This window comes from Gossypium raimondii, chromosome 7, assembly GCF_025698545.1.
Source record: "Gossypium raimondii isolate GPD5lz chromosome 7, ASM2569854v1, whole genome shotgun sequence".
Taxonomy (NCBI): Eukaryota; Viridiplantae; Streptophyta; class Magnoliopsida; order Malvales; family Malvaceae; genus Gossypium; species Gossypium raimondii.
In genome coordinates, this window is record NC_068571.1 from 1,553,963 (window position 1) to 1,626,051 (window position 72,089).

General features: G+C 33.9%; 2 protein-coding genes across 4 annotated transcripts; both read right to left on the minus strand.

The window, feature by feature from the left end:
• Window positions 1-16,313: 16,313 nt before the first annotated feature.
• On the minus strand, window positions 16,314-19,627 carry LOC105768844 (uncharacterized). The gene is made up of 3 exons (XM_012589065.2): window positions 18,778-19,627; window positions 18,508-18,634; window positions 16,314-17,098 (listed from the first exon to the last, which is right to left on the minus strand). Exons 1-3 carry the CDS (start codon window positions 19,578-19,580, stop codon window positions 16,499-16,501), a joined length of 1,530 nt encoding a protein of 509 aa, XP_012444519.1. The 5' UTR covers window positions 19,581-19,627; the 3' UTR covers window positions 16,314-16,498.
• A 37,455-nt stretch (window positions 19,628-57,082) lies between these two features.
• LOC105768821 (DEAD-box ATP-dependent RNA helicase 46) lies at window positions 57,083-62,263 on the minus strand. Of its 3 annotated transcripts, XR_008197775.1 has the most exons (10): window positions 62,105-62,263; window positions 61,001-61,343; window positions 60,490-60,645; window positions 60,271-60,339; window positions 59,437-59,706; window positions 58,896-59,246; window positions 58,475-58,749; window positions 57,916-58,302; window positions 57,585-57,802; window positions 57,083-57,469 (listed from the first exon to the last, which is right to left on the minus strand). XR_008197775.1 is itself a non-coding variant. In XM_012589029.2 (9 exons), the coding sequence occupies exons 2-9, from the start codon at window positions 61,316-61,318 to the stop codon at window positions 57,661-57,663; spliced, it is 1,968 nt and encodes a 655-aa protein (XP_012444483.1). In that variant the 5' UTR covers window positions 61,319-61,343; window positions 62,105-62,263; the 3' UTR covers window positions 57,083-57,660. The 3 variants fall into 3 exon arrangements, 2 of the variants coding, with proteins under 2 accessions (XP_012444483.1, XP_012444507.1); XM_012589029.2 differs by having other exon boundaries at window positions 57,083-57,802; XM_012589053.2 differs by lacking the exon at window positions 62,105-62,263 and having other exon boundaries at window positions 57,083-57,802; window positions 60,490-60,592; window positions 61,001-61,150.
• Window positions 62,264-72,089: the final 9,826 nt, after the last annotated feature.

The following is a 72,089-nucleotide window of genomic DNA, read 5'->3' on the forward strand; positions in this document are numbered from 1 at the left end:
ATTTTTTTTTTAAAAAAATCGAATTCAGGGATGGGTTGGGTTGATTTTTTCATTGAAAATTTTAAGGTTGGATTGGGGGAAGTTTAGGTAAAATTTTACTCTCCCTTGTTAATATGTTTACTAAAATATTTATTTTAAATTTATAATCATATTTTTAAACAATAATTTTAATTTGATAAGCTTTTATAACATATTTTTAATTTTATAAATATTTTGCCAGTAGTCCTGTACTGAATTTGATCAATAATTGTTGATTTTTCTTTCAAATTGTAACGCCCTAAAATTTTAATTATGGGTATTGTGAATGTCTGATACAAAATATTTGTTTGCTTTAGTGGTTATGTGTTCTGGTTGTGTTTGGGAGGTCCCAAGTTCAAGTCAGGACTTGGGAAAATTTTGGTCTTTTTTTGGTCAGTAGGCTTTTAAGTAAAAGTTGGCAAATAATTAACAGAATGGGTTTGCTGGTATGGTGGATAAGTGGAGTGTTGGTGTAAAGGAGGTCTTATGTTTAAATCTTGGCGTGGGCATCATTTTTGCTCATGCGTCTAGGAGAATTTGAGATGGACTAAAAATCTGAGTAGTGGATTTAGTGGGGAGTTTGATGGAGACAAATTAGCGATTGGGGTGGTTATCAAATATTCTGTTCATATTTTTTTTTCTTTTTTTTTTACCTTCCCCAAAATCCCTCCACCCTCTTACCGTTTTTCTCTTCATTGCTGCCAAATTTCTGCTCTCTTTCACCCTTCATCTTCTTCATTTTTCATTTTCCACTCTGCTTCGTGTCGCTCCACGTTTGTCTGCGATCGTTCGGTAAGTTTTAGATAAGTGATTTGTCTCCGTTTGTTAACTTTCTTCTGAAGTGTTTTGTTTATGTCAATTAGAGGAGGATTCAAGGGCTCGCAATCACCAATTAAAGTCTTAGTTTGTGTGGGAATTATTGTTCATCGATTGAAGGTAAGGTTTAGTCGCTTATGGGTTAAAACCTCGATACAAGTTCGATTTTGGATCACATTATGTGAGATTAAATTAGTGTTATTTGTTCAATTATGGCTTTGGAGTGATCGAAGACTGTTTTAGCATCAAACAAAACCAGGTGTGTACCCAAAGAAAATGGGATTCGACGAAAAGCCGAAATTGGTTGCTGTTTGGACAGTAGCAGTAGGCTAACTTTGAAAAATCACAATAAATTGTGGAAATCAAATTAGAGGATGAAAAAAATATGGAATTAAAGCTTATTGAGTCTAGTTTAATTGAATTATAAATCGTGAGATATAATAAGTTTTTGTGAGACAATGTCAGAATGAATTCAGGTTCCCTTTTTCTAAATTTAAAAAATCATCAAAAATTGGAGAAAAATAGTTAGGGGTTAAAATTTACATGTTTAAATTATTAATGAGTCTATTTTCAATAGAAACAAATGGTATCATCATCCAAATTTTGTACTAAGAGATAATTAATTTTTAGCAAAGAAAGGTCGAAGCTGTCAGACAGCAAAACATGGGTAATATTGAAGATTTTACTGTACTTATTGGCTGAACCAAAAAGTCTTAAAATTTTATGGTAGAAAGGTATTTGAGTCTAGTTTGAAAGACATCAAGCGGACCTTAATTTGGAATTCTGTAGCTCAAGATGTAAATAATTTAGTAACAGTGACTCAAGTAGACAGCTTTGAAGAAACATATAAGTAAATAGTGAAAACATATATGAATATTTAGCTAGCACGAGTTACATTAAAAATGGACCATGCGGCCAAGGCCAATTTGGGCCAAGTGGGCCACACGGGCGTGTAGGCCCACACGGGCAAACCATATTGGCGTGTGAGCCCATTTTCACTGAATTGATTGCTAAGGTTGCACGGGTCACCCAAGTCGACTGTGAACCTACTATAGGGTCAGTAAGCATCACTTAGACCCCTAATTGTACGAACTGACTGTTTGATTTATACATATGTTGAGCATGATGATAGTGTGCTTGTATACTGAACTGGTTATATATATTGATGTCCTGAGATAGCATGTCATGACTTGTATATTGCATTGCATGGGGTTGGGTTAATTATATTTGGAGGAAGTGTACTGAAAGGCTCTTAAGCCTAACATACTAGCAGCTCAGCTGCAAATTATTGTTTTGTGCCACATTCATTACTACCTGGAGTGTAGGGATGGGTGGGTTGATTTGATCCCCATATGGGGTGTAGGGTTGGACGGAGATAGTGTGTAGAGGTTAGTTGGGTAGAACTTTGTTAGTGAATATTGCATGATTGCTACTGATACTATGATGGGCTAAGGCCCAAACTGTTATTGATACTGAAAAAGGGCTTATGCCCAGGATTGCTTTAACTGTGCACTGTGATTTGCTATTGTTTGTTTTCTATGGGATTACACACTGAGTTTTCGTAAACTCACCCCTTTTATTTAAATATGCACAGGTAATCCCCAGATCTATACGGATCGGTGCTGCGGAGGACTAACGGTGACCACGGTTTTGTACTTTCATGGTTTTTAACCCATATTTATGATAATTGGTTTTATTTCTATTCTATTTTTACTGGCTAAGCTTTTGGGTTGTAATTGAACTTTGGGACTTTGGTTTTGGGTTTTAATTATCTTTACCTTATGGATTACAACTGCTAGTAGTAGGAAACTTCGGTTTTCAAAAGAAACAAATGTTTTTCCTAAACGCAAGATTGTTTAATCTGTTTTAAAAGCTTTCGCAAACGAATAACGTTTTGAAACTATCAATTAAATGAGCAACACAATTTTAGAACTAATAAGATATTAAGATAAGGAATTCAATGGAAACGGTTTTAATGCGACGACACCGTTTTCAAACACCCTATCATGTGACATCGCTAGATCTGTCCATAACGTTTAGGGCGAGTTTGGGGTGTTACACAAATATTGGATCATTTTACTTACTTTAGATTTTCAGCCTTCAGTTTTTGTAGAAATGTTGGACAAATGCTTCCAGAATGTTTGTGAGCTTAACATAATGTTCAATTACAGAAAGGTTGTCATTTCAAATATTCGTCAGTTAGAAGTCCTTTATTTTCTGATTTTGTCTCTATTAGCTCAATTTTTATTATTTCATTTAACAAAATCCTGTCCCTTTTCTTTCTCAGTTTTTTTACAGACCTTGTTCTTCTATTTTAGCTGCTCTTGACATTGAGAAGATAGCTTTCTGGTGTGTTTTCTTAGCTTCAATCCACATTGTCTCAAGTAAGACAGTTCTGCTTCCTTTCTTTCTTTGTTTTTAATTTTCTTATCTAAATTCTATGTTTTCATTGATGTTTCAGTTAAGTACATTGTGTTATTATACTGGTTGTAGTGACAACTTTGGTGTAACTGGTTTTCAGCTTACTTATTTAGTTTCTTATGTGATTAAAATAGCGACAGCCTTCATTGTCCTATACTTGCAAACTGTTTGCCTGAATGTTTTGGGTACTAAAACATAATACGATATACATTATAATAAATTTGGACAGACATAATTATGAGACTCAAAATTAATAAAAGAATACGATAAGTTGAGCCTTAAGTATTTATTGAGCTTTTTTATAAGTTCATGTGATAGTGATTTAAAACACGCAAGTTTTAAGTTAGTAAAGAAGTTATGGTTAACTGGGGAGCATTGCATCACGACAAAGTGTCAAAATTGTATTTAAAATGTTGTAGAGTGAATTGTGATTAGTTATTGATATGTACATATTTTTAAAGTCATTCTTTAATGAAATTATATAAGTTAATTTTTGTTTTCACAATATGTATTTCAATTAGATTGAAGTTTATTGTAATCCTTTTTAGCTTAGTTTGACTAAAATTTTGACATTTTGGGGATGGAAGAGGTGGATATTTGGATGTTGTTTTTTGAAAAAATAAATCAATTTTTGTTAAAAAGATTTGGGAAATTGAAATAGAAGAAATCGATTTGGAAAAGTGTTCTGCAGCCCAACTTCATATTATTTTTTATTAAAAAGAATATTATTTTTATAAGGCCCAAGCAAGTTTTGCAGCCCAACCTCATATTATTTTTTATTTCAAGTTTTGGCATGTATTGTATTGTATTGTATTGTATACTAATAATAAAATTTGGATTTATTCTTAAATACATCTAATATAAACACTTTAAGTTTATAAATATTCTTTTTTATAGATGCTTTAGCTTTAATACATAAAAGATATATCAGATAAGATTCATTAAAATATAAATTTTAAATTATAAAATGCATTTTCTACTTTATTGTTTAAATAAAATTGTAAAAGAAATAAACTCAACACTCAGATCAAACATTTATATAATTCACTATCTAAAATGTATATAGAAAATAAACTCAACTTTATTAATTTTTAATTAATTTAATAATTAAATTACTGGAATATCATTCTTTTAAATTATGATTAATATTAGTAAACAAAAAAATAACAAATCTTTAATATCTTTAATAAAAAACAGAATAATCAATTTTATTGATATCTTTATATTTAATCCAATTTTATTATTTATTTTAGTTTTAATCCTAATTTTTTTTATTTTAAGATTTAAGATAACTTAGAGTTCTAACTTTTGAATTTTAATTGTGCTATTAATATATTATTTTAAATTCTAAATTCTAAATTTATTTATTTTATATTTAGTTTTAAAGTTTAAATTTTCATAAAAATTAATTTAAATAATATTTTTATTTTTCCTTTAAAGTATATAGTTTAAAGTTCAAATTTCAAAATAAAACATAATATAATATTTATCATAGAAATAAATATTATTTAATTAAAATATTTTTAAAGGAAAACAATATTTATCTTAATGTTAAAATTATTTTAATATTTTTCATAAATATTATCATAAAAATAAAATGATCGATTTTAATGTGTAGTATAAAGTTAAAAATTCATGGAAATTTAATTTAAATATTAACTCAAAATAGATGAAAAATTAACAAGTATTAACTTTATTAACATATTAATGATTAAAGATGATAATCATAACTTACATAAACATTTAAAGAATAAAAAGAAAACTTTCGATCATAACTTACATAAATATATATCATATCATAATTTACATAACTTAACTTACATAATACATAAATATTATATATCATATCATAACTTACATAAAACTTTGGATCAAAATATATAAAAATCACAGAAATTTGGGCAACAATATTGTTTTTCCTACTCTTAATTATACCCATTAGATACTTGATACTTGATATGCATTATCTATTTTAGTACAACGACAAGATTTCAATCAATTTAGTACACTTAAGTAACCGTAATTTATTGTCAACTTTAGGCTTCAAGAACAACAAAATGGATAAGAGTTGGATGAATTTGTCAAGGGTAAGCAACGACTATCAAAACGGAGCACAAACTTTTCTAAATTTTGCATTTCAAAATGCAAGCCAAGAGAATATGATTCTTTGCCTGTGCAAGAAGTGTGGCAACGTCAATTGGCATATTCGTGAAGTTGTATACGAACATCTAATTGTTGATGGCTTTATTCGGGGGTATAAAAAATGGATTTTCCATGGAGAGTGTATACCTCGTAGAACCTCTTCAACGATTAATCCGGCTTATCCTCATAATGCTTACCATTAGTCTGTTACAGAAGATGACATGGAAGGTATGTTGCGGGATGCATTTAATATGCGCAGTCATGGTTTGCAATCATTTCCACCTAAAATTATTGCATCCAATGAATATGATATTGGTGGAAATGCTTTTATCGAAATGGGAAGAAGTGTACCTGAAGAAGAGCCAAATGGAGAAGCGGCAAAGTTCTACAAGTTACTTAATGAAATGAATGAAAAACTTTATAAGGGATCGAAATTTTCAAAATTGTCCTTCTGCGTTCTTCTTTTTCACTTAAAATGTTTAGGAGGGTGGACAAAAAAATCTTTTACACTGCTGTTAGAGTTTTTGAGAGATATGTTTTTGTTTGCAAAAATCTCTCTTTCATGCAAAGATATGAAGAAACTGATGAAAGATTTAGGCATTGGGTACGATAAAATTCATAGTTGCCCAAATGACTGCATGTTGTATTGAGGTGATCGGAAAAACCAACAGTCTTGTCATGTTTGTAGTAAATCTCGTTGGATGAATAGGAATACAGAATATGTGAATGAGGATGAAGGTGGGGCACAGTCAATAAAGAAGTCAATAAAGATTTTACGATATTTTCCATTAATATCAAGGCTTCAAAGGCTTGTCATGTCGTCAAAGATAGCCGAGTCTATGAGGTGGCATCATGATCAACGAACCAATGATGGATTATTAAGGCATCTTGCAGATCTCCATGATGCCTTTCATGAGTTCATCAAAGATAGCTAACATACAATACTGAAAAGTGGTAGGAGCATTACGTAATCCAAAAGGCATTTTTCGATAAGTAAACATACCATATAGACATGTAAATGTCGTTTTGTATTGATCCTCGGAAGCAATAATACATGTGATCAGATAATCTGTCCAACATTTGATCCACAAACAGTAGAGGAAAGGTTTTTCCCTGTAACATCGTTCAACTTCTAGTAGTCAATACAAACTTTCCATCCTGTAACTGTTCTTGTTGGAATCAACTCGTTCTTCTCATTAGCCACAACTGTCATGCCTCCTTTCTTAGGAACAACTTGCACAGGACACACTCAAGTATTATCAGATATAAGATAAATAACTCCAGCATCTAGAAGTTTAATTACCTCAGCCTTGATAACTTCTTTCATGTTGGGATTTAACCTCCTTTGAGCTTGCACACATAACTTATACTCATCTTCCATTAAAATCTTGTGGGTGCAAAAAAAAGGACTAATTCCTCTAATATTAGAAATTTTCCAGCCTATAGCTTTTTTGTGTTCCTTTAACACTCGCAATAACTCATTCTTCTCATTCGGCTTTAAGTCTAAAGCAATAATCACTGGTAGTGTAGAATTATTTCCAAGGAATGCATACTCCAAATGATTCAGTAATTACTTCAACTCCAATTTGGGAGGTTCTTCAATAGAATGTTTCAACTTTAAGTCCTTATGTAACAGCCCGGTTTTAGCTAAATCAGAACAGTGTTTTCAGAACTACAAATACAAAGTAATATTATTTTCAGCATTTACAGCATGTTATTTGATATGTGTGAAAATTTCGTGAGCTAATTTTATCGTTTAATTGCTCAATTTGAAAAAAAAGGACTTAATCACGTAAAATGCAAAAGTTGCATTCTACTTGTTAAAATGTATTAAATAGCTATGGAATATTAAATTAGATGTCGTTATGTTAATTAGACCATAATTGAATTGAGTGGACATTAATGGGCATAATATCATGAAATTTGATGGTTTTTCATTAAGGTTAATTTAGTAAAATGATAAATAACATAAGTTAAATAAAACAAAAGCTAAAATTTGGTGTTCATCTTCTTCCTTAACCGAAAATAATAGAGGAATACACCATTTTTTAGCTTTAAAAGGTTCGACCATAGTTCCTTATGCATGGTATGTATTCTTGCTCGGTTTTTGATGATTTCTATATTCTTGTAATTGTTGCAGCTCAATCTAGCTAGCTCGTACCTTTAATTTCGAAACTTTTAAAGATTTTGAGAGTTTCCATTGTTGAATATATGTGTTCTTTGATGTTTAATGTTGAAATATGAATATGAAAGCTTGATGATAGTTTTACATGTTTTGTAAAGTGATTTTTGACAAAAATGTCAAATACAGATTAAATTGAGAAATGTGTAAATTGAGTGGTTGAAATATGAAATAAATGCAAGTTTTGGGCTGCTAGGGACCTCTAAGAAATTCGGCTAAGCATGGGTGTATTGAAATTTTCTGTAATTTGTGATTTTGTGAAATAGGGACTAAATTGAATAAATATGAAGCTTTAGGGCCTAAAGTGCAAAAATTTCCAAATAGGTATTTTTGAATAAAATTGAATGAATAGGTGATTAAATGAGCTAAATTTGAATTCATATAGATCAAGAAAGAAAGAAACCGGGTTTAGATCGGAGGAAATTGAAAGTTGACAAGTAGTCGATCCGATCTGTTCATCGTATATATAAGGTAAGTTCATATGCAAATAAATACCTTTAAATTGATTATATATGTTTATTTTTTATTGAATTGCTTTGGATGCTAAATATTTGAATACGAGAAAGTATCAACTGAATTACGACGTCCAAAAGCCCCGTACGAACCATAGGAATAGTATAGGATACGCATGTCATGACATTAGGATTCTGAGGTGTGATTTCGTGTAAGACTATGTATGGGACATTGGCATCGTATATGATTTCGTGTAAGACCCAGTCTGGGATAGTGGCATCGATATATTATAACATGTAAGACCATATCTTAGATATGGCATTGTACGAGCTTTATGTTCTATCCGAGTATCCTTATTTATTCCGAACGGTTCAATGGGAAATGTTGTGAAATGGATGAATATGAGAATGAGTAATCAATTCAAGTATGTATGATGTTATATGAAAATTGAAAGATTAAGGTAAGTGATGCTTATGAATCATTAACAAGTGAGTTAGATGAGGAATATGATATTTATACATGTGATTAGCCATGATTTTTCATTGATGAGTTGGTTATATTTACTTTATGTATTATAAGTTTATTTGTATATGGCTTACTAAGCTTTTAAAGCTTACTGTGTTTATTTTTTTACTATCTTATAGATTATCGAAGCGAGCTCAGACTCGGGGATTGTCGGGAAACATCATCACACTATCGATCATCTTATTGGTACTTTTGAAGCTTTGTATATATGGTATATGGCATGTATAGGCTAGTGAACTTTTGGTATATTTTGAATTGTAATTCTAGCCATGTGAGTTGGCTTGGAAATGGTGTATATGATGGAGTTGTGTTTGGGATTATGTTATGAGATGAATCATGGTAATTGATGTATATGTATATTGGCTATGAGTTTAGCATACTTATTATGATAGGTGATGTTTTGATGATTAAATGATGGCAAAGAATGAATATTTTTTATGATTGATTGGTTGGTTATTTAGGTACGGTTCTAATTGGTAAATAATGACTATGTTTTAGGTATGTTTCGTTGGTTATATACATAGTTATAAAATGACATATTGATGTTTGTATTAGGTTATGAAATAGTATAATTACCTTAATATGGAATGGTGGAATTGGTATGAATTTTGAGGCTAATTTGCTAGTCGAATAAATGAGAAATGAATTGGTTGTGTATATGAAATTTTGGCATGATGCTTAGCATATAAATTTGGTATGTTTGGTTCGGTAATTGAGCTTAGAAATAACTATTGTTATTCTGGTGAATTGCGCATAAATTAGTAGTATCAAATGTATATTTGGCCATGTTGTAATGTTAGCTATTGTCTTATATGCTAATGAATAATATGTCGTGTGATACGGGTTGACTATGTGATTCAATTATACGAATTTGACTAGTAGGAATAAGAGGATGGTTATTAATTGAGTTCAGGAAAAAAAATTGTAAAGGAGATTATATTACTTTGTGCTTGAATTGTAATAAATGACTGTTCTGAACTACAAGCACATTCGATTTATCCAACGGACCAGTTTCTCTACCTTTCTCTTATTTAGTTTAATTGTGCTCTTTTGCATGTTTAAATTCATTCCAAAGTTATGGCATTTAGATCCATGAGAGGCTAATCCTCTAGAGAGATCAACGAATGGATGTGGGAATAGTTAATAGAGGAATACGAGTTCCTATAAGGAATTAGTTGATTTAAATTATGCATGCTTAAACCTTAGAATTGCCAACCCTGGGAAGTAATCTAGGTTAAACGATATCGGGAGATAAGTTTACCGAAAAATCATAATTTACCCCGATAGGGAAAGTGAGGTAAGGAGATAAGTGTGTACCAGTCGATTAGCTAATTAGTAGAGGCTGAGTGGTAATACTAGTTAATTAATAGCTAATTTCATCTCAACCTGAATTCTGAAGTTAATTATAACCACTGAAACGAGTTAATTTTCTACATGTTATTCTAATTTAGTTGTTTTTCAATTTTCTATTTATTCAGTTCAGTTTTATTTATTTTAATATTTTTATCTATTTTATTAGTTGTAGCAATATAGTTTTTGATTATTACTATTTAGACTTGTTATTGTAGAAGTAAATTTCTGGTTTAATTCGTACTCCTTTAGGTATAATCCTTGACATACTTCTCTATGTTTCATTGTACACGTCTATATTACAATTTGACTCGTATACTTGCGGACACCGCTGGTTTAATTTTATATATTTTTGGTGTGGTATTTTCTAGTCAAATGTGCAAGCATTTGGCGGCGGTCACATATTAGTCTTCCAATCAGTTTGCTCATTTCCGATTAGATTAAGGAAGTGTTTAAGTTCATCTACTAATACAATATGTCTTTCCGTATTACGATCCGACCATGTAATATTGCTTAGTATTAGTTAAACGTTAGATAACCATTGAGTCAATATTTGCTTCCCTTTTGCTTTGTGTACAAAAACCATTAAGCTTTTAGCGGATTAATTAGTATTAGTATTAGTATTAGTATTAGTATTAGTTAGTGTATTACAAAGGGTATTAATGTAATTAATAGATATTATTAAATTAATTTGTTTGAAAAATACAAGTATATACACTACAGCAAATTAGGCTTTTAGCGGCGTTTTTAGTGGCGTTTGGATAAAAAAACGCCACAAATATATACCATTAGTGGTACTAATAGAAAAAGGCCACAATAAGAGCAATAGCGGCATTCCAAATACAGTTGACAAACCTGCAGAAATCCAAAGTAATGTTAACTTTAATTTACATGCATGTTGACTTTTATTATTGATTTTTATTTCGAATTCTTATATTATCATATGCCATTTTTTAGCTGAAAGTGATGGGAGGTGCAAAACTTGAGGACATACGCTATTAAAAGATTTATACGATCTAAATTCTGTCAAGCGTGTCAAAGTAGCTAGAAACAATCATGGTCAGCCTGTTGGATCAGAAGCTCGACTTTTAGTAGGATACTTGGGTATTATAGCACGAAATGTCAATCTGTTGCCAATCAACTACGAGACATGGCATCATATGCCTAATAGTAACAAAAATCAAGCTCTCAATAATATTAAGGTAATTACGTGAATGTAATTTATAATACTTTGGTATAAGTCATTTATATTTACTTTCTAAACTTGTGTTATTTGCAGGAGATTTGCTTTAAAGGTCTCGGATAATTATGTGAAGAAGGCATTAGGAAAGAAATGGAGAGACCATAAAAGTACTTTAAAGAATGAATATTTTAAGAAAAATATAAGCCTTGAAGAGAAATTGCGAAATATCCCACCGATAATGCTGAGGTACCAATAAGACGATGCAGTTAGATTTTGGAATTCAAAGAAAGGTGAGGTATTACATACTTCCAAACTCTTATAATTATTTCGGTTTATAGTATTTACTATATACGTAATAATAATTTCATAATGTAGGATCGTGAGCGAGTTCGAACTACAAGTAGGCAAAAACAAAAATTCACGCACACAGCTAGGTCGAAAAGTTTTTCTTGTGTAGCTGATGACGAGGTATTTTGAATTTATTAATTGTGTAAAATATTAATTAATTTCTACTAAATAATATTTTTCCTACTATATTGTAGGAACTATCGTCTGGTCAAAAACTTGGACGTCTTCAGCTTTTTGACATTACACATAGAAAGAAAGATGGATCTCCTATGACTACTGAAGCTGTAGAAACTATGGTATATTTATTTAATAAATTTTGAATTATTTTAAATATTTATCATGTTTAATTATAATGGTTTAATTTTTTTGTTTGTAATGCAAATAATGCCAAGTTATGTTGCATTTTTTTGATTATATATTTTGTTTCTAACTCCTTGATTGATTTATTAGGAGAAACTAAAGGATAAAAGGGAGGATTATGAAGCGATCGCTTCAAGTGATAGTTCTATTAATCTGGACGACATTGTAACCAAATTATTACTGAAGTTTTGGGTCCTGAAAAGTATGGTTAGGTTCGATTTCAATGATCTTTTGTTAACTCAACACAATATTTTGGATCCAGCTCGCAGCAATTCATGCCTTCGGTGAATCAGGCTCAAGTTAAAGTTCAAAGGTTAAGAGACCAGATGGCTCAGATGCAAGCGAGCATAGTTAAGCAAATTGATCAACTTAAAGCAGAGGTAGCATCAGGAGAAGTAGAGGCTCAAAAAAAATATAATGAACTACAGCTACAACTTAAAGCGGAGGCAGCAACGAGGGAAACAGAGGCAACAAGAAAATATGACGAACTCCAGCTACAGCTTCAGAATATGATGAAGATGTTTCAGCAGTCGCAGAATCCGCCATCTTAGACTTTTGTTTTCTTATTATGAGAATATCTTAACACTATAACTTTTGAATATAATATATTTTGTTATTTCATTTATTAGTTTAGATCATATACATATTTCTTTCGTGATAGTATCATTTATATTTGAAGTTTTTGGTTGGATTTGATGTTACAGGAAATTATGTTGAAAACTCAAGTTCTATATGAATTAAAATAGTTTAGAAAAATCTGCTAAAGTTAGTGGTATTTTCCCACAAACGCCGCTAAAGAACATGGACTTTAGCGGCGCTTTTATTAAAAATGTTGCTAAAGAACATGACCTTTAGCGGCGCTTTTCCCACAAACGCCGCTATAGAACATGACCTTTAGTGGCTCTTTTCTCACAAATGCAGCTAAAGAACATGACATTTAACGGCGCTTTTACTAAAAACGCCGCTAAAGGTCATGTTCTATAGCGCCATTTTTAGTAAAAGCATCGCTACAGGTAATGTTCTTTATAAGTGTTTTTATGGGAAACGCCGCTAAAGGTCATGTTCTATAGCGGCGTTTTCTCACATAAAAGCCACAAAATTTAGCGGCGTTTTTTGTGACGCTTATCAAAAAGCTGTAAATTGTTTTAGCGGCGCTTATAGGGCCAAAAAATGCCGCTAAAAACATGTTTTGCTATAGTGATATAACGAATATACTACACTTAGGGCATCAGATCCAACACTCAACAGGAGTTGTTCTCAAATAACAACTACACTAGTGTCACGGGGCTAGACCTTTCGTCTCGCAAACCGTGCGGCCTTAGGCGATCCGTTTGCTCCAAACTCACCCAAGTCAGCCTTTACGCCTCAAAAATGAGGATTCCTTAGAATTCCTCCAAGGCACCGATTTATATAGCGGAAGCGATTGTGCCAAAAGAAGCTATAAAATAACAACAGAAAGAGCGCTCGCAAAGTGTTTGAGTAAATACTCTCAATTCTTATTCACAAAGAATAATGAAACAATTCAGGAGTGAGTACAAATGAGGGGAAGGCTCTCTATTTATAGTTGAGCTCCCCCAAAACCGACGGTCAAGATACAATTACATCGACGGATGAGATTTAACCATATCCCTTAATTTTAGGGATTTACAAGATAAACCTTATCAAATCTAATCTAATCTTTACAAGATATGATTCCCTCTATCTTCTAAGATTAGTTACCATATTAGCCTAAGTTGCCATATCTTTATTATCGGGCCAACCAGGCTTCAATCTGACAGGCTTGTCCAATATCTCTTTGAATCGGGCCAGTTCTTGTGGGCTAAATGATCCCCATCTGAGCAACAGACCTCCATTGGATGCATTTGGTGCGCTGGTCACGGGCTTTGAACTGCGACCCGTGACACTAGATTACAGTTGTTGTAACTAAAGCTCTATTTTTAACATGGCTATCTCAAATAATAGTTGTCCTAAACAACAACTCTTGTTAAATAAGAATTGTTGCTCCGGAAGAGATACGCTCAATAGTATAATTTCCTAGAATATAATATTTTTATCTCAAAGAAAAAGATAAAAATGTTAATAGCCAAAACTAAGTATCTACATGAGGATATTGGTGTAATTGTTAGGGTAGTGGATAACTACAATGAGATGAAAGTTAATACACTAAGAGAGCAAGTTCTTTTCCCTATTATTGTACCCATGAATATTTTGTCAACTTAATAGTCCTAAATGCATGCCACTTACGTGGAAACTGCTTTATATGAGGACAATAGATTGATTAGTCTTGTGGTAAGGTATGCAAAGATAAATAGAAAATTATGGTCACACCAGCAACAGAAAAGTCCATAATGTTTGTTTCCTTAGATTTTACAGTTGCATCATGCATCAGCTAGTTCACTATGCTTCATTTATTTAGTTTTAGGTATTATTTACATTTGTCCTTGGAGTTATGTGCAAACATTCATTTGAAAAAAAATTGATTGCAGGAAGTTTTTCCTTGCCCTTAAATTATTTCTTCTATTTTTTGATTGAACACTTCTATTGTATTAAAACCAAATTTCTATTTCTATGCAACCTAGTCGATTAGGTGAATTTTGCTATCAGTTTGAGCAGGTTCTTTATTGAACTTCTTTGTTGTATGTGGTGTTTTCTTGTAGGTTTTGTATCATCTTGTTATATTAGAGCCATTTAAAACCTTTTTCAATTCAGTTGTAAGGTGGAAATTGTAACCATTCAGACCGGATATTTTCAAGATGATGCTACATGTAATCCAAATTTTTGTGGTGTTTTCTTGCAAATTTATACATGTGTACCCTGTGATTGTTGCTTGTCTTAGGGTGAGAATATCGAACGTGCAAAATGTCACTAAAATTTAGGATAAACAATGAAAATAATCACTTTTGTTTGCCTTAGGTTACATTTTAGCTACTTATGTTTGAACTGTTACATTTTAGTTACTTACGTTATCATGTTGTAACATTTTAGTCACTAAGTCGTTAACAGTGTAACGGTAAGCTGACGTGATAGGTTAAATCATCATTTTAAATAAAAATTTTAGGTTAAATTATACAATTAGTCCTAATTTTTTTCATTTTGAGCAATTTAATTTTTCTTTTATGTTTTTTACTTTTTTTCATTGTCTTCTACTTCTCCTCTATTGTCCTCCTTCTCTATTTCTTTTAACATAGTTTTCTATGTTTTCCATTTGTTAAAACTAATCCCTATGCTTTTTTTGAAATATTTATTTTTTCTTTTTATTTCTTTATTTATTAAAGCCAAATATAGGGACTAGTTTTGACAAATGGAAAACATAGAAAAACTACGTTAAAAGAAATGGAGGATGGAGGAAAACATAGAGAGAAGCAAAAGAGAATGGGGAAAAAAAAGAAAGTTAAAGGAACATAAAAGAAAAGAATTAAATTCCTCAAAACGAAAAAATATAAAGGCCAATTGTATAATTTAACCTAAAATTTTCATTTGAAATCATGATTTAACATTCCATGTCAGCTTACCGTTACACAGTTAACGGCAATAAACGGCTCAGTGACTAAAATGTTACAACACAATAAGGTAAGTGGCTAAAACGTAACATTTCAAACTTAAGTGACTAAAATGTAACCTAAGGCAAACAAAAGTGACTATTTTCGTAGTTTACCCTAAAATTTATTATGATAGATTTTATTGATTTAAGTGTATATGATCTTTTATTTTAGAAGTAGATAAATTATTTTCTCTTAAGAATTTGTAGTATTAGATTTTAATTTAAAAAGTATTCATTTAGAGTCAAAAAGACCTTAAATATTTGGGGGTATTTTGATAAATTTTGGGACAATATTTGTCTCTAAAATTTAAGGATAAAACCCAGCCCTAATTATTTTGATATATATGTTATTATAAATTTGGGAGGATATTCTTCCTTAAAGCTTTAGGGATGAATTTCGTTTTAATTATAATTTTATATTTGTCAAGTTTTTCAGACACAATTTTAAATTAGGGACGAGTTAAATTGTGTTTAAATTTATTAAAGATGATTTTAATCGTCCCAAAATTTGTAGTGTGCATTGCTATATATATTTATATATACAAATTTAAGGTTTGTAAATTAAATATTAATTTCTTGTGAGTTAAATAAAATAAATAAAAAGAAAATCATTAAGAAGTATTAGGTACAGTGCAAGGTAGATTGCATTCCTAAATAAAATATATATTTTTAAGTATGTCTTGCGAGGAAGTACCAAGGTAATGATTGTTTGGCAAAGGCGGAAATAGGAAAACTAAACTAAATAGTTCTTTTTCCACCACAATATATTATACGGCTGCTAGAAAAAGATACTCATGATTCCTTGTATGAAGGAACAACGGTTTCTATTCATTCCTAGCTAATAAGAGTGTTCTTTTTTCTCTACCAAAAAAAATATATGTTTAAACTTTAAAAATAAATAAGGGCAGATATAAACCTTCAACATCATTCATAAAAAACACTAGAAGATAAAAAAGATGTAAATTAGACGGAAATTAAAACAGTCGAAAGTTCCTAGTAAAGCTGAGGATACATATATGTCCCAAACATTACAACATAAAACTAAAAGAAAAGGAAGGGAAACTTAAATTAACATTAAACAACCAAAGTTCTTAAACCCTAAATAGATAATGTCATGGTGGGTGGGGGGGGGGGGGGAGGAGGCTATGATTATAATGAACTAGAGATTTCCTTGAGAGATCATCTCCAGCAAATCCAGCTCTTTCTTCAACGAATCCATTTCCAAGGGAAGCTCAAAATTGCCCATGCCACTGCCATTGCCATTGCCATCTCCTTCAAGCATCGATCCAAAGCTTTGATTACGATGCATATCATTATAAACATTAGCATCAAAACAGTAATTCATTTCCTGCTGCTGTTGACGCTGACGTTGAACATGATCGTTTAAAGCTCCAATGCTCCAACCAGTAGAGTTCAAACCCGAAGTTTCGGGTTGCACCATGTGTGGGCTAGCATCAGTCATTTCGAACTCATTGTCGTGTTGGCTCGATGAGGAGGCGGCTGCCGCCGGTGTCAGTTCCGTCGGGGAGCTTACGGACTTGATGTAGTTTTGGAGAAGGGAGCCTTTGGGAGGGTTGGAGTTGCCATCTTTGGCTTTGCTGCGCCTTGTGAATTGCCTTCGTTTGGTAGCATTCCAATGGTTCTTTATAGTGTTCTCAGTACGCCCTGGGAGTCTTTTGGCTATCTCTGCCCATTTGTTTCCTATTTCTTTGTGTGCTGCAATCAGTATCATGTCTTCTTCTTCACTCCAGGAATCCTTCTGTAATTTCAAATAAACCCATACATTTTTGGACAAAACAATCCATATTCAAATGAAGAAGACAAACAATTTTAAAGTTATTTGATAAATAATGAATTAAATTTAAGTTTCTCTTATATATCTATATAGCTAGAATGAATCTGGTGACGCAGGTTATTGAAAAGTATAGTTACCATATTATCAATGGTGTTTCATTAGTAATCTATAAATTTATAAGTTAACTATGTATCAAATACAAAGGTTTCACTTATTAGTGTAGGAATCCATTTCTTTTCTTTCTCATGGAAGATTCATAGTAGAGAAGTGAGATATTATGAATGTAACTTTAACATTATTTATATTTCATGTAATAGGCATAACTTTTTCTTTATAGATAAAAAAAAAGTTAAGATTTTATGATCATTAGGTTTAACAATCATATGGTAAAGGAAAAAAACCTTTTATGTAGGATTGAGTCTTTAACACAAAATTAACGCGGATTGAGTCTTAACTCAATTGGTATGGGCATTGTTGTCAATGTAGGAGGACATAGGTTTAAGTGCGGGCTATGGGTAGTTCTGATAATTGTGTTAAAAAGAACAGATATTATTAGAACTTATAATGAGATGATTCAAAAAAAAATCAAATTTTTTATTTTTTATTTATTTTTTAGAATTGTAATTTAATATGACGATAAGACCGAATTAAGAATATTTTGGTCTAACCTAACCCTGGTCAAATTGTTTAACTATGCGCTGTCACGCCATAACAGCAAATGATTATATGGTAAGTCTTTTTAATACTTTCACAATTTTTTAAGAGATAATAATAACATAATAATTTGACGTAAATGCTCCCTTTCATTTACGGACGCGTGTCAATATTATATATTCTTTAATGGAAATTCTCGCAACAAAACAAAATGGTTTAAATGGTACAACTAATACCATATATGCACCGGGGTAACGGCTGGGGAAAAAAAGTTAGAGAGATCAGAATTAAATTATAAGTTCTCGAAGGGACTCAAAAATAAAATTTCCATTATACTAATTTTTAATTTTATAATTTTTAAGGGATTTTAGAAGTAATTTTACCATCTTGTGGGGTTAAGACCTCGACCTACCCCTCGCATTTGCCCCGGTGTATGCGTATGTATGTGATGTAAGCCATGGATGCATATGTATATTTACATATATACATATGATGAACACATACATACATATATCTAATCTTTTGTATCAAGAATATATATGTTGAATGCAATCTTTTGTCCATGACATATATATACATGCGTACGTATGATATATATAATAAGCTTATATATACACATGCATACATGATCATGCATGTATATCTATGTTTATGTGTATGGTTAATGTGTTAATGAGAAATAAAAGAAGAAAAGGAAAAGGAAAACAAGGTAAAAGAACCTTGATATCGGGCCTCAAGTGGTTATGCCATCTCTCTCTACACTGCTTTCCCACTCTCCCATTCAGCATCTTAGCAATTTGAGACCATTTCTTTGTTCCATGCCTTGTCACCAGTTGCATTAGCACTCTATAAAAACATATACACACATACATAATCAGATCTTCATATAAATCATGACTTTAAAGGAAAAGAAAAACAACCCAAAACCCTAATCAGGGGGGGGGGGGGAAAGCATAACAAAATGAAGGGAAAAGAAATTAATTTTTTACCTATCTTCTTGAGGAGTCCATTGACCTTTGATTATACTAGTTTTCTTAGTAGCTTGGTTAACTCTTTTGGCTTTGAGGAACCTTCTGTTGTTGTTGTTCTTCTCATCATCATCATCATCATCATCATCATCATCCCTGTCTTGATTATTATTGTTACGCCCATTTTGATTGGTAATGCATGAGGCATCTTCAGCCACTTTGGTAGCCACCGGAGGTGGTGGTGGTGGAGGAGGCGTCGGTGGTTGATCTTGAAAATCCATAGGCTCCAGTTGTTGCTGCTGATAACTCCGATGATGTTCACCGGTTTCCGATGGAGCTGAAGCTTTGTTTTGAGAAAAATCCCAGCAGGGTGATTCAGTTGAAAAGGCTTGGAAAGTAAGGCCATTGTTTAAAGAAGTACCATGATCGGGTACTGTAAAAGACAAGGAAGGGATGTAAGCATTGAGATCATTGGTGTAAGGGTCGATAAAAGGGTCGGTGCATGTGGTGGAATCCTCAAAAAAAGGATTCTTTGAGGACCCATCAATGGGAAACTGATGGAAATGGTGAGGATGATTGTTCAAGAGAGAACCAGTGTTGTTGTTACCAGTTGGAGTTGTGTCTTGGTCTTGGTTAAGAATAAAGTTGTGGACCAAAGCTTTGGAAGATGATGATGATGGAGAAGAGGAAGATGATGGAGAAGAACCATCAGGCAAAGGAAAACAGCCATTAAAATCAGGTTTGAAGGAAGAACTTGAGTTGTTCTCCGAGAAAAGGCTAGAAAGGAAAGGAAAATCCTCTTTAAAACTTGTATCGTACTCCATGCAAGTTGAGCAAGAGGAAGAAGAGGAGGAAGAAGAAGGAAAAGGAAAAAAAGGAAGGGAAAAGTTTAAAAGAGAAATGAAGGGTATGTGGTTTAATGTTTGTTTTGCAAAAAAAAAAGGGTTATACTAATGGTTTATAAAGGCTTGAGATTAAGTTTCTATATGGGCCCCCTTTTTTTTTTCCTTATTTATTTATGTTATAATAATATAAAAATAAAAATAAATAAGAAAAGGGTTTGAAATATTGAATTATTAGACAATATTTTAAGCCATTGATGAAATGGGAAAGCAAGGGTTAACATTGAAAGTTGATAGTGACTTTTAAGCTTCCAAGTTCAAGTGTTGCAAAGGGCAAGAAAATGGACCCAAATTAATGATTAGTTCGTTAAAAAGATTTGTATTTTAGGGGAAATTCTTAGGTTAATTGAAATGAGACGTGGGAGACATGGAGAGGGCCTTCCCTTCTTTTCAAGCCAAAAAAAATTTACCTAAAATTCAACAATAATTAATCTCCTAAAACCCATCTTTTTATTTGCTAATTTCATAGCAGGATTTTGATGCAATTCTACTTAAATTTGGATTTAGTCATGTGACAGATGTATATCTCACCCTCTAAGATTTTATTTTAGATTCTGTATTTCTCCAAATCTCTCAATAATTTCTTTAACATTACTATGAGTTCCAATCATCTGGTACTCAAATATTAGAATCAAATTTGATGATTGTGAAATTAATTTCAATTTTCTAGGTCCATGAAATTTTGAAGTTAAGAGAGTTTAATATTTGAGACAAAAACGAAAATTTTGCAACTTTTTAGCTATTTTCTTGAATTTATTATGTAGATGAACATTTTTAACCGAAATTTAACAATTATATCAACTTTTAACTCAAAACACTATTAATTATCTAAATATGTAGATATAGAAATAGAAACCAAAATGTTGGTTTTTTTAAAGATGAGTATTTGATATATTAATAGTGTATTTTTATTTTAATATCAATATTAAAAATTGGCATGTGGCTTTTTTTAAATATTTTAGTATACCCCTATATGATACTTATCAACCTCTGGTCTCGCTTGTGGAATTTAAAATTCCATTGATAGTGTACCAGATAATTTCTCTTTTAATAGTATTTTAAATAAAAGGTAATTATTTGATACAATTGTTAGTGGAGTTTTAAACTCCACAAATGAGTTGAGGTGTGGCAAGTGTCATATTTGTTTATATAATTATTTTTTTATTTTTACTACATTTACACTCATTAAACTTTTAGCCCGTCTGTGGAGTCCACTAACTATGTATCAAAAAATAGAAATAAATATGTATAAACACATGTTAATTAGGTAAATGAATTAAACAAATTATGTATGTAACAAAATGTCCTACTTAAAAAGATTTGGAGTTTTAGTAGCTTTTTCAATTAAATGAATTAAGTAATCTTTAATTTTATTTTACTATTATAATTTTAATTTAAGTATTTTATGTCATATTTTTATTGAGTTTGATGTCATTTAACTCGTAACGCTAAAATTAATTTTTATTAATAAATATAAATAAATATACATGATTTTATTCATAAATAGGGGTAGGTAAACCCCAAATGAAAAGATATTTTATTTGTCTTGAGAGGGTATTTTGAAACAAAAAAATTTGTCTTTTTATGAGGGAATTTGGAGGAGAAAAAAAATATTAACTGAGGAAGGTTGGTTTTGAAGGGATTGGCAATACATGAGTAAATGAAATTTGCAATGTGTCAAAGATTTTACACTAAAACCACTTTGTTTTTGTAACTGAACCTTTATTATTTTTCCATTTTTAGCCTAATTAATGAATCCCACAATCAATTTCTAATTAAGTTTTGCAAAAATTTTGTTTTAAAATAAAACCTAAAAGAAAGAAAAAAGAAGAAGAAGAGAAATTTACAGTTACTTTCTCCATTTTGTGATGTCATTCCCAATTGAAATTTTGATTCTTTTTTCAATTCAAAGAGAAATTTTGTTCTAAGTACAATTTTAACTGAATTTATACAACAATAATGGGTTCAATTTATAAATACATACACTAAATTTGTTATCAAACTCATTGATTTAGTTATATGAATTTCACACTTTTTTTAATATATTACTTATGTTTTATGGAACTCGAAGTAGCAGTGCTGATATTTTAGCATTTAATTGAGTTTTAAGGTTTATTTGATGAAAATTAACTTTAAAATTATTAGATTTAGGTTACAATTTTCATGATTCTGTTATAGAATAAATTTAGTATTAATTATAAATTTTTAAATTTTGTGTTCATTGTGATTTTTCCTAATTTTTAAATTGATTTGAGAAAATTTAATTTCTAATATTATTAGTTAATTATGAATTTTCATTAACTTACCTTAAAATCTAAATTAAACATAAAAAGTTAATAATGTTACTTTTGGATACCAAAATGTATAACTTTTGTCGTATGCAAGTACCACATTAAAATTATATCAAACTCAAGTGCCAAATGATATATTAAGTCTAATATCTATTTATTTATATTTTTATTATAGTATTAAATTTATGGGATTTGCTAAAAAAATGCTTTTATTTTTCTTTTAAATAAAGATAAATAGACGGTAATGGTTAAAATTTGAAGTTATCAATGAAACTAAGTAATTAAAAGATTAAGACATAATAAATTTTCACTCACAATTATCAAATACTAATAAAAAATCATATTATAATATTAGTAATATATATTTAGATTTAAAGATTTAAATAATGTAAAATTATTATATCTAATGAAAACTTAACTCAATAGTAAAATCTGTTGAGTGAAGATAAACTATACTTTTGTCTGTATATTTAAATGATTTGTTAAGTTAGTATCACTCGTTTGATCGAGTCTTAACTCAATTGTGAAATTACCCCATCCCTTATTTTTAATACCGTATAAAAAAAGAATTGAGTTTTATTTATATTTCTAGCTTTTATAACTTTGTTATATAAATTATTTTGCACCCACTTCGTGAAATATATCCTTCCAAAATTGTGATCTTTTATTTTATTTTCATAAGAAAAAAACATACAACTTTTATCCTTTTCTTTAAAAAAAAAATTTTGTTTGTTTTATTATTTCCCCCTAATTTTTGTAAAGTGAAAATTCATTGGCATTTCCTTATTTTTGGTTTTCGATTTTAGTATGGAGGTGAAGTCAAAAACAACCTTACAACAGCATTATAGAAAAGAGGGAAAAGCAACAACAACCAAATTGGAGGTCCACTTCAAAGACAAAACTTATTTTGGAATTTAATCCCTCTAACTAAATAATATATAAGTATATAATCAATAATTATTGGGTATAGTGATAAGGTACATTACACTTTTAAGAAAAGAATACGGCTCCGAATCTTGAAGACGGTATTATTGGGAGGAATAGCCACAAACCCTAAACATGGTCCAAAAAATAAACATTGATAATATCAATATATATAAGCACGAGTTTGGAGAAGCTTTACATTACTAAATTTAAATATTATTTATTATACTCATAAATTTTTTCTTTTAATTTTACTAAAATATGTATAAGTTTTGTGACATTTATAAATATTTTTTTTATTTTACTAAAATATTTTGTTAAATAAATTTATTTCATAAGAATATTTTGTTGCAAATACGTTAGTGAAATTAACAGTAATATCAAATATTGATTTAAATCATAACATCGAATCAGAACAATATAGATATATATATATCTTAAAAAAATTAGAAATAAAACTAGATCGAAATTTTGTACTCGTAGGTAGGCAGAAATCCGACGGGTGATTGAGGCATGTTTTCACAGTTTCTTTAAGACAGATTTGGCCGCTCCTTTAGTGCTGGAGAAACGTTGGTCGACTATCTCCCAGGATACAACAACGAGATGAGCATGACTGCAGTGATCAACGAACTGTAGCCTAACTTTCTTCTATCACTTAAAACAGGTTTGAAATATGTAGGGAAAATATCTCGAATTTTTTGCAGGAAAAATAGAGAAAAATTCAGTATGTCTTTTTCCTGCAGATTATTTCAGTTTTAAATAAAATTCAAAATGAAAGAACTTTTTACTAATGGAGCCATTAAAAATCGAAAGGCATGGAAGGTGTACAGCCCAATTATTGCCCGGGCCCAATTAACAGAGCCCAAACGGCCCAATAAGCCCAACAGGCCCAGAACCAGTCAAGGGTTTCAGAAAACGGAAACCCTAGCCAAGCCTAGCGCCGCGCCCATCCCTCTGCCATCATCATTCGTTTTGTCCCATCGCTACCGCCGCTACTAGCTTCATCAACGCCGCAAAAATGATAGAAAAAGCAGAGCAGCAGATAGTGCAAGACAGCAAAATGCAATGAAAATACAATGTAAAAGGCTATAAAAGCCAAACAATATCTCTGTACAATTTTTACACACAGCGTTTTGAATTCAAGAAAAAAGAAAAAGCAAATCAAAAAAAGGTTGACTCCAGTTTATCCATCTCTTTTCTTTTGTTCTTATTTACTTTACTCTTTTATTTTATTGTCCATTTTTTTCTGCAATCTTTCAACAAAGGAAACGGGTTTGAAAGGGAAGGGAATAAATACTTTACCGCTTCGACAGGCTGGTGTCGGACCCCCGCCTTTGCCGTCATCGGAGTCGAGCAAAAAGGGGTGTTTCATCCCTTTTCCTTTTGGACTCGCGGTTGAGAAGGCTTAGCCTTCGGGGACGCCGCAAAAAAACGAAAAATGGGAGGCCTAGAGACCGTTCTCGCGCAGCTCCGGCCACTGGCCATGGAGGCGGAGATGGTGGCCTGAGCTTTAAAGGCCGAGAGGGGCGCAGAGAGGAGAGCATTCGAGCTCTCTGTTCTCTTTTCCTGTTTCTTTTTTAATTTTTTTTCTTTTTTTCTCTTTTCATTAGAAAATGAAATGGAGGCTGCCAGATTAGGGTTCTTTTTGGCCCTTACTTGATGTGTGAAACGACGCCGTTTGGAGTCTGATCAGTGGCTCCAAAACGGCGTCGTATTGAGCTCTGACCCGCGCGGTGACCCGACCCGGGGAAGGATCCGCGTGTTTTCTTTAAATGGGATATTTGCGCGCGCAGTCCCTCCGACTTTGTAGCGCGTTGCAATCTGGTCCTATTTCGCTATTTCCTATTTTTCAATTTAGCCCCAGAATTCTGTTTTTGTTCTAATTTGACCCTCTGCTACACTGCATTTTGGGGCTTCGGGGTATTTACCATTTTGGTCCCCCTTTTTTTCGCGCGTATTACATTTTGATCCTTTATTCTGTTTTATTTTTTATTTCAGCCCTGAGATTTCGTTCCCGTTTTGAATTGGTCCTATTATTATTATTATTATTATTATTATTATTATTATTATTATTATTATTATTATTATTATTACCTATTTATTTATATTGATTTTATTTAAACTTGGTACATATATATTTATATATTTTACAACTTATGTACCTATCTATATATCTATACACATATTTTCATTTTATAAATCCATACATATTTATATATAATCTTTATAGTCTAAAATACACCTTTTTATTTTATTTTTTTTGAATCTGCATATACATACACATTTTCAATATATTTTAGCATGTATATAAACTAACGTATTTATTTGTATACATATGTATATTTTCATTAGTTTTAAACTTTAGTTTGTACATATATACTTTTTTATTTTACAATATATATATACACTTACTTTTTATATGTATTTCTTTACCTTCGTATTCCATAGTTTTATACACCTATATATGTACATATTTTTTATATATACATATATTTATTTATTTTATGTATACACATATTTTAGTTCATGTCTATATATATCTTTTATACTTAATTGTATTTGCTATTTATTTATTTCATTTTGTTATTATTTTGAATGAATGATTTAACTTTATTCGTTTTTTATATTTTGTTATTTTGTATGTTGTAAGTTTGATCGTTCATATTGATTGCTATTGCTTGCATCGTTTTTATATTTTCATGTTCATTATGATTTTGCCATGCATAAACAATGTAATTTGCTTTCACTATGATTTTGTGCTTTATTTTACTCGATATAACCAAAATTTTTTTTTTTAAAATGGCATTTCGTGTTTGGATTCGAGAAAACCGTGCCCTAACTTACTGGGTTTCGATTTTCTCGATAAATCTGAATGTACGAATCTTTTCAAACTCAAGTTTTAAATGATCTCGGAATATAAAAAAAATCACGTCCTAACTTACTGGTCGTGATCTCCTTTTTTAAATCCGAGATAGCTAAAATATCTTTTAAACAAGCATTTTTACGCATCGAGAATTCAAGACATTGTATCCTAACTTACTGGATATGACGTCTATTTCTCAATTAACGTGAAATGTGCTTCTTTTCTCAAAAAAATTTTCTTTTAGTATTTTAATATAAGGATCGTATCTTTAAATTTCTTTAAAGTTTTCAGTTTTTTCGACACTAAGACATTAAGTAATCAACTAGGTACCAATTTTGGGCGTATCGAGGGTGCTAATCCTTCCTCGTGCGTAACCGATTCCCGAACCCGTTTTTCTGAATTTTGTGGACCAAAATCGTTGTTTTAATAAAATTAAACCGTTTATTAAAAACAACCAGTTTTCGAGGTGATCCAATCACACCTCACCAAAAAAGATTGGTGGCGACCCCCACTTTCGTTTTCATTTTTCAAAACCCAAGTCGACCCTGTTTTTCATCAAAAAAATGGTGTCAACAGCTTGGCGACTCCGCTGGGGACATAAAATAAGAGAGTCAAGCCACGAGTTGATTGCTTTTTGTCTTTGTGTCAAAAAATTGAAAACTTGATTTAAAGATACGATCCTTTTATTACATTTCATTTGCCTTTATTCTGGCTTTTATTATTTGTTTATAATTAATGCTTTGTTTAGAGTTTAGGTGTATATTTCTGCACATTCCATTGCATGACCATTGGTCACACCTTTTAAGTGGGAGTGAGAAGCTACGCCTTCGTGAGGTTTTCACCTCTGCATGGGATAGTGAATCGCTTCTGGGATACATCCGTACCTATGTCTTCGTGAGATTTTCATCTCCGCATTGCCATAGGAAAATGTATTCCCCTGAACTGAACTCAGTCCGTATGAGCCTATAATGGGTGAAGATTGAGGAATCTGCTGGTTCAGGTACCCTACTTAGAACCAAACCACATGTAATGAGCCATAAGAACCGACCTAGGTAGAGCTACGCCAAACCTTAGTGCTTACCTAAATGGATGCTATGTTTACCGTCATTTACGTTAAATCTTGTTCTGCGTAATACTATTTTTGCTTTATTTGTGATTGTACGGCATTGTCATTCTAAAAGAGGTGTCGATTCATGTTCGGTGTCTAAAACGAAAGCTTATCATGGAAAAGAGATTTCTTGATAAAGTAGAAGATAATACGGCTGTGCGAGTGTGGGCTGAGACGACACAACGGGAGAAAGGCGATAGTCTTACCGAAGGGCACGTGTCAGAATTGTGGGATTTCACCCGTATCAGTGTAATCCAGAATGACCTTCGAGAAATGAAAGAAGTCTGGGATCAGTGGGATGTCGAGACCAAGCAGCTGTTCTATTGTAACTACGGTGACCTACATTATCTGCTCAGTGTCAAAGTGGACAAGTATTTATTCCGAGCCCTTGCTCAGTTTTGGAATCCTGCCTACAGTTGTTTCACTTTTGGGAAAGTAGATTTGACGCCTACTGTGGAGGAGTATACGACCTTGCTTCGGTGCCCAAAGTTTCAAGTCGACAGGGTTTATTCTAGAGCTGCTTGTGTCCCTCCGTTGTTAAGGAAATTAATGAACATTACCGGGATGAGCGAGCAGTAGGTCGCTACTCGAATCCAACAGAAGGGCGACAGTAAGTGTGTCCCTTGGAAAAGCTTACGAGATTTGGTGCTTATACATCCTGACGTAAAGAAAAGGGTCGATGTCTTCGCTTTAGGTATCTACGGGCTAGTGGTCTTCCCCAAAGCTTTAGGGCACATAGACGAGGCTGTATCTAATTTGTTTGATCGGCTTAGTAAAGGGGTTACATCGGTTCCGGCAATACTAGCTGAAACTTTCAGATCCCTGAGTGCATGTCGGAAAACAGGTGAGGGAAGGTTTATTGGATGCGCACAGCTTTTATTGGCATGGTTTCATAGCCATTTCTGGAAAGTGGAAAAGGTCTCTTATCAAGTATTCTCTAGCAGCTACTCCCCTCTAGAGGAATTGGTGGCCACGCCAAGACAGGATGATATTTCAGAAGAAAGATGGATGGAGATACTCCAGAATCTCCAGGATGAAGATATTGAATGGAGGGCTCCTTGGTTAATTCCTGATGAGATATTGTACCGATGTGGAGATTTCGACTGGGTTCCTCTGCTCGGGATATGGGGAGCTATCGGATATGCTCCCCTACTCGTATTCAGACAGTATAGATCACGACAATTCGTACCAGCAACGCAGGGGTTGGTCTATTGTGATTTTTCCTATAGGGAGGACAATTACAAGAAAAAGGTTCGAGAAGTGTCTAATGCCTGGAACCAAACTCGCCGAATGAAGATTTTAGCCGTGGGTCCGACAATGACCCCCGAGTATAGCCAGTGGCGTGATCAAAAGGTCAACGATAATATCCCAGCGTCAAATCCAGAAACTGCTCGATCTTTAGAGGAACACCTACAAGTATTGCCCTCTGAGATAGAAATTATCAAGCAAGAATTTGAAAAGAGGAGTTTGGAGATAGGGAAGAAAGTAGAACAGTTAGAGGAAGAGAAAATGCAGTTAGGGCTGGATTTGGACATTCAAAGATTAGAGGCCGACAAATTAAGAAAAGGAAAGAACAAGGCAGAAGAAGATTTAGACAGCCTGAAGACGGATTACAAGAAGTTGCGTAGGTCGATAAGAACTGCTGGCTTGGGTAAAACACCAGAACAATGGCGACAGGAAATTCAGGAGGAAAAAACGAAAGCTAATCAGTGGGAAAAGAAATTTCAGGATACTCAAACTCGAGAGGTTACTTTGGGAGAGAGTCTACTAGTCTGCCAAAACGAGAAGACGAAGTTGAATGCCCGAGTAACTGAACTGGAAAGGCTACTTCACCAATACCGTTGTCGTAATTCTGCGGTTGAATTAAAGGGACAAGTAAGAGAGCTTGAGGACGCATTGCAAAACAGCGAATTCCGAATAGAGCTTCTGGGAAGAAGTAGTTAGTAGTGGCAAGGGCAATTCCAGCGGTCTCAAGATCAGATTAGAGACAGAGATTATGTTATGAGTGAGGCAGTGGTTCAAGTACGCGAGGTAGCTGATCACCTGCAAACCCTAGCGGTTTAAGCTGATCTATTAAGTTTGAAGTATGAGTCGGAATCGGACCAGGGCAGAGAATTAGCTTGGCTTCTTAAAAAGGTTAAGGCTTTGGGTATAAGGGCAAAGTCGTATATGTAATTTATTTTATGTAAAGAAATTTCTTCTCTAGTAAAGTTTTCTAATAAAGTTGAATTAGAATCAGTGCCTCTTTTTGCATTCATGCATCTACATATCATCATATGCATCAAGTTTTAAAAAGGGAGCCTAATTAATTTAAAATTAAGACAGAACTACCCTGGAAACTAACAAAATTTCGCCAACCGTTTATCACTACGGTACCCGTCGCAACAAAAACCATGGATCAAAGACTCGAAAGACTCGAACAACTCCAAAAGGAGATGCAAGAACAAATGCAAGAGCGGTTAGAGAAGATTCAACAAGATATGAAGAACGAAATGATAGAGTCTCAAAAAAGCATGATAGTTGAATTAACACAGTTGTTCAAAGGGGGAAGCGACAAAGGAAAAGACCCCGTGGTTAATACAGAAGAAGAAAATAATGATAGCCCTCTCTATCCCCCAGGTTTCACTCCTCCTCATGCGCAAACCCAAGCTGATGTGCAACCACGCAGATCATCTGTTACTATTAGGCCTCAGCAGTTTCAAACTGGTGTCTCAATGCCAGTAAATTTCCAAACTGGAATAGGTTCTCATCTCGGAGAAGCCCCTACCAATCCCATAGTACCCGATTTTGACGAAATGATGGGAAAAGAGTAAACAAGGGAAAAACTGCCGAGCCGATTGGAGGAAAGATGTAAATGGCTCGAAGAGAAATTCAAAGCCATGGAAAGTAGCGAGAATTATCATGGGATGGACGCTAAAGATCTAAGCTTGGTACCAGATTTGGTCCTCCCTCCCAAATTTAAGATGCCGGAGTTTGAAAAATATGATGGGACAAGTTGTCCCGAAGCTCAAATCACTATGTTTTGCTGGAGGATGACCGGGTACATCAACAATGAGTAACTGCTGGTTCACTGTTTTCAGGACAGTTTGATCGGGTCAGCGGCTAGATGGTACAATCAATTGAGTCGAACCAAAATCCACTCCTGGAAAGATTTGGCGCAGGCCTTTATAAAGCAGTACAGACATGTGATGGATATAGCACCCGATCGAATTGTATTGCAAAACATGGAAAAGAAAACTAATGAGAGCTTTCGCCAGTATGCTCGGAGATGGAGGGAGGTAGCAGCACAAGTTCAACCACCACTTTTAGAGAAGGAGATAACCATGCTTTTTGTCAATACCTTGAAAGCTCCATTTCTCAATCACATGTTGGGCAGTGCCACTAAAAGCTTTTCAGACATAGTGATGTCTGGAGAAATGATAGAGAACGCCATAAGATGTGGCAAGATAGAAGCAGGAGAAAGTACTAAAAGGTCGGCTCCAAGGAAGAAGGAGCACGAGATAAACAATACAAGCACGTTTAACAAGGACCATTCTAAAACAATCACGGTCGGACAAGCCAGAGCAGTAGCCGCTAATCGGCAAGGTTCTTCGAAACAGGAATCTAATCCAAGGCCAAACGTAGAGAGACTTCAATTCACACCCATCCCAGTGACGTATAGGGAATTGTACCAGAACTTATTCGATGCACATGTGGTATCTCCATATTACCTGAAACCAATACAACCCCCATACCCTAAGTGGTATGACGCAAACGCCCAATGCGAGTATCACGCGGGGACCAAGGGGTATTCGATTGAAAACTGCACTGCATTCAAGAAGTTAGTTGAAAAACTTATCAATTTGGGGATCGTAAAGATTGGTGACTCATCAGGACCAAATGTAGCAGAGAATCCGTTGCCCAATCATGACAATAAAGGGGTGAACGCGATAATTGAGAGCGGAAGAAAGAGAGTCAAAGCCAACGTAGCCGAGATAAGGACCCCCCTTGAATGGGTTTGAAAACAAATGGTGAAAAGAGGTCTCATCAGGCAAAATTCAATAAAAAGGTCTGAAGGAGTAAGGAAGTTTTGTGAGTTCCACGCAGAAGAAGGCCATGACATCCAAAAGTGTACCGAGTTCAAAACTATGGTGCAAAGCTTAATGGATAGCAAAGAGTTAGAGTTTTATGAAGAGATTAATGAACTAGCAGAAGGAGAGGTCTATGCTACAGAAGAAGGATCTACGGGCAAAGCCCAAAAGGCTAATTACCCGGTGGTAATTATTTCAAAACCAATGAGCAGAGAATCTGGAATACAAAGAGCACCAAAGGTCATAATCCAAAAACCTGTATCCTTTCCCTACAAGGATAGCAAAAAGTTTCCTTGGAATTACAACTGCAATGTAACAATCCCAGGAGAAGAGAGCTTGGTAAATGCTTTAGGAGAGGATGAAGGATTCTATACACGAAGTGGAAAACGCTATGATCCGGCAAAAGCAAGAGTGGAGTCTGGAAAAGGAAAAGCCTTAGCGGTTGAATTGGGAAAAGCAAAGACAGACAAAATTGAGCCGCGTATCAATCAGCCGGTAACTGAAAATGAGGCTAATGAATTTCTAAAATTCTTAAAACATAGCGAGTACAGCGTGGTAGAGCAATTACATAAGCAATCGGCTCGTATCTCGATGCTTGAATTGCTTCTAAGTTCAGAGATACATCGTAATGCGCTGATTAAGATGCTAAATGAAACTTACGTCGCTGATGATATCTCAGTGAATAAGTTGGACCGTTTGGTTAATAATATCATTGCCGACAATTTCATTTTCTTTAATGATGATGAAATACCGCCCGGGGGAAGAGGAGCCACCAAAACCTTACATATTTCTACTTACTGCGGGAAATATATGTTATCAAGAGTGCTAATTGATAATGGATCAGCCTTGAATGTTTTACCCCAATCCACCTTAAATAGGTTACCGGTGGACAGCTCTCACATGAAATCATGCCAGAACATAGTGAGAGCATTTGATGGTACCGAAAGAAAGGTGATGGGAAGAATAGAAGTACCTCTCTTGATTGGCCCAAATACGTACGAAGTGGATTTCTTAGTGATGGATATCAAGCCTTCGTATAATTACTTGCTCGGGAGACCATGGATTCATTCAGCAGGGGCGGTGCCTTCATCATTGCACCAGAAGTTGAAATTAGTGACAGAAGGCCGGTTAATTACGGTTGACGCTGAGGAAGACATCATTGCATCGGTAACCAATGACGCACCATATTTGGGAGTGGATGATGATGCGGTCGAATGTTCTTTTCGATCCTTAGAGTTCGTAAATACAACTTTTGTCACTAAGGGAAAGAAAATCCCAATGCCTAGCATATCTAGAGCCACAAGGATGGGACTACAAATGACAGTTGGGAAAGGAGCTGTGAATGAAGAGGACTGGGAAGATGCCTTCAAGGAAGGATAGAGGCACTAGTGGTGAAAGACAAACAAGACCGTTTTGGTTTAGAATTTAAACCGAATGCCAAGTAGAGAAGGAAAGAGTTAGAGAAAAGACAAGACAGAAGGAAGGCGCGTTTGAACGGAAAAGAAGTTGATTGGGAACCTATGGCTTTCCCCACATATCTAGGACATTCATATCGGGAGGAACCATGTATTCTGGACTGAGGATTCCAAGAAAGAAGACCGCAGAGGAAATGTTAGAGAACTTGAGCATCAATGCCATATTTGAAGAAGAATCTGAAGAAGGAAGTACATCAGGCATCTATCCCGTTGAACCTGGGAGTGTTTTAAACAATTGGACTGCAGAAGAAATGCCTGAAGTTTTTAGAGCTTTTCCAGAGTAATATTCAAAACATATTAATTGTTTTAAGCCTAGAGAAAATGAAAACTTTTGTGAACTGAAATGGGCTTATATGTGGACATTGTGATTTCAATGAAATATATCTTCACATTTTAAGTATATATTCTTTTAAAATTCTTTTCATTCTTTCATACGAATAGTCATCTTGAATGTTTTTATTCCGAATCATTCTTTTATTCATGGTCATACTAAATAAGAATCCTTAAATTCATACATTCCCTGTACATTCTTTGATACCTATAACAGGTCCCAAGATATCAATGATATAAGTGACTCTACTATGGACTTAGAAAATCCTTTTGAACGAGATATGTGTTTAGAGGAATCTCAAGATTTTGAAGATAACACAGATTGCAACCTATCTCCGGACTTGTTGAGGATGGTAGAGCAGGAGGAGAAACAGATTCTACCTCACGAGGAGACGATAGAGACAGTGATCCTGGAAGAGGGAAAGGTGGTAAAGATTGGCACGTGCATAGCTGAAGAAGTGAAACAAGACCTCGTTAAATTACTTCGAGAGTTTAAAGATGTCTTCGCATGGTCATACCAAGATATGCCGGGGTTAAGTACTGACATCGTAGTTCACCGACTTCCTACAAAGGAAGATTGCAAACCAGTTTAGCAAAAACTCCGAAGAATAAGGCCTGATGTTATGTTAAAAATAAAAGAGGAGGTGCAAAAACAATTCGATGCTGGATTCCTGCAAGTGGTCAAATACTCCGAGTGGGTAGCTAATATCGTTCCTCTCCCTAAAAAAGATGGAAAAGTACGAATGTGTGTAGATTATAGAGATTTAAATAAGGCTAGCCCAAAAGATAACTTTCCCTTGCCGCACATCGACGCCTTGGTGGACAACACAGCAGGGCATTCGCTGTTTTCTTTCATGGATGGTTTCTCTGGATACAACCAAATTAAGATGCATCCTGAGGATATGAAGAAAACTACATTCATAACCCTATGGGGAACCTTTTGTTATAAGGTGATGCCATTTGGGTTGAAAAATGCAGGGGCAACGTATCAGAGGGCCATGGTAACACTGTTCCATGATATGATGCATAATGAGTTAGAAGTCTATGTTGATGACATGATTGCAAAATCTAAAATGAAAAGGAACATGTGCGGTCCTTAAGAAATTATTTATGAGGTTGAGAAAATTTCATTAAAGCTAAATCCAAAAAATGCACATTTGGGGTCAGATCAGGAAAATTGCTTGGGTTCGTGGTCAGTGAGAGAGGAATTGAGATTGATCCTGACAAAGTAAGAGCAATACAAGAATTACCCCCGCCGCGTACTCAAAAGGAAGTTCGAGGTTTTCTAGGAAGGCTGAACTATATTGCTCGGTTCATCTCACAGCTAACTGAGAAATGCGACCCCACATTTCGCCTCCTCAAGAAACATAATCCTGGTGTATGGGATGAGGAATGTCAAAAAAATTTTGAAAAAGTCAAACATTACTTATCCAACGCCCCAGTGCTGATGCCACCCTGCCCAGACAAACCGCTCATACTGTATTTGGTAGTATTTGAAAATTCTATGGGATGCGTGCTTGGTCAACATGATGAATCAGGACGAAAGGAAAGAGCAATCTACTATCTCAGTAAGAAGTTCACTGAATGCGAAACAAGATATTCGCCAATCGAGAAATTATGTTGTGCCCTAAACTGGACAACTCGGAGACTGAGACAGTACATGTTGTACCATACGACCTGGTAATCTCCAAATTGGACCCTCTGAAATACTTAATGGAGTCAACCGCTCTGAATGGAAGAATGGCCCGATGGCAAATTCTTCTATCTGAATTTGACATAGTCTATGTAAACCAGAAGGCGGTCAAAGGGAGTGCAATAGCGGAATTCCTAGCAAGTAGGGCTCTGGATGATTATGAGCCATTGAACTTCGATTTCCCAAATGAAGATTTGATGTATATCGCAACTGTAGAGAAAGATTTCCAAGAAGGTGGTCCTTGGAAGTTGAGTTTTGACGGAGCTTCAAATGCTATAGGCAACGGAATTGGGGCAGTACTCGTGTCTCCTAGTGGAGATTATTATCCTTTCACTAGCAAATTGGACTTTGACTGCACAAATAATATGGCTGAGTATGAAGCTTGCATTATGGGCATCCGGGCAGCCATAGAGCGGAAAATTAAGGTGCTAGAGGTATACGGGGACTCTGCATTAGTAATTTATCAGCTCAAAGGGGAATGGGAAACAAGAGACCCGAAGTTGGTCCGCTATCGAAAATTGGTTATGGAATTGATTGAGGAATTTGATAGTGTCACCTTTAGTTACCTCCCGCGAGATGAAAACCAGATGGTGGATGCTTTGGCCACTTTAGCCTTCATGTTTAAAGTGAACAAATTAAAAGATATGAAGCCTATCCAGATCAGCATCTATGAGGCTCCAGCCCATTGTTGCAACATTGACAATGAAGAGGGAAAGGATGATCACCCTTGGTACCATGACATGTTGCGATATGTGAAGAGTCGTGAGTACCCGGACCATGCGACAGAAAATGATAAGAAGACATTAAGGAGATTAGCCATTGACTATATCCTAGATGGGGAAATTTTGTATAAAAAGGGAAGAGATCAAGTATTGTTGAGGTGTGTGGATGCTGTCGAGGCAAAGGAAATTTTGGAAGAAGTTCATGAAGGTATCTGCGGAACGCATGCCAACGGCTTCACGATGGCCAGACAAATTATGAGATTTGGGTACTATTGGTCCACCATGGAAGGGGATTGCATTACTTATGCCAAAAGGTGCCATAAATGTCAAATTTATAGTGACAAAATGCACGCACCACCTTCACCCCTTCATGTTATGGTTTCTCCATGGCCTTTCTCCATGTGGGGAATGGACGTTGTAATACCCAATTTTAGCCCAGGCTCACATATGGAAACATAATTTTTGAGGATATGCAATCTTATATATGATATGCAATCGTAGATATGATATGCAATCTTAGATATGATATGCAATCTTAGATATGATGTATAATCTTTGATATGATATGCAATCTTAGAAGATATGATTTTGTAATCTTAGAGATACCCTTTAATCTCAGTAGTTGATGTAATTGATCATGCTGTTGGATTTGGGGAGGCTCAACTATAAATAGAGGCCTCTCCTTCATTATACCGGGGAAAAAAAGGAGGAAGAGGAATAAAAAGAGAACGATTGGCGCTTTTTAAAGGTGGCTTACTATTTTTTTCTTTCGATTATTTTTTACTTATTTACAATTTTAAAAAGGGGAGAAGGTGATACCACTGCAATTTTATTTATTTATTTTATTTAGCCCTCCGCCTTTTAATGTTTTTGTAATTAAGTTTTTTATTTTATTTTCTTAATTTACCCTTTTATTTATTTTTATTTCAATTGGGTCTAAGTTGAGCGGCGTCGTTTTAGAGGAGAAGGAAAATTTCCTTCCAGCCCTCTATGTAATTAGCGCGTTCAAATTAATCCTTTTACTTTTATTTATTTATGGATTTACCCAGTTTTTTATTGCAATTCAATTTAGTTTTTCTTTTCTTTCTTTTCATTTATTTTATTAATTAATAACGTAATCATCTTTTTTTTTAAAATCTATACATGTATATTTTATGCACATTTTTTAAACTTATATTTTTCTCACATTTATATATATATGTACGTATATATATTTTTAATGTACTCATTATTTAATTGTTTTTATCTATATATATTCCTTTTATATATACGTGTATATATTTATTTTTAACGAATATTTTCCTATATTTTTTAAATGAATATTTTCATCTTTATATGTATATATTTATGATTTTTAAAATGATTAAATACTCACTTTTCCTTTTAAAACACACCTTTTTTATTATTTTATATATGTACGTATAATTATATTTTTCTTTATTTTCATAAGTATATTATGTATTATATATATGTATAAATTCTATAACCCAAAATTTTATTTGTAAATTATATTTATATTTTAATCTTCATAACTTCCATGTGTATATTATATGTCTTCTAATCTTTATTTATTTTGTTTGCTATCCCATCCATTGTATAATTGTGTTTACATTTAATATTTTGCATGTCATGGATTACCTTTTTTATTTCGTTTATTCATTTGCTTATATTATTTTTATGTCGATGATGTATTTATTATTATTATTATTATTATTATTATTATTATAGCATTTGTATGTATAAAATCACGTTACATCATTTTTTACTCAAATTTAAAGATAGAAAATTTTTTAAAATTGAGATAATGTTCGTATTTGGGATTTTCAAGGGAATTGAGCCCTAACGTATTGGGTTCCGATTTTCTTCGTTAAATCCGACAATCGAGCATTTCTCTTCAATCAAGAAAATAATAAAAAACTCATTATTGGGAATTCAACACGTTGTGTCCTAACGTATTGGATGTGACGCATTGATTTCTCGAAATGAAGATTTTTTAAAAATCATAAAAGAAATATTCCGAGTTTGGGATTTTAAAGGAATTGTGCCCTAACGTATTGGGTGTAATTTCTTAAATCTTGGATAAGCGGACTTTCTTTTAAATCATGAAGGAAATATTCCGAGTTTGAGATTCTAAAGGAATTGTGCCCTAACGTATTGGGTGTGATTTCTTAAATCTTGGATAAGTGGATGTTCTTTTAAAGTAAAGGAAATATTCCGAGTTTAGGATTCTAAAGGGATCGTGCCCTAACGTATTGGGTGTGATTTCTTAAATCTTGGATGAGTGGATGTTCTTTTAAAGTTTTATTGTATAAGTATTCTGACCTAATTCATCTTGGAGGAAATTAGAATGTTGTGCCCTAACGTATTGGGTGTGGCATTTTTTTTTGCTTCTCTAAATTGAAAAGGGTCTTAATACCCATCGTTTTAAGTTTTTAAAGGTTATATTTTAAAATTTTCGACCTTAAGATATTAATTAATTAACTAGGTACCAATTTTTGGGCGTAATGAGGGTGCTAATCCTTCCTCATACGTGTGACCGACTTAGGACCCGTTTTCTAAAATTAAGAGACCAAAGTCATTTTAGGTGATCCAATCACACCTTAATAAAAAGATTGGTGGCGACTCCCAATTTTCATTTTTAAGTCGACAACCTTAAATTTTTTATTTTTCGAAATGGTTTCGACGACTTGGCGACTCATTGGGGAACTTTTTAAATAAGAGAGTCGAGCCACAAAGTTGATTAATTTTTTTCTTATGGTCGAGAAAATATTTTTAAAAAAAACTCATAACATCCTTTTGCATTCATTATCTTCTTGTTTAAACATTGTTTGCATTATACATTTCATGAGTTGAACAATGTTACCCTTTTAAGTGGGAGTGAGAAACTATGCCTTCGTGAGGTTTTTACCTCCGTGTAGGGTAGTGGATTGCTTTCGGGATACATCCGTACCTATGTCTTCGTGAGATTTTTCATCTCCGTGCAGCCATAGGGAAATGTATTCCCCTGAACTGAACTTGGTCCATATGAGCCTATAATGGGTGAGGATTGAGGAATCTACTGGTTCGGGTACCTTTACTCTAGAAGCCAAACCTCATATAATGAACCTTAGGAATCCACCTTAAGTAGAATCATACTAAACCCTAGTAGATATCCAATTAGGGATCCTTATTATTTCTTGATTATATCTTGTGTTTCTATGTTATACTGCCTTTTGGTGTTTTATTTGCATGACATGACATTTCATTTCATCATAAAAGGCGTCAATTCAAATTCAGTTGCTAGATAGAAGGCTTAACATGGAAAGCGGGTTTCTTGATAAAGTGGAGGACAATGCGGCTGTTCGAACTTGGTCTGAGATAACGCAGCAAGAAAAGGGTGATAGTTTGGCTGATGGGCATGTATCGGAGTTATGGGACTTTACGCATATCAGTGCAACTCAAAACAATTTGCAAGAATTGAAGGAAATCTGGGGTCAGTGGAGTGATGAGGTTAGACAGCTCTTTTATGATAATTATGGGGATTTGCCTTATTTGCTTGATGTAAAGGTAGACAAGCATTTGTTTCAAGCCCTCGCCCAATTCTGGAATCCTGCTTACAGCTGCTTTATGTTCGGGAAGGTCGATTTAGTGCCTACGATAGAGGAGTATATGGCTTTACTCCATTGTTCAAAGTTTCAAGGAGACAGGGTCTATTCGAAAGCGGTGAATGTGCCAACCTTTTCCAAGAAGTTGATGAGTGTAACAGGAATGAGTAAGCAGTGGGTTGTCCCACGAATTAAGCAAAAGGGGGACAGTAAGTGCGTTCCTTGGAGAGGCTTGAAAGATGCAATCCTCACACACCCAGATGTCCGGAAAAAGTTAGATGTTTTTGCTTTAAGTATATATGGCTTGGTTGTTTTCCCTAAAGCCTTGGGGTATGTGAATGAAACACTCACTGATTTATTCGACCGACTCGATAAGAAAGTTACACCGATTCTGACAATTTTGGCAGAAAACTTCAGGTCATTGAGTGCATGCCGAAAGATGGGTGAAGGTAGATTTATCAGATGTGCACAACTTCTACTCGCATGGTTTCACAGTCACTTTTAGAAGGTGGATAAAGTTTCGTATCGGGTCTTCTCTAAAAATTATTCACCACTAAAAGAGATAGTTGCTACACCGAGGAGAGATGACATTTCGGAGGAAAAATGGATGGCAATTCTTCAAAATCTTCAAGAGGAAGATGTTGAGTGGAGAGCTCCTTGGTTACTTCTAGATGAGATCATGTATAAGTGTGGTAATTTTGATTGGGTTCCTTTGCTAGGGGTTTGGGGAGCTACTGGATACGCCCCATTATTGGTACTAAAGCAATATAGGTCAAGGCAATTTATACCGCGACCCAAGGATAGCGATTGTGAATATTCATACAAGGATGATGGTTATAGAAAGAAGATTCAAGAGATGGCTAGTGCGTGAAACAAACTCGCCGAATGAAGAGGCTAGTGTGGGTTCAATGACAACTCCTGAGTATCATCAATGGTGGGCTAGAAGGATTAATGATAATACACCTAAGTTAAATCAGGAAGAAAACCAATCAATAGAAGAGCATTTGCGAGTCATTCCTTCTGAGTTGGAAATTATAAAGCAAGATTGAAGAAATGGAGAAAAGAATTGAAGAGTTAGAGATGGAGCTGCAAAATTGTGAGATCCGGATCAAGCACTTGAAAGCAAATGAGAGTCATAGTAATGAACGACTTCACCATTTTCGAATCAAGTTAGAAGCGAGATCATCTTATCGAGGAAGTCGTGGTTCGATTAGAAGTAGTGACCATATCTGACTTTAGCGAGACAAGTGACACTGGCGAGTGTGAATATGAATTAGAGTCAGATCGGGGGCAAGAATTGGCTTTATTACTTAGAAAGATTAGAGTTTTGGGTACTAGGGCAAAGTCGTATTTGTAATTCATTTTATGTAAAGGAATTTAATTTCTAGTAAAGTTTTCTTATATGGAATTGAATTCAAATTGGCGCCTTTTCTGCATTCATTTCATGCATTGCATTGTTTCATATGCATTAATAAATACATTAAGGGATTTTAATTAATCTAAATCACTCCTCAGCTAATCTGGAAACCAACCAACCTACCAAGCACCACTACGATACTCGATCAAAAACCAAGGATATGGATCAAAGAATGGAAAGATTAGAACAAACTCAAAAGGAAATGCAGGAGCAACTTCAACAGCAAATGAATGAGCAGCAAAAAATGATAGACAAAATGATGGAATCTCAAGGGAATATGATGGCTCAGTTAACTCAATGGTTGAACAAGGGAATTGATAAAGGAAAAATCTTTGTGCTCAATGTTGAAGAAGGAGACAATGAGGGACCTGTCTATCCTTCGGACTCTACCCCTCAGCATGTTGAGGTATGTCCACGCAAATCTTCTGTCACCATCAAGCCTCAACAGTTTCAGGCTGATGCTTCAATACCAATGAATTTTCAAGTTGGATCTGGCTCCAACCCTGAAGACAAATTTGTTCATCATACTGTCCCTGACTTTGATGAAATGGCCGGAAGAGAGAAAATAAAGGATGAGTCGTCAAAACAGCTAGAAGCGAAGTATAAGTGGCTAGAAGAGAAATATAGAGCTATGGAATTTCTTGATAGCTACTATGGGATTAATGCTAAAGAATTGAGCTTAGTTCCAAATTTAGTACTCCCTTATAAATTCAAAATGCCTGAGTTTGAGAAGTACAATGGAACTAGTAGCCCCGAAGCTCATGTTACTATGTTCTGCAGACGGATGATGGGTATGTTAATAATGACCAATAGCGATACATTGTTTCGGGATAGCCTCATGAGGACATCCAAGTGGTACAATCAATTGAGTCGTACCCAGATCAATTCATGGAGAGATCTAGCACAGGCGTTCTTAAAACAGTATAGCCATATAACTGACATGGTACCTGATAGGATCACTCTTCAGAATATGGAGAAGAAGCCTGGTGAAAGTTTCTGGCAATATGCACAGAGATGGAGGGAGGTTGCTGTCCAAGTTCAGCCATCTCTTCTAGAAAGAGAGATGACGATGCTTTTCGTTAATACATTGAAGGCCCCATTCATCACACATATGTTAGGGAGTGCCACAAAATGTTTTTCTGACATAATCATGAATGGTGAAATGATTGAAAGTGCCATAACGAGCGAAAAGATTGATGCTGGAGGAAATAACAGAAGGCAAGCCTCAAAAGAAAAGGGAAATGAGGTGAACAGTGTGAATACGTACGGCAAATCAATTGCTAACCAACAGGATTCATCAAGACAAGAATTAGGTGTGAAGCCAGGTACTGAAAAGCTCCAGTTCACGCCAATTCCAATGTCGTACAAGGAGCTGTATCAAAACTTATTCAATGCGCATGTTGTTTCTCCCTTACATGTGAAGCCTCCACAGCCCCCGTATCCCAGATGGTATAATGCAAGTGCACAATGTGATTATCATGTAGGAATTACGGGGCATTCTATAGAAAATTGCATTACCTTTAAAAAAGAGGTTGAAAGGCTTGTCAGTATGGGCGTTGTCAAATTTGGGGATTCATCCAGTGCAGAAAATCCGCTACCCAATCACATTTGATAATGGGGGTGAATGGGATGTATGAAGAAATGTTGAAAGGTGTTCACATTAATGTCATTTTTGAAGACACAATTTACAAGGGTCCTTAAAGATATTCGCCTTATCAACTTAGAAGTGTTCTAAGTAATTGAACTGGAAGAAATCTCGTAGTTTTTAGAGCTTATTTAGAGTAATGTTCAGAACAATTCTGTTATTTTCAGCCTAAAAATGATAAAAGTTCCTTTGCGAAATAGGCTCGTGTCTGAATGTCATTTTTCTAATAAAATACATATTTGCATTCATTTTGAACCAATATATTTTATTCTTTTTAAATAATTATATTTTCATTCTTTCAGATCTTCTTTCATATTATTCTTTTATTCATTCATAATTGTACAAACGATTATTCATACATTCTTTTGTATATTCTTTGGTATTTACTGTGGGTCTTCAGATATCAATGACATGAGTGATGCTGTTACGGACTCAGAAGTTCCTTTTGAGTGGGATTTGTGTTTAGAGGGATCTCATGACTTTAAAGATGACATAGATTGTAGCCTATTTTTTAGACTTGTTGAGGATGGTAGAACAGGAATGAAATCTTACTTCATGAGGGGACAATGGAGATTGTGACCTTAAGATAACGTGCATAACCGAAGAAATGAAGCATGACCTTGTTGAGTTACTTCAAAGAGTTCAAAGATGTCTTCATATGGTCATATCAGGATATGCTTGAGTAAGCACCGACATTGTAATCGGAACAACAATACGATATCAAGAATTTACAGTATGTTCAAGATTAACATTATGAACGATGCATTTAGAATTCTTTGTCGGGGCAATGCCGTCTCCTTTGGCTCATCATGGTTTAGCCTGTCGAAGTCAAGTTGTCATTTCTCCGTTGTTGGATTTCATCCTAATTGAAGAGGAAGATCCAAAGTTTTCGTCATAGTTAAATTTTGCCCCAAAAGGCTTTATGAAAGAAATTTGATCACAAAGAAGATCTTACATTGGTTCTGATCGAAAGGGATAACGATGACTTGTCTAATCCTATGAGCTCAAATTCAAAAAAAAACAAAACAAAAATAAAAAAAACAAAAAAACAAAAAATGAAAGTGAAAGAAAAAAGAAAAGAAAATGGAGAGGCCAAAGTGAAAACCCGCAAAGGGCACTTTGAGACCAAAGGGGATTTGAGTTGAAAACCCGAAAAGGGCGGCTCAAATATTGATCAGAATGGGGCACGAGGTGATTAGAGCAACTCAAAGTTTAACTAGATTGGGGCATGTGGTGATCTTGTTATACCTAAATTATCAGGAAAAGGTAGGCAACATCTTGGGGCATTGGCAGAGTACTGTGGATCTCCTAAACACATGTCAAACTCAGAAGGATCTTTAAAAAGTTTGTACAGAGAAGTTCAAGCTGCGATATCTGGGGCACCTAATATTCATACTGAATTTGTTATTCTTGGAATACTTCATTCTTTTCCAAGATACACATTCCCAATCAATTTCTTTGCTATCCTTGTTTACTATTTTTGATAATCTATTCCTTTCGAGCTATGCTCAGAACCAATTGTATTCTCATCCATTGTTATATCCTTTTTGCAAGCATGTTGCATTAGAATAATGATTAATGGACTAATAAAACTTTCACGAAGGAAGTTTTGCATATTACTCTAGAAGTTTCTAAATAATACAGGGCACGAAAGCAGGACTATTGTTTAGAACGCACCAAGTTTAAAGGTTGGAAATCTGAGAAGGAAGAGTCTAAATGAAGACTATCTCTTTGGATTTTGTTGTCAAAAACATTGATCAAAAAAAATGACAGGATGTCAGATGGGTGACAAAGTTTAAATCACCAAACAATAAGAAGGGGTTTCCTTGGAGAAGAGAATCCTTCATTTGTGCATGATCATTTGATATGACACCCTAGGAATGGTGTAGGAAACCAAAGAGTTTCGCACTCTGTATCTTCGAATTGTGATAGTAGAGGATTGAGAAAAGGCCAGATATTTTTACCCTTGGGTCATAGTAGAAGAAAGAGGGTACAAATTTTGCATCCCAATGGATTAAACTTGGAGGTTCACAGTGGGGGGCAACCTGGCTAAATGTTTCTTCAAAAAAGCCAGTGAAGCAAGAAGGCGTTGTAGCACGTCAGTCACAAAGCCTTAATAAACTTCGAGTAATGACAACCTAAGAGGGATCATTCTCAGAAAAATAAATTTTACATTCATACAAAATTCACACATGTCTAGTTAGGAGCATTTGATGTATTTTGATCATGCCATCCTAATCATTAGGCATAGTTAGGTTCATTATACAGGTCATGTTCCACAGAGAATAAATTAGTGAAAGAGCAGATCTTGCCTTCCTGCATTGACAGTGGAGCAGATCAAAGAAGGCGAATCTTATCTTTCCAAGATAGTGGGAAGCAGATTTAAGCCACCAAGCCTCATCTCCCTGAGCTGCAGTGGAGAAAATTAAAAATTATAGATCTTATCTCCTAGCGGTAGTGGAGCGGATCGAAGACGGCGAATCTTATCTTTCCAAGATAGTGGGAAGCGATTTAAGCCACCAAGCCTTGTCTCCTGACGTGATGGAGAAGGTTGAAGATTGTAGATCTTATCTCCCTAAGCGATAGTGGAGCGGATCGAAGACGGCAAATCTTATCTTTCCAAGATAGTGGGAAGCGATTTAAGCCACCAAGCCTTGTCTCCTGACGGCGATGGAGAAGGTTGAAGATTGTAAATCTTATCTCCCTAAGCGATAGTGGAGCGGATCGAAGGCGGCGAATCTTATCTTTCCAAGATAGTGGGAAGCGATTTAAGCCACCAAGCCTTGTCTCCCTCGGCGACGGAGAAGGTTGAAGATTTGGATCTTATCTCCCTAAGCGATAGTGGAGCGGATCGAAGATGATGATTTTACCTCTCGTGGTTATAGTGGAGTACATTGAAGCCGATAATTCTACTTCCACGGACAACGGTGGAATAGATTGAAGATTTCAGATCTTATGTCCCTAAGCGATAGTGGAGCGGATCGAAGATGGCGATTTTACTTCCACGTGGTTATAGTGGAGTACATTGAAGCCGATAATTCTACTTCCACGGACAACGATGGAATAGATTGAAGATTTCAGATCTTATCTCCTAGCGGTAGTGGAGTAGATCGAAGATGGCGGATTTTACCTCCCTATGGTTATAATGGAGTACATTGAAGCCAATAATTCTACTTCCACGGACAATAGTGGAATAGATTGAAGATTTGAGATCTTATCTCCTAGCGATAGTGGAGCAGATCGAAGATGGCGGATTTACCTCCCGTGGTTATAGTGGAGTACATTGAAGCCGATAATTCTACTTCCTGGACAGCGATGGAATAGATTGAAGATTTGAGATCTTATCTCCTAAGCGATAGTGGAGCGGATCGAAGATGGCAGATTTTACCTCTCTGTGGGTACAGTGGAGTACATTGAAGCCAGTAATTCTACTTCCCTGGGTAACAGTGGAATAGATTTCAGGTCTTATCTCCCAAAGCAGTAGTGGAGTAGATCGAAGATGGTGGATTCTACCTCCCTGTGGTTACAGTGGAGTACATTGAAGCCAGTAGTCTTATCTCCCTGAAGTTGTAGTGGAGCAGACTAAGTAAGCAAGTCTTATCCTTCTGAAGTTGCAGTGGGGCAGACTAAAGATGGCAAGTCTTATCTCCCTGAAGTTGCAGTGGAGCAGATTAAAGCCGATAATCATATCTCCCTGAAGTTGCAGTGGAGCGGATTAAAACCTTAGATCTTATCTCTCTGAAGTTGCAGAGAGCAGATCGCATCTAGTCTTATCTCTCTGAAGTTGCAGTGAAGCAGACTAAACAAGCAAGTCTTATCCTCCTGAAGTTGCAGTGAGGCAGACTGAAGATGGCACTAATTCCTATACTTCTGAAGATGTACCAAGGTTCAGCACGACCGGGCAAAATTGGGCATTTTTAAAGTCTTTGCTCCGTTCTTGTTACAAGACAACGAGCAAAGAGGGGCAGCTGTAATACCCAATTTTAGCCCGGGCTCACATATGGAAACATAATTTTTGAGGATATGCAATCTTATATATGATATGCAATCGTAGATATGATATGCAATCTTAGATATGATATGCAATCTTAGATATGATGTATAATCTTTGATATGATATGCAATCTTAGAAGATATGATTTTGTAATCTTAGAGATACCCTTTAATCTCAGCCGTTGATGTAATTGATCTGTACCGTTGGATTTGGGGAGGCTCAACTATAAATAGAGGCCTCTCCCTTCATTATACCGGGGAAAAAAAAGGAGGAAGAGGAATAAAAAAGAGAACGATTGGCAGTTTTTTAAAGGTGGCTTACTATTTTTTTTCTTTCGATTATTTTTTTACTTATTTACAATTTTAAAAAGGGGGAGAAGGTGATACCACTGCGAATTTTATTTATTTATTTTATTTAGCCCCTCCGCCTTTTAATGTTTTTGTAATTAAGTTTTTTATTTTTATTTTTCTTAATTTACCCTTTTATTTATTTTTATTTCAATTGGGTCTAAGTTGAGCAGCGTCGTTTTAGAGGAGAAGGAAAATTTCCTTCGGCCCCTCTATGTAATTCAGCGTTCAAATTAATCCTTTACTTTTATTTATTTGCGGATTTACCCAGTTTTTATTGCAATTCAATTTAGTTTTTCTTTTCTTTCTTTTCATTTATTTTATTAATTAATAACGTAATCATCTTTTTTTTTAAATCTATACATGTATATTTTATGCACATTTTTTAAACTTATATTTTCTCACATTTATATATATATGTACGTATATATATTTTTAATTTACTCATTATTTAATTGTTTTTATCTATATATATTCCTTTTATATATACGTGTATATATTTATTTTTAACGAATATTTTTCCTATATTTTTTTAAATGAATATTTTCATCTTTATATGTATATATTTATGATTTTTAAAATGATTAAATACTCACTTTTCCTTTTAAAACACACCTTTTTTATTATTTTATATATGTACGTATAATTATATTTTCTTTATTTTCATAAGTATATTATGTATTATATATATGTATAAATTCTATAACCCAAAATTTTATTTGTAAATTATATTTATATTTTAATCTTCATAACTTCCATGTGTATATTATATGTCTTCTAATCTTTATTTATTTTGTTTGCTATCCCATCCATTGTATAATTGTGTTTACATTTAATATTTTGCATGTCATGGATTACCTTTTTTATTTCGTTTATTCATTTGCTTATATTATTTTTATGTCGATGATGTATTTATTATTATTATTATTATTATTATTATTATTATTATTATAGCATTTATATGTATAAAATCACGTTACATCATTTTTACTCAAATTTAAAGATAGAAAATTTTTAAAATTGACATAATGTTCAGTATTTGGGATTTTCAAGGAATTGAGCCCTAACGTATTGGGTTCCGATTTTCTTCGTTAAATCCGACAATCCAAATTTCTCTTCAATCAAGAAAATAATAAAAACTCATTATTGGGAATTCAACACGTTGTGTCCTAACGTATTGGATGTGACGCATTGATTTCTCGAAATGAAGATTTTTAAAAATCATAAAGGAAATATTCGAGTTTGGGATTTTAAAGGAATTGTGCCCTAACGTATTGGGTGTGATTTCTTAAATCTTGGATAAGCGAATTTCTTTTAAATCATGAAGGAAATATTCGAGTTTGAGATTCTAAAGGAATTGTGCCCTAACGTATTGGGTGTGATTTCTTAAATCTTGGATAAGTGGATGTTCTTTTAAAGTAAAGGAAATATTCCGAGTTTAGGATTCTAAAGGGATCGTGCCCTAACGTATTGGGTGTGATTTCTTAAATCTTGGATGAGTGGATGTTCTTTTAAAGTTTTATTGTATAAGTATTCTGACCTAATTCATCTTGGAGGAAATTAGAATGTTGTGCCCTAACGTATTGGGTGTGGCATTTTTTTTTGCTTCTCTAAATTGAAAAGGGTCTTAATACCCATCGTTTTAAGTTTTTAAAGGTTATATTTTTAAAATTTTCGACCTTAAGATATTAATTAATTAACTAGGTACCAATTTTTGGGCGTAATGAGGGTGCTAATCCTTCCTCATACGTAACCGACTCCCGGACCCGTTTTTCTAAAATTCGTAGACCAAAGTCGTTTTTAGGTGATCCAATCACACCTTAATAAAAAGATTGGTGGCGACTCCCAATTTTCATTTTTTAAGTCGACAACCTTAAATTTTTTTATTTTTCAAAAATGGTTTCGACAGACGTTATCGGGCCAATATCTCCAAAAGCTTCCAATGGGCATCGTTTTATCTTTGTGGTTATTGATTACTTCACTAAATGGGTGGAGGCTGCTTCATATGCAAATGTCACGAAGTCGGCAGTTAGCAAGTTTCTGAAAAAAGAGATCATATGTCGATATGGGATGCCTGAAAGGATCATATCCGATAATGCGATAAACTTAAACAACAACTTAATAGCGGAAGTTTGTAGTCAATTCAAGATCAGACACCACAATTTGTCACCGTACCGTCCAAAAATGAATGGTGCCGTGGAAGCAGCTAACAAAAACATCAAGAAAATTGTAGGAAAAATGACTGAAACCTACAAAGACTGGCACGAGAAATTACCTTTTGCTCTCCTGGCATATCGTACTTCAGTTAGGACCTCTACTGGGGCAACACCGTTTTCTTTAGTCTATGGGATGGAAGCAGTTTTACCCATAGAAGTTGAAATTCCTTCCCTCCAAGTATTAGCTGAACTAAAGTTGGATGAGGCTGAATGGATTCAATCTCGATATGACCAGCTAAACTTGGTAGAAGAAAAGAGGTTAAAAGCTATTCGTCATGGTCAGATGTATCAGAAATGAATGATGCGAGCCTATAACAAAAGAGTTCGTCCTAGAGAATTTTACGAGGGGGACCTGGTTTTGAAAAAGATTCTTCCTCTACAAAAGGATTTTAGAGGAAAATGGATGCCAAATTGGGAATGTCCTTATGTGGTAAAAAATGCCTTTTCAGGAGGAGCTTTAATCCTGAGCGAGATGGATGGTAAAAGCCTGCCAAACCCTGTAAATTCAGACTCAGTCAAGAAATATTTCACTTGAAAAAAGGGGCATTCAAAAAAGGGGGCACTGAAAAAAAAAAGAGGGAGAGGCCAAGGTGAAAACCCGTAAAGGGCGCCTTGAGACTAAAGGGGATTTGAGTTGAAAACCTGAAAAAGGCGGCTCAAATTTTGAAGTAACGTGAGATGAACAGAACAGCTCAAATTTTGATCAGGATCTGAGGCATGTGGTGGTCCTACTATACCTGAATCACAAGAAGGAGTAGGTGACATCTTGAGGTATCGACAAAATACTGTACATTCCCTAAACACATATTAAATGGTCTTTAGAAAACTTATCCAGGGAAGCTCGTGCTGCGATATCTGGGGCACCTGTTGTCATCTTATATTTTGAATCTTGGCAAAATTTGTTGTCTTGATTAATGGATTCATTTCAAGCTTCGCTCCCCAATAAAATTTCATTTTGTCTATTGTCTTATTTCATTTTTATCTTAGCAAAATTTGCTATCTTGATTAACTCATTCATTTCGAGATTTGTTCTCAATAACATTTGTTTGTTCATTGTGATAATATTTTTTGAAAAAACATTTAGAATAACTATTAATGAACTGAATGTTCAAGCAAATGGAGTTTTGCATATTACTCTAGAAATTTCTAAATAATGAAGGAACCTGAAACAGGACTATTGTTTAGAGCACACCAAACTCAAAGTGTCTAAAAGGGAAAAGTCTAAGTCAGGACTATCCTTTCAAATTTTGTTGTCCAAACATTGAACAAAATGACAAGATGTCGTGTTGGTGGTAAAACTTCAATGAACAAACGAGCGATGTTCACCAAGCAATAAGGAAAGGTCTTCTGGGAGAAGAAAAATCTTCATTGAGCATAAACATTTGGTATAACACCTTGGGAATGGGGTAAAGGACTAAAGAGCTTCACATTCTGTATCATTGAATTGTGATAGCAGAGGATCGAGAAAAGGCCAGATCTTTCTACCTTTAGGTTACAGCGGGAGAAAGATGGTTCAAATTTTGCATCCAGTGGATTGAACTTGGAGGTTTACAGTGGGGGCAATCTGATTAAGTGTTTCTTTAGATTTGCCAGTCGAGCAAGAAGGCGTTGTAGCACGTCAGTGATAAACCTTAATAAGCTTTTGCGTGATGATAACCTAAGCATTAAGGAATCATTCTCATGATATTCTGCATTCATGTAAATATCATTCATACACAGCTAGTTAAGAAATTTTGATTCATTTTAATCATGACATCCTAAACATTAGGCATAAATAGGTCCATCAAATGGATTATACAGGTCATGTTCCCCAGAGAACAGATCAATGAAGATAGCAGATCTTGGCTTCCTGTATTGACAGCGAAGCAGATCGAAGAAACCATAGTTTGCAATTTAAAAGACCGAAGCCACAACGGCGAATCTTACTTCCAGGCGATGCAGCGGAACAGATTGAAGCTACAACGGTGAATCTCACTTCTCCGACATTGCAATTTAAAAGATCAATGCCACAACGGCGAATCTTACTTCCAGGCGATGCAGCGGAACAGATTGAAGCTACAACGACGAATCTCACTTCTCCGATATTGCAATTTAAAAGATCGAAGCCACAACGGCGAATCTTACTTCTGGCGATGCAGCGAAACAGATTGAAGCTACAACGGCGAATCTCACTTCTCCGACATTGCAATTTAAAAGATCGAAGCCATAACGGCGAATCTTACTTCTGGTGATGCAGTGGAACAGATTGAAGCTACAATGGCGAGTCTCGCTTCCCCGACATTACAATTTAAAAGATCGAAGCCACAACGGTGAATCTTACTTCCAGGCGACACAGCGGAACAGATTGAAGCCGCAACGGCGAATCTTATTTCCTCGACAAGACTAGGCAAAAATTGGTCTTTCTTAGTTTTTGCTCTGTTATCGTTACACGACAACGAGCAAAGAGGGGCAGCTGTACAGCCCAATTATTGCCCGGGCCCAATTAATAGAGCCCAAACGGCCCAATAAGCCCAACAGGCCCAGAACCAGTCAAGGGTTTCAGAAAACGGAAACCCTAGCCAAGCCTAGCGCCGCGCCCATCCCTCTGCCATCATCATTCGTTTTGTCCCATCGCTACCCGCCGCTACTAGCTTCATCAACGCCTGCAAAAAATGATAGAAAAAAGTAGGAGCACGCAACAGATAGTGCAAGACAGCAAAATGCAATGAAAATACAATGTAAAAGGCTATAAAAGCCAAACAATATCTCTGTACAATTTTTACACACAGCGTTTTGAATTCAAGAAAAAAGAAAATGCAAATAAAAAAAAGGTTGACTCCAGTTTATCCATCTCTTTTCTTTTGTTCTTATTTACTTTACTCTTTTATTTTATTGTCTATTTTTTCTGCAATCTTTCAACAAAGGAAACGGGTTTGAAAGGGAAGGGAATAAATACCTTACCGCTTCGACAGGTTGGTGTCGGACCCCCGCCTTTGCCGTCATCGGAGTCGAGCAAAAAGGGGTGTTTCATCCCTTTCCCTTTTGGACTCGCGATTGAGAAGGCTTAGCCTTCGGGGACGCCGCAAAAGAATGAAAAATGGGAGGCCTAGGGACTGTTCTCGCGCAGCTCCGGCCACTGGCCATGGAGGCGGAGATGGTGGCCTGAGCTTTAAAGGCCGAGAGGGGCGCAGAGAGGAGAGCATTCGAGCTCTCTGTTCTCTTTTCCTGTTTCTTTTTTATTTTTTCTTTTTTCTCTTTTCATTAGAAAATGAAATGGAGGTTTGCCAGATTAGGGTTCTTTTGGCCCTTACTTGATGTGTGAAACAGCGCCGTTTGGAGTCGATCGGTGGCTCCAAAACGGCGTCGATTGAGCTTCGACCAGCGGTGACCCGACCGGAGGAAGGATCCGTGTTTTCTTTAAATGGGATATTTGCGCTGATCCCTCCGACTTTGTAGCGTTGCAATCTGTCCTATTTCGCTATTTCCTATTTTTCAATTTAGCCCTGATTGCTTTTTGTTCTAATTTGACCCTCTCTTGCTGCGTTTTGGGGCTTGGGTATTTACCATTTTGGTCCCCTTTTTTTCGCGTATTACATTTTGATCCTTTATTCATTTTATTTTTATTTCAAATTACAGATTTCGTTCCGTTTTGAATTGGTCCTATTATTATTATTATTATTATTATTATTATTATTATTATTATTACCTATTTATTTATATTAATTTTATTTAAACTTCTGGTACATATATATTTATATATTTTACAACTTATGCACCTATCTATATATCTATACACATATTTTCATTTTATAAATCCATACATATTTATATATAATCTTTATAGTCTAAAATACACCTTTTTATTTTTTATTTTTTGAATCCGCATATACATACACATTTTCAATATATTTTTAGCATGTATATAAACTAACGTATTTATTTGTATACATATGTATATTTTCATTAGTTTTAAACTTTAGTTTGTACATATATACTTTTTTATTTTACAATATATATATACACTTACTTTTTATATGTATTTCTTTACCTTCGTATTCCATAGTTTTATACACCTATATATGTACATATTTTTATATAAACGCATATTTATTTATTTTATATATTAAAATATACTTTATATATTTTGTTAATTCATGTATACACATATTTTAGTTCATGTCTATATATATCTTTTATACTTAATTGTATTTGCTATTTATTTATTTCATTTTGTTATTATTTTGAATGAATGATTTAACTTTATTCGTTTTTTATATTTTGTTATTTTGTATGTTGTAAGTTTGATCGTTCATATTGATTGCTATTGCTTGCATCGTTTTTATATTTTCATGTTCATTATGATTTTGCCATGCATAAACAATGTAATTTGTTTTCACTATGATTTTGTGCTTTATTTTACTCGATATAACCAAAATTTATTTTTTTTTAAATGGCATTTCGTGTTTGGATTTGAGAAAATCGTGCCCTAACTTACTGGGTTTCGATTTTCTCGATAAATCTGAATGTACGAATCTTTTCAAACTCAAGTTTTAAATGATCTCGGAATTTAAAAAAAATCGCGTCCTAACTTACTGGTCGTGATCTCCTTTTTTAAATCCGAGATAGCTAAAATATCTTTTAAACAAGCATTTTTACGCATCGAGAATTCGAGACATTGTATCCTAACTTACTGGATATGACGTCTATTTCTCAATTAACGTGAAATGTGCTTCTTTTCTCAAAAAATTTTTCTTTTAGTATTTTAATATAAGGATTGTATCTTTAAATTTCTTTAAAGTTTTCAGTTTTTTCGACACTAAGACATTAAGTAATCAACTAGGTACCAATTTTGGGCGTATCGAGGGTGCTAATCCTTCCTCGTGCGTAACCGACTCCCGAACCCGTTTTTCTGAATTTTGTGGACCAAAATCGTTGTTTTAATAAAATTAAACCGTTTATTAAAAACAACCAGTTTTCGAGGTGATCCAATCACACCTCACCAAAAAAGATTGGTGGCGACCCCCACTTTCGTTTTCATTTTTCAAAACCCAAGTCTACCCTGTTTTTCATCAAAAAAATGGTGTCAACAGAAGGGGCCAATCGATCAAAATATTTCACGTAGCCCACGTTGGCGCGGTACAGGTGTGCCCCCAACCCCAATAGGTTTGGATTTGCACCCCCCCCCCACACACGCAAGGGAGAACATTAGCTTAATCATTCAATAACTGTTAAGTTGGTTCATATATATATAAACATATTCTACACTTTATATCTAACCAATATGGGACTAAACTTTCCATTTTCCTAAATATAATTCACAAGTGGCTAGGAAAAAATCCACTTCCACTTATTTCGACCACTTGTTGGTATTAAATGGGTGAGTGTACTTGAGAGGCCTTTCTATTATCGGGAATTGATCAAATTAGCCCCTCTATTATTAAATAATTAATTTAATCCATGTATTGTTAAAAAGAGTCAAATAAGGTCAAAGTGGAATAGAGTTAACAATTATTGTTTAAAAAATATTATTTATTGTTTAACAAGATTAATATTTTTAAATTTTTATGTTCTATAAATGATATCTTTTGCTTATAATTGAACTACAATTGAAAAATATATATTTTCGGACATTTTTATATAGCAAATGTTAATTTTGTTACAATTTGATCTTATTTGATTCTTTTAATAATATAATGACTAAATTGATCTATTTAATAATAGAGGACAATTTGATCCAAATTATATTATAGGGACCTCACAAGTACTTTAACCAGTATTAAATGTGTTTATTTAATACTAAATAAAAAGTTTTAATTTTTAAATTGATTTAGTTTATATTTAAATTATTATGTTTCCATCAACAAAAAAAATAAAAATAAAAATTATATTACTTTTTTTTGTCGAAATTAAGGTGTCCACCGCTAATAGAAGTGATTAATCCCTTCACCGCAAGTGCTCTCCAAAAAGGTGATACCCCAATTCATTTCTAAAAGAACACACACCTTTTATCAGAAGACCAATCGACATTCCTCACGCCCGATTATCATCCGATTCACCTAAATCAGGTCCTTCAAACGATATTAATACATGAGTTAACAATTGATTTCGAGATTTATCAAGATTATCAAAAGTTTCGACAATAATTGTAAAAGATTGATTAATTTGAATGAATGATTAGCATCGAGTAGAAATACTACGAAAATTTCGGGATCCAAACTTTGAAACGAGAAGTACTTACCGTTTCTTGACAAGGATCGAGATGTTATTGAAGGTAGTTATGAAACCGATAGAAAAAAATGATTGAATGGAGGATGATTTGATTCGGGAAAGCAAAACATTTATCAACAATTAGAATGAAAATATGATGTAAAGAAAAGGGAAAGAAAATAAATAGAAATATGGAGAGCAAATTCTATTAGGATTTGAAAAGAGGCAATATGAATATCATTAGGAATAGAAGAGAAAAAAATAGTGGAATTTAAATTCTATTGGAATTTTGAGAAAGGGCAAGTTGTGAATTGGTTAAATTCCTACGGTTTACCTTAGGGGCATCACCTACAATTTTCCCAAGATTTGCCGAAATTGAATTTAAAATGAAGGGGAGGAGGAGGCAAATTGAACCTTGGCTTTAAGGAAAACTAACAATCCTTATTTCTTTTTTATGCTTAATCATATAGATATATTTCGGGGTGTTTTTTGGCAAAATTATGAAATAAAAATAGGAGGGGCCTTGAACTTGGGTCTAAAGAGGCTCTAGCATTTTAACCATACAGCTCATTTCTTGTCTAATTTAGACACTTAATTGTACATATTGCTTTCTTTTTGGAGACTTATCGAATTCTCAAAATAAAAGAGGAAAGAATTTTTTGAACTTAGGATCATAAAAGAGAAAAGAATGGTTTGAACTTAGGATCATAAAAGAGGAAAGCTAACTCTTAATCCTGAGGCTTGAAGCCTATTTCTTGTCTAATATTTTTTTCCTGACAATATATGAGTCTCTAGGGATGGCTACACTACTTAACCACTAGGTCATATACTCATTCTTGTTTAACTCTTACAACATTTATTCTTAAAACAAGGCGTGACACTTGCTAGGGTTTGTAGCAAAATTGCACAAAATAAAACTGATGCGAGGGAAAGAATTTGAACCTGGGTTTCAAATATTAATTCACTAAAACTTAACCTTCAAACTAGAAACTCATTTATTTATAATTCAAATAATGATAATTGGGCAAGTTGCCCTTTTGGTCACTCCAATTTTACCCCTTTTCCAATTAGGTTCTAACTCAATTAAAACACACTATTTTTAAATTAAACATCGTAATCAAGTTTCGTTTTAGATTAATATAATAAAACTTGATTATATTATTTTAATACTTTAATTAATTAGTTATGACCCTAATTTCGGTATTTGTTTCAAACCCTCGGTTTATTTACAAACGCACAAAAATAACCTTATAAATCAGGACGTGTCCACTCTCAATTTTTACAAACTCGATTCTTCTAACCCCCATTTTTGGCAAAGTTTAGGGGCATATATACCCCCTTTAGCCTTTAAAAATAATAAAAATATTATTACTTGAACCCATGCCATCAATGTTAATAAAAAACTTTCCTTTACCACTCCAGCCAAAACTTTAATCTAATACTTTTACACATTTCAATGATATATGTTACACATTATTTCACCCACATTATTTGTGTATATTGATAATAACGTTGATTGAGTTTATGTCAAAATCAACGATATATATATATATATATATATATATATATATATATATATATACAATTTATTAACATGATAGCATTTTGAACTTCTATAGTTTGGACAAATGCTTTAATAATTATTTGGAATTTTATTAACAATATATTTGAATGATCAAAGAAATTGATATATGTTATTTGTTATTTTGAATATTGTTGTTTTGTACTAATTATACGATGTAAAAATATATTGTATATCGAATATGGTAAAAAATGATTTAATTATGATTTGAAAATTTTTACTTTTATAATATTTAAGTTGTTAAATAAATATTATATTTTAATTATGTTAAACAATTTGAATAACGAATATTATTTTACAGATTACATTAATTATAAACCCATTATATAAAAATTAATTAATAATTAAACACGTAAAATTACATTTATTGTATGTGATATTAAAAGTCAGTATATATAAAAGTATGTGTTTGGAAAACCTTTTGAATTGTCTTATATAGCTTTTGTTGTTCATTGTATTACTGAATGTAATTTTAAATATTTTATTATTTATATTAAGAGTTTTAATTTTACTAAAATAATTGGTTAAAACAAAATTTATCATACTTATAAATAAGAATTATGATTATGTTAAAAAGCTATTACTAAATGAATTTATATAACAAATAAAAATCAGATTTCATATTTCATATTTAAATTATTATATTTCTATTAACCAAAAGAAAAAGAAAAGAAATATATTTTTGTTTATATATTTCATATATAGATTTTATAAACGATACTTTTATAAAATAATTTCACATATTATACTTATATTAATTTTATCTACAAACTATTGTGAACAATTTATTGATTAAAAAATTGAATAATAAAGAAATTAATTTTCAATAAATCAATTTTTATAAATTTTATAAATTAAAACAATATATTCTTAATTACTTTAATTAGTTATTATGTTATCTTACATTAATTATATATATTGAATATGTTTCTTAAAATCTAATAAAAATTAAATGCAAAATATGTAACATTAAAAACTACTAACAATAATGAATATATATATTCATATCATAATCCTCTTGCATTTTTCATTCAACTTTCCATTGGTATCAATCCAGTTCCATCTCACCCTTTGAAGGTAAATTACCAAATCACCCCAACCCCAATAAGAAAGCAAGCTGGCAAAGCACTTGAATGAAATTAGCCTTTAAACTTTACAGCCCATAGTTATAACTATCCTTAACACATTTCCTAAGAACTACACAACAAAATCCAAAACATCAAAAAGTAAAAAATAAAAAAAAGGTTCTTCTCCTCATTTACTTTTTGCATTTCAACTTTGACTGATTTCTCATCTTCTAAAAGCTTTAGAAATCAAATCAACATACCAAAAAAATTCACTTTGCCTTGCCACTGCACACCGCCCTACACATGTATGTAGCACGAACAAAACAAAAACCGTGACGGAAGAGAGCATCTTAAGTCTTTATATAACTACCAAAATCCCTCAATTCCGAGGTCAAAAGAGATTAGTTATCACCTGGAGATATCATTGCCTTCCTACTCGTCCCTGAAACCATGTACGAGGCCCCATCAGCATATCCAGATCTTCCCTGCTACTGCTGATTACGTTTCATCATCAGCTCGTGGAAACTGAGCACTGGGGAATGATCACGTCCAGAAGCACTATTAAACCTGTCAGGACTCCGACTCCGACTGCGTCCCGTATCATAACTATCATGGAAACCACAATCATTCCTGTTCTTACATGACAAGGGGGTGAGAAAATCATATAAATTCAGCAGCAAGTATAGAACATTATAATCACTAAAATTCAAAAACAATAGAGAGAAACAAGACCACCAACATACCTGTCAGAAGACTCGTGACCATATCCACGTCCACCACTTTTCTCATGCCAGCTCGAGGATGTAGAAATTCCTCGACCCCCTCTTCCACCATCCCTACCACCATACCCTGAATCAGTGCGTCCGCCACGTTCACCATCATAGCCACCAGAACTAGGAGCCCATCGTCTAGGCCTTCCCATCCCACCACCACGTGAAGCCATTTCACGAAGTTCTGCAGGCACCTGCTGGTTTGCTCCTTCTAAAACTTTGATGAGATCTGAAGCATGCTTCGAATCCTGATCACCAAAGAATGTAAAAGCCAATCCAGTTGCACCTGCCCTTCCAGTCCTTCCAATCCTATGAACATAATCCTCAACTCCAGTAGGGAAGTCATAGTTGATTACCACCCTGTGAAAGATATTAAAAAATGCAAATCATTATCATGATACACTCGACACAGCAGAAGCAATAAAGTTACTAAACTTTAAAGACCAAGGGTTTCCTGCATTTATCATTTGTGGCTCCTTTGAGCTATAAAGTAAACGCCATGGAACCATGCATCAGAAATCCCAACCCCTACCTGATGTCCTTAATGTCTAGGCCCCGAGCAGCAACATCAGTAGCAACAAGCACTGGCGACCTCCCAGAGCGAAACTGACCAAGCACGTAGTCCCTGTCAGCCTGAGATTTGTCACCATGGATAGAAGCAGCTCCAAACTGACTGAGGTTGCGAGCAAGTTGATCACACATCTTCTTGGTTGAACAAAAGACTATAATCTTGGATCCTGGTTCTTGAGAGCGCAGAATCTGCTCAAGTCTTCTGTGTTTTACCATTGGTGCTAATACTTCGACATTCTGCAGGACACAGAATGATAAATTTCTAAGTGAGTACAAATAAAGGCTACCACTCATTCATAATAAAATTTAAAACTACTAAAGAACTTTCAGATTCTCAAATCTTATTTAAATTAAATAAGGATTAGCAGCAATGAAATCCAAACCTGTGTAATAGACTTGTTTGCCACAAGCTCATCGATATTGCCAATGTTGACCTGAACAGGATTTACCAGTAGATCTGCTGCAATTTTCCGAACTTCCCTTGGCCATGTCGCTGTGTACATTAGAGTCTGCCTACGAGTAGGCACCTCTTTCACAATCTTCCTAATCTGAGGTTCAAAACCCATATCTAACATGCGATCAGCCTCATCTAACACGAGGTAAGAAACTTGCTGGAGGCTGACTCTCCTCATCTCTAGAATATCATTTAACCGGCCAGGAGTGGCAACCACAATATCTACTCCTCTCTCAATTTCTCTCAACTGAGGACCTTTTGGTGCTCCCCCATACAGACACTGCATGGAAACATACAATAACCCACATTAGTAAAATCATGATTCTACCTTCAGCTTTGAAAAGACTTATATGTTACTGAAGTATACCAGAAAGAAATATAAACCTTACTGGAGAAACTAGAAGAAAAAGAAATTACAAAAGAAATGAACAAATTGATTTTGTGATCCAGTCTCAAAGAGTGTGACATACTGTGCACGTAATTCTTGATGAACCACCAAACTTCTGAGCTTCATCTTGTATCTGAGTAGCCAGCTCCCTTGTTGGTGATAATACTAACACAGTTGGACCCATTTGAGAATCATTACCGCACCGCTTGATATGCATAAACCCAGGTACTAGGTAACCCAATGTTTTCCCAGAACCGGTTTTTGCAATGGCCACTATGTCTCTACCTTGCAATGCAATTGGCCATGATTGAGCCTGAATTGGAGTTGGAGCAGAAAACCCAGCATTGTGTACCTGTTAAAAGAAAATAAAATAAAAGGAAAAAAATCCAGCAACTTCTGTGAGCAGAAGTAATGGCCTCAAGACTTATGGTTTTCTTTAGAAGTTATAGTGCAGTGGCTTATGTCAGAAGTAGCATCATCCCCCACATGCAAGCGGCCAACGCTTGCTGATGCAAGCTGGAACAGGAGGAAGCCTCTTCTTCCTTTTAGACCGAGTGGGAGACTGAAGTATCATCTACGGCAGCCCTGGCCACGAACTTAGGTCATTCAGAAAGCCCTTCCCAAAAATTTGTCCACCAAATAAGGGCACTCCAAATGATAAGCATGGCCCCCGACAGAGGGCACCACAGCGTACGATATTAGCTCCTCTGAGGAGCAAATATCGCACCTGCGACAAAAAAGTAAAGATGGCAAAAGAATTAGCATGAGTCTGATGCTCAACATTGGGACCTCCAACAATCTAAGAACTTTGCACGAGAAACAATCAACTTGCATTGCTTGTAACTTACAAGATTCAACTTTCAAGTCCACCAATGTTATAAAGACCAAAAGTTAAAGGATAAGCAGAATAGTTGACCTCTCTAAGTAACTCAGAAGGAAATCCAGTAGATTCAAATGATGAAAAAGGTGGGGGCACCTCATCTCCCTGACAAGAAATAAGAAAAACAATTTGCGTCACAAGGGATAGTAATGCCCCAAGCACAATGAGGTTTTCAGAAGAAAGTGACTGAAAGAACATAAAAATGAGATGATTTATAAACTATTTGTAAATTGTAATCATCAACTAGATACTCACAGTTACTGTTATCTCATGCTGACGGCGATAAGCATCACCAGACAAATTACTTCCCCCAGTCACTGATCCATGTCCTCTAGCAGAAGATACTCCCGACACAGAGCTGGAAGTCACATTAGGCGTATTATGGGAATGAACTGGTCCACTTCTAGCATTCTATGAAAAGTTAAGAACATTAAAAACCTAGGATAGGAGAACAACCATATACATGTATCATATATTCCCACTTCAGATGCTTGAAGTATGTAATTTTGAAAAACCCCGAGCTTTTAAGAATTTCGATAATCAGATATAAAAAGTTAAACGTATCTTGGACAGGAACACATGTCCAAGTCTCAAATCAAAAGTGACAAAAATTTAACAGTTTAACCACCAGAATGACAAGGACCATACTTCAGCACTTAACATGTTCAGAAAAATGTCCTAATTTTCGATTTCACCTAAGATGGACAAGAAAAACCAGATAAATCAAGTGCCCGATTTAAAGAGGACAGAAAGTAAATCAAATTACCTGGTCAGTCCTTGATACTGGCTCAAGTTTGGCTTCACTTCCTCTTCCATCCCGGTCATTTTCTTTGCCAGGACTATAACCACAACGTCCTTCAGAAGATTGCTGAACTTGAACTGAAGAACTTATAGGTGCAACAGAAGGTTTCGGGACAGAATCTGCACTTGTAGGCCTCTCATACTGCGTGACATTTGTTACAGGATTCCAAAAGTATAGATAACCAGTTTTACCATCAACTAGGCCTTTCCATGGTTTGGGTAGGGTGGGGTCTGGCGCAGCATAACGAGGACCAGCAGAAGAGGCAGTTGCAGTGGAAGCCATAGCAAGAAAAGCCACCAACTAAAATCTGCAAGCCCCAAAGTTGCAAAAGGCACAAATAAGAAACTAATATAAAACAACCATGATGACAAACTTAGAAGGTAAATTTCCAGGAGGACCAAAACCATGAGTTAATCTTGCATTGTAGTAAAAAAAATTCCATTTTTAATCAATCATTATTTTTGCGTTGTACCACTTTTGCATTTTTTTTACTACTAGAAAACCAAAAGGCAAATATCAAGATATAGCTAGCATAGCAAACATATAGCAATAAAATAACTTCTAAACCAAACCAAACAGTACAAAATAAAATCAGAGCAACATTAACCAAAGAACAGCTAAGAAATGTAATGCATAAGTTTAAAATTTCTGATATACCCATACCCAAAAATGCCCTGAAAAACATAAAACAGAGCTCAAATGCTCAATCAATATTAAAACTTCAAAAATAATATGAAATGTAACCATGCACCACATGCCTCACATTCAAACAGAACCCAGATTCCAGACCAATATAAGGGGGGAAAAAACAATTCTCTTCTTCACATTTTATCATTAAACAATCTAAACCCTAACTAAAACTCAAACCTAAACCCTAACTTAACCAACCTGCAACAAGGCAAACAAAGATGGGGTAATTTTAGATAAATTAGAATTCAGAACCCCATAAATCCACCAGCTAGAAGAGATCGAAAATGGAACTAAAAAAAACTACAAAAAAAAAGAAAGAAAACCAATGAAAAACAGATCGGGAGAACTCAAGAGAGATAATTATAGAAATGGAAGTACCTTAAATGTATAGTTTCGAGGACGACGAAGCGAGAATCGCTCCCACTGTTTGAGTATTTTCGAGATTTCGTCTTTTTTGCTTCCCTTAAATCTCTTTCTCTTTGGCTGCTTTGTGCTTTACAAACTTCCAAAGAGAAGAGAAAGTGGGAAAGAAGAAGAGACAAAGAAACGTGGGAAGGTAAAACAGACGAATATAATTAGAGACATAAATTATTTTTGGCATAATCACAAATTAAGCTCTTAACATCTATATCTTTTGTCGATTTGGCCCTTATTATTTTTTAGCTAAATTTAGCCATCAAACTTTTAAAAATAGTCGAATTTGACCATCAACTTTTCAAAAAGCATCCAATTGTTATTTTTTAACGGAAATATTGACTAAAACATTGAATTTTTAAACATGCTACCCAGATAGCAATCCAAGTTTGCTTCATGATAACTTTTTTATATATTTTTTTGAATTTTGAATTTATTTTCATTTTGATTATTTTATAATTTTAAATTATTTGTTGACATGCATATAAGACAAATAGTAACATATTAGTATGAAGTACACGTAAATTGTTATGTAAGTTCCCACACTAACATCATTAAAATATTAAAGTTTTAGTCAAATTTTCCATAAAAAAAGTGATTTGATTCTTTTCGAAAGGTCAATCGCCAAATTTAACTCAAAAAAAGAATAATGACCAAATTGAAAAAATATCCAAATGTTGAGGTTAAATTTATCATTATGCCAATATTTTAGGTTAAAATATGTTGTTAGTCTCATTACTTGTATAGAATTTGAGATTTAGTCTTCATACTTTAAAAGTTAAAATTCAATCCTTCTACCTTTTCAGGTTTAAAACCATAGCTCGATCATTATTGTTGTTGATAGTTTCATCAAAATTTGTCAACTTATCATTTTTTTGTGGTAATCATATGACTTGTCATATAAGGATAATTTAATCAAGTTTTCAAGTTGAGAAATTTTGATGAAATTACTAACAATGATGATGATTGGACTAAGAATTTTAAATTGAAAAAGTAGAATGACTAAATTTATAATTTTTGTATTATCTGATTAAATCTCAATTTCTATATAAGTACATAGACTAACAACATATTTTACCTGTTTTTTTTATATGATTGATTATTTTAACACATAGTTGTTGGTTTGGATTTTAGTATGTTCTCTTTTCTTGACTATATCTTGCTTGTCTAATGTTTTTTAGTAGCAATATTTGATTTTCCTTTCAAAAAATGTAAAATGTAAAATGTAAAACTTATATTAGATATTATAATTGTTTAATTCTTTTAAACAAAATGAAAAAATTTCGGTAGAAAAGGTTCCTAAACAACATCATGAGTCAATATAGAATCAAGAACAACAATATTAGAGTGATCCTTGAATAAGCAGTCTATCAATAAATCAGGAGACTCTTCGGATATGTCAAGTCCCTTACTGTAGTTCTACTGAATCTTGCCAACCTATCTACACAAGCATTTTGTTCTTTGTTTATATGATTGAACTTAAGCTACCAGGGTCTTCTACACAACAACTGCACATGACGAATCTTGGCCATTCCATTAAATAATCATAAGCATTGCACAGAAATTGGACCAAAAGAGCATTATCAGTCTCAATCATCACTCATCGATAGCCTCTATCCTATAATAAGTACAAACATTCTATAATTGCTCGAGCTTTTGGTTGGAAAACATATGCAACACATATGTTCTTCGCGAAATTGATAAACCAATCACCGTGGGAATTATGAACTCCTCCACCAACAACTGCTTTTTCATCGTTCAAGCTAATCGAACCATCCATATTCATTTTGATCCAATCAACTCTTGGTGGATGCCAGGCTTTATCATCCATCATAACCCATTTAGGCTGACATGCGTAAGGGCCAACAAGCACCATACTTGCCCAAGAAATACTAGTATATATAACCTAAGTAATGCTACAATGAGAGTCATTGAAAATGTACTCATCCTTGTACTCTCATAATTTGCAAATGCAATTAGGGAAAACAGAGTTCTACTCCACTTGTTCAATATTAATAGTACCTTTATTTCGCAAATTCCAAATGAGTCATTCTTGCAAAGATAACAAGAAAAAAAACTTTAAGACATTTACAAGAAAAATCAGATGACATGCCCTTTTAGCAAAACCACAGTCACGCAAGGCATGCAAACAAGACTCCACTCCAATTGTTGGGAAATGTGCCCATGTTTTAGTAAACATGTAACTATTTTTTATGGATTTGAACGATGAATAAATGAATAAAGTTAATTTCACATTTCACTATTATATATTTTGTGTTCCTGTCTTTCATGTTTTGCATACATAGCAAAATCGTGACAAGCAAATATTAGCTCATTAATTGTCTAAGTTCAAACTGATGATAAGTCGCATTGTAAGAATGTTTAAATTGCAAGAAAGACAACTTACTTCAATAGATAATCTAAACGAGTCTGTAATCCTATAAAATAATCAAAGTGAGCATTTGATTCAAATATTTAGAAGGATTGTAACACCCCCTTACCCGTATTTGACACCGGAATAAGGTACGAGGCATTACCAGAACACATACACTTGTAAACGTATTGAACCGAGTTATAAAATTTCATGTAAATTAAAATTTTCAAATTATTAACATACTTTTATAATTCTTCACTATATATCCTCAAAATATTATATTCATAATAAATAGGGCCTACTAGACCCGATACATACTCATGCAATTCAATGCTTCATTTCCTTTTCATTCATTTCACAATTTCTCATGCTTACAATTCAAATCATATCACTAGCAATTTCCTTTTAATTCACTTACAATTCAATATCATTAAGATCAATACTAATACGTATTTACCATTCATTAACATATTTATGAAATTCTCAATTTTGCAATGAAAATATCATTTTAGCTTAAATAATAACATCAATTCAACTCATCATCCTATTTTTTCGTCATTTTACACTTCAAGTATGAACTTATTATTTCATTACCTTTCCACACCCGTTTCCTATGCTTATCACACAAGACATAAACATATCATTCAACCATAGTTGCAAGCTAGTGCATTGAAACATAATTCTTTTTGGAACTAACTACATGATAAACCATTTCACTAGAGATTACATAATTTAAACCTTACCCCCCTTTTCATGATCACAAGCATATTTCCATTTAGGCACTTACTATTTCGATGCATAACTTATAGATTTAACATGGCATAGTCCCGCCACAACTTGGCCAAAGCCTAAGCATGTATACCAAATATGTCAGCCAAATAAACATATAACATAAGCATTATAAGCATGGATGAGCACAATATTTATTCATGTATCAAACTTACTAACATGTGTTAACTCAATACCCATTCATGGCATTGCTTCATTCCAAATCATATACCAAATATACCATACACACATACTATGAAACTTTATTTTCTCACATGAGCTTAAACCATGACCAATAATGCACAAATATATGCGTAATTTCTATTTCATCGTTTATCAATTATAATCAAGCGTATTACCAATTATACACAAATAATTCATATATTTCCCAATTTTTCCTCCACCTCCTCTCTATTCCCCATCCTTAATGTGTTTAACACACTTAAACAACATTATACATACTTTCACTATTTTCCCATATGAAAATTCAAGCTGACTGTCTGAGTCTGAGTCAATGATTTATTTATATCTCAAGCTACAGAGCTCCAAATTAAGATTCGTTAATTTTCTCCGAAACTAGACTCATATATATTCTTACCATAATATTTTCAGAATTTTTGGCTTATCTAATAAGTACAGTTTATTCTTTAAAGTTCCCCTATTTCACTGTTCGATAATTCTAACCCCTCTTTACTAAAAATTAAATATCTCATTGTACAGAATTCAGATAATGTTCTAGTTTGTTTCTTTTGAAAATAGACTCATTCAGGATTCTAAAAATATAAAGTTCAGACTATAATTATTTTTATACAATTTTTAAAAATTTTCCAAAGTTAGAACAGGGGATTTCGAAATCATTCTGACCCTGTCTCACTAAAATTCAAATATCTCAAAATATATAACTCTATTGCTTACTCTGTTTCCTTTATGTGAAAATAGACTCATTCATATTTAATTCCACATCTATTCAGCTTCTAATTCAATTTCCACTATTTTTAGTGATTTTTCAAAAGCGCACAACTGTTGTTGTCCTAAACTGTTTTGTTGTTAAATTTACTCTTTCATAATTTCATTACTTCATTTCATTGTACCAAAGGGTCGATTAAATATCGAGCACATTGTTCATCACATGGTCTTATTCGATTACACTTAATCGTTAGTGATCACATGTATTTTCACTTAGCCAATTTCCTAATGATAACTTCAGAATAATAACCGTTACACGGTGGATCAGCACATAGCACCACCCTTATAATCAATTATATTCGGTGGAATCAGCACATAACAACCACCTTTATTTTTAATGATTTTCGGTGGAGTCAGCACATAGCAACCACATTTATAATCAATGTTACCCGGTGGAATCAGCACATAGCAACCACCTTTATAACCAATGATACTCAATACACGTAGTAGCCTACACATAGTATTACACACGTGACCATTACTATCACTTTCACAAAATTATAATTTTGCCCCTAGGCTCGTAAAATAATTTTTATTCAATTTCCTTACATTTTAGGCCTAGCCGAACCATTTTCATAACTATAGCAGTCCACAATACTCACTTATTCACACACTTGTAATATATTTTATAACTTTTACAAATTAATCATTTTAGGCATTTTCATCGAAAATCACTTAGTAAAGGACGTTCATCACACCCCAGACATTCATATTCTTCCATAAAACATCAAAATACATGCATATCATTCATGGGTAAGTTTTTAAACACAAACCCTAGTTCAAAATAATGGTAGAAATAGTTAGATCTTGTTACGAGGAATTTCAAAACGTAAAAATCATTAAAAACGGGGCTAGAACGGACTTACAATCGAGCTTGGAAGCTTGAAAAACTCTAGTCATGGTTTCTTCAAGCAAAATTCGGCCATAGCTTGAAGATGGACAAAAATTGGCTTTTACTTTTGTTTTTAATTCATTTTAATAACTAAATGACTAAAATGCTCTTAATGAAAAACTTTGGAAACCTGCCTAACCATGTCCGTTTTTGTCCACCAACTTAACCAATGGTCTAATTACCATATAAGGACCTCCAATTTAAAATTTCATAACAATTGGACACTTTTAACATGTAGAACTCAACTTTTGCACTTTTACAATTTACTCCTTTTTACTAAATTGAGTACCCAAACGTCGAAATTTTCGAACGAAATTTTCACAAAATTACTTCGTGAAATTATAAACCATAAAAATATAATAAAAATAATTTTTTTCCTTGTTGAATTTGTGGTCCCGAAACCACTGTTCCGACTAGGCCCAAAATCGGGCTATTACAAGGATTATTATGTCGTCTACAATTCCAATCAAGAAGATGACTAATCTTGTTTATCAGAGCAGTTGAATCCATGGGTAGAGACATTGATGTACTCTTTGAAAGAATGATACATTGGACTGGACCCAAGTTGAATTAATTATGAATTCATTTGTGAATTAATTCACTTGTGACGTTCATGGTGTGACTTACTTAAATCCTGAGCTAGTCACTAACCATGTGTACATAACTCATGTGCTTTGATATAAGTGGAGGCTTATGCTCTAAAGATGATCGAGCCGATAGCCGATATGTTGGGTACATAACTTGTGTATGGCATAGCTTTACTAGTAACAATGGAATTCATAGCTCGATTAATCAGTTAACAAGATCCTCTCATTGGCATTATGTGGATTGATAAATATGGAATTTGAAAATGGGTTGTTTGTTCTCAAACGAGCAATTTATCACAGTCATTAGTTGACAGTGATCATATTAATCAATTAAAAGACACAATGGTGACAATGAGATAAAATATGATAGTATTGAGTGAAAGGATTTAACTTAAAGGAATCAAAGATATCTTATGAGGGTAACACACATATGGTGAGGTCATTGGACAAAGCAGTTGGGTGAATTATTTTCGTAAAGAGTATACAATAAGGAGTTTTCAATCATGGTACTTATTGTGGACCAACTTCATGATTAAGTAAATTGTGAATTATCAGAACGATGCTTCTGGACATAATTTCAATTATTCGAGCCTAATTGTATATGTCCAATTTGGTCCATCTACTTGCTCAATAAAAGCTCGATCGGATTGCATTTGAATCAAAAGAAAATTCTACGACTTTGGAAATAATTTAATTAAGTCGATTTATTTGATGTGGAATTACATTAGGTTAATATTAGATCTATTGGTGTTTAGGTTAATACTAATTTAGTACTTGCCTCCCTAGGGTACAATCTTCGAAGTACTTATTGACTCTGTTGTAAACTATATTACAACCTGACTCGTATACTTGCAAACACCGCCTCGATTTCATATATTTAGTTGTAGTATTCACACTCTGGATGTTAGTATGTCTGGAGACGGTCAGTCACATTCCCAAATCATAAGTAATATCGAGACTTAAATGGAATCATGTAATAATCCACATATCAAGTATCAACAAGTACCATTTGATTTACATTCCACAATTAAGTTTCCATTTCCAATCAAATGAATATTTCCTGATGGAACTATAGTAAAACAGACTCGGATACACGAGAATAAATTGCTCACACAAGCTGACAATATATTAGGGTTGCTCACACAAGCTGACATTATAACTGTAGAAACCATTTTTTTTATAAGTTTGAAAATGGGAAGCGACTTCTAAAAAAGGAAATGGGAGTCGCCACCGATCTTTTATTGAGGTGTGATCGAATCACCTTGAAAATAATTTTAGGTCTACGAATTTTGAGAAAACAGGCTCGGGAGTCGGTTACGCACGAGGAAGGGTTAGCACCCTCGTGACGCCCAAAATTGGTACCGAATTGATTGTTTAATGTCCTAATGTCGAAATTTTGAAAAGATTTTAAAATACGATCCTTTAAAAAGAAATTTTGAATAAAATAAATTGGATGATAAGACTCACTTATTTCGAGGAGATAAATTGCCACACTGAGTAAGTTAGAGTGCGACAGTTCAATCTTCGAAATTAGGTTTGTCCTTTTTTAATTTTTAAAAATTCATGCATTTTGAGAAGGATATCTGATTATTTGGGTCAAATGAGAAAACCAAAACCCAGTAAGTTAGGGATCGATTTCACAAAATTCCTAAATATCAAATATTGCCTTTATTTTTATTTGTTAGAAGAATCCTCGTCTCGAGAAAATAATATGATATCCAATGAGTTAGGACGCAACGTATCGAATTCCCGAGGATGAGTTTTTTATTTATGTTTTAATTAAAAGGGATATTCAGTTTCTTAGATCCCGAGAAAGATTGGAATCCAGTAAGTTAGGACACAATCTTTTCGAGGATTCTGAATTCCAAGTGTTGCGTTATTTTGAAAGGCTTTTGTATAAAATGATTTTGATATTTAAAAAATATGAAACAAAACCTTTTAAGTAAATAAAATCGATTGAATAACAACGGACAATGCGAGATGATGACTCATAAACTAAAACGTATACAAGTGAATGTCAAACAATCAATAGATAAATACAAATAAACAAAGTAACAATAGCCTCCATTATGCCAATGTCAACATCAACATTCAAAATAAATACTATAAAAAATCAGTCAAAATACATTAAATCATATACATATATTAATTCAAATAAATAATATATGTGGAAGGAAAATTTAATAATAATATAAATGATAATATATACATAATAATATACAAAAGTTGAAATAAGCAAAATATAATAAAGTAGATTTTTTGTTTTTTCTTTTTAAAAAAAAATATATGTATGTATAAATAAATAAAAAGATATAATATAAAATCAATAATATGTTATATACATGTATATAATCAAAATGGTTTAATATAAATTGTATATATGTATAAAATAATATCGTATATAAATGTTAACACCTAGAATAATGTTATATAACAATGTATATACATAAAAATATGTAGATAAATATATAAACTAATATAAATAATAATACTAATAATAATGATGATAACCAGGATAATAAAATAATTTAATAATAAAAAAGGTAAAAAGGGGACTAAATCGAAAGTAAAACCAAATTTAAAGGAAAAGAAGATTCGAAATGTCCAAAGGTTGTATTAAAACACGTGCGTAATATTAGGGACCAAAAAAGGAAATAATCCCTTGCCCAAAACGCAGCGCTTTAATGTGGATTAAAATGAAACAAAAATAAAATGAGAGATTAAATTTAAAAAGAGATAAAAGGATTGGATTGAAGTGCGCTTGACAAGTGGAGGGACTGTGCGAGTAAATAGACCGTCAAACAAAATGCGCGGATCCTTCCCTCTGGTCGGGTCACCGCGCGGATACTAGCGTCATACGACGCTGTTTTGAGACCACCGGTCCCGGCCTCAAACGACGTCGTTTCTTAGGGTGCTTATAAACTAAAATAAACCCTAAAGTATCAGCAACCCTCAGCCTTAAAAAAAAAACTTAAACATTTGCCCCCCCATAAACAAACCTAGGTACCGGCCCCCAAATGCTGCGCCGTTCTTGCGCCCTTGACCTCTGCCAAGACTCCGATTGCAACGAGATGGTCAGAGATCTGGCGGCCAGGTAAGTTCTTCCTTTAACTCCCCTTTTCTTTTGTTTTTGCACACAAATAATAAGATAAAAAAAAGGAATACAAAGAAATGTGAAAGAAGAAAAATCTGCAATCACCTTTCGAATTTTTTTTTTATTTCCCTCTGAATATTTTTAGTTTTTTTGTATACAATATGCATGTGTGTGTTTTCTTGTGTGTTCGTCCTTTTACAAATTCTGAAAAAATGGCTTTATAGCCGAAAGTAAAAATGAAAAATTACAAAGGATGTATTTTTCTTTTTCTTCTTTTCTTTTTTCTTTTCTTGCTGCTGATTTCTGTCCCCCTTTTCGTTTGTTTGTCCTCTATTGCTTTGTGTGTTGCAGGTGTACGGTAAATGCGGTGGCGTGCACGCACAGCGCAACGCGTGAAGCGTGGTGCGTGGCGATGGCGCGCGTCTGAGCAAGCGAGGTCGGGTCCTAGTTCTTTGTGGTATTGGGTGTTGAATGTTGCTAGGGTTTCTGCAATTAGGTTGGGATTTGGGCTGAGTTGTGCCGCATATGTTTGTTGGGCTTGTTTTATTTTTGGTATTTAGTTTATTTTGTAACTGGGCCGCATATATGTAAAATGGATTGTTTGTTTGGACTTTATATTGGGTTTATGATTGGTTTATGGGCTGGGCAGAAATGGGTATTACAATAACAATATTGCTCATACAAGCTAACATTATATCGATGTTACCCATCCAGGCTAAACCTACGATATGCAACAAATGTTAAAACTCACAATAACATGTAAAATCTCTTATCAAACACGCATATAAACCTAATGACATGTGATACGTATCTTAACCTTTTGCTAAGTTCACATGGGTATCATTTCATATATTTATCATACCAATCATTGTACATGATTATGTATTACATCTACGAGTCTTTTAATCAATTAACATTCATGTTTGCACTCTGTACTATTTCCCAATAGCCAATATTAGTATGACTTTTCAATTTTGTCCATTTTAACCATATGTGCCAATTTCACTAAATTCTACTTAAATCTAACATATAGATAAGTTCGAACATAATTCATATGAAAATAAAATAAGGTGGTGAGTTCATATAAAACTTACTTGTTCAAAATGCATAAAGTGGATACTTCATGGGCTAATTCGAAATTTTAGCTTTTCCCCATTCAACTCCACTTCGATTTAATCCTTGATCTAAACAATCATTTTATATCATCAATCAATACCAAATATTTCCATTCTATGCTATGATATTTATGAATCTATATGAACTCAATT

What these genes read in the sequence shown, in the direction of transcription:
- LOC105768844 (XM_012589065.2), bottom strand. Translation starts at nt 19,580, where the DNA reads ATGGAGTACGATACAAGTTTTAAAGAGGATTTTCCTTTCCTTTCTAGC. An exon ending in TGGACTCCTCAAGAAGATAG is followed by an intron (nt 18,635 to 18,777) that starts GTAAAAAATTAA and finishes ATGTTTTTATAG; the next exon opens with AGTGCTAATGCAACTGGTGA. An exon ending in ACTTGAGGCCCGATATCAAG is followed by an intron (nt 17,099 to 18,507) that starts GTTCTTTTACCT and finishes TTGAAATTACAG; the next exon opens with AAGGATTCCTGGAGTGAAGA.
- LOC105768821 (XM_012589029.2), bottom strand. Translation starts at nt 61,318, where the DNA reads ATGGCTTCCACTGCAACTGCCTCTTCTGCTGGTCCTCGTTATGCTGCG. An exon ending in CATCAAGAATTACGTGCACA is followed by an intron (nt 59,247 to 59,436) that starts GTATGTCACACT and finishes GTTTCCATGCAG; the next exon opens with TGTCTGTATGGGGGAGCACC. An exon ending in CAAACAAGTCTATTACACAG is followed by an intron (nt 58,750 to 58,895) that starts GTTTGGATTTCA and finishes TGTGTCCTGCAG; the next exon opens with AATGTCGAAGTATTAGCACC.